The sequence below is a fragment of the Cherax quadricarinatus genome, chromosome 77 (assembly GCF_038502225.1).
Source record: "Cherax quadricarinatus isolate ZL_2023a chromosome 77, ASM3850222v1, whole genome shotgun sequence".
Classification (NCBI taxonomy): domain Eukaryota; kingdom Metazoa; phylum Arthropoda; class Malacostraca; order Decapoda; family Parastacidae; genus Cherax; species Cherax quadricarinatus.
Genome location: NC_091368.1, coordinates 21,189,522 through 21,261,610, shown reverse-complemented (window position 1 = coordinate 21,261,610; position 72,089 = coordinate 21,189,522). Strand labels below are relative to the sequence as shown.

Genomic DNA, 72,089 nt, shown 5'->3' with positions numbered 1-72,089 from the left:
GTACGTTGGTTTGCGTGCAGCCAGCAGTAACAGCCTGGTTGATCAGGCTCTGATCCACCAGGAGGCCTGGTCACAGACCGGGCCGCGGGGGCATTGACCCCCGGAACTCTCTCCAGGTAAACTCCAGGTATGATCGCTTAAGAGATGGTATCTCCTGCTATCTGTTTTTCATTTATGCACACCAATACCAGTCTCTCAACATCTTCTAGTACTTGCAATCTCTGTTTCGAAAACACACTTGCACCTTTTGCAAGAACAGCTTCCTTGATTGCCGTTTTGTTGGCCACAATAGTAGCAATGGTTGATTGGGGTTTGGTATACAACCTGGCCAGCTCCGAGACATGCACTCCACTTTCGTACTTAGCAATTATCTCTTTCTTCATTTCCATAGTAATTTTCACCTTTTTTACCCCACTGTTGGCACTAGAAGCTTTCTTGGGGCCCATGGTGACTTATTTTGCAGATACAATCACTAAAAGAAGAATATGAATGTGTAAACTCAAGAATTATGTAGATTAAAGTAAAGGTTGGATGCGAAAAGTGGGTCATAATAAGCGTGTATGCACCTGGAGAAGAGAGGAATGTAGAGGAGAGAGAGAGAGATTTTCGGTGATGTTAAGTGAATGTATAGGAACCTTTGAACCAAGTGAGAGAGCAATTGTGGTAGGGGACCTGAATGCTAAAGTAGGAGAAACTTTTAGAGAGGGTGTGGTAGGTAAGTTTGGGGTGCCAGGTGTAAATGATAATGGGAGCCCTTTGACTGAACTTTGTATAGAAAGGGGTTTAGTTATAGGTAATACATATTTTAAGAAAAAGAGGATAAATAAGTATACAAGATATGATGTAGGGTGAAATGACAGTAGTTTGTTGGATTATGTATTGGTAGATAAAAGACTGTTGAGTAGACTTCAGGATGTCCATGTTTATAGAGGGGCCACAGATATATCAGATCACTTTCTAGTTGTAGCTACACTGAGAGTAAAAGGTAGATGGGATACAAGGAGAATAGAAGCATCAGGGAAGAGAGAGGTGAAGGTTTATAAACTAAAAGAGGAGGCAGTTAAGGTAAGATATAAACAGCTATTGGAGGATAGATGGGCTAATGAGAGCATAGGGAATGGGGTCGAAGAGGTATGGGGTAGGTTTAAAAATGTAGTGTTAGAGTGTTCAGCAGAAGTTTGAGGTTACAGGAAAGTGGGTGAGGGAGGGAAGAGGAGCGATTGGTGGAATGATGATGTAAAGAGAGTACTAGGGGAGAAAAAGTTAGCATATGAGAAGTTTTTACAAAGTAGAAGTGATGCAAGGAGGGAAGAGTATATGGAGAAAAAGAGAGAGGTTAAGAGAGTGGTGAAGCAATGTAAAAAGAGAGCAAATGAGAAGAGTGGGAGAGATGTTATCAACAAATTTTGTTGAAAATAAGAAAAGTTTTGGAGTGAGATTAACAAGTTAAGGAAGCCTAGAGAACAAATGGATTTGTCAGTTAAAAATAGGAGAGGAGAGTTATTAAATGGAGAGTTAGAGGTATTGGGAAGATGGAGGGAATATTTTGAGGAATTGTTAAATGTTGATGAAGATAGGGAAGCTGTAATTTCGTGTATAGGGCAAGGAGGAATAACATCTTGTAGGAGTGAGGAAGAGCCAGTTGTGAGTGTGGGGGAAGTTCATGAGGCAGTAGCTAAAATGAAAGGGGGTAAGGCAGCCGGGATTGATGGGATAAAGATAGAAATGTTAAAAACAGGTGGGGATATAGTTTTGGAGTGGTTGGTGCAATTATTTAATAAATGTATGGAAGAGGGTAAGGTACCTAGGGATTGGCAGAGAGCATGCATAATTCTTTGTATAAAGGCAAAGGGGACAAAAGAGAGTGCAAAAATTATAGGGGAATAAGTCTGTTGAGTATACCTGATAAAGTGTATGGTAGAGTTATTATTGAAAGAATTAAGAGTAAAACGGAGAATAGGATAGCAGATGAACAAGGAGGCTTTAGGAAAGGTAGGGGATGTGTGGACCAGGTGTTTACAGTGAAACATATAAGTGAACAGTATTTAGATAAGGCTAAAGAGGTTTTTGTGGCATTTATGGATTTGGAAAAGGCATATGACAGGGTGGATAGGGGGTCAATGTGGCAGATGTTGCAAGTGTATGGTGTAGGAGGTAGGTTACTGAAAGCAGTGAAGAGTTTTTATGAGGATAGTGAGGCTCAAGTTAGAGTATGTAGGAAAGAGGGAGATTATTGCCAAGTAAAAGTAGGCCTTAGACAAGGATGTGTGATGTCACCGTGGTTGTTTAATATATTTATATATGGGGTTGTAAAAGAAGTGAATGCGAGGGTCTTGGCAAGAGGCGTGGAGTTAAAAGATAAAGAATCACACATAAAGTGGGAGTTGTCACAGTTGCTCTTTGCTGATGACACTGTGCTCTTGGGAGATTCTGAAGAGAAGTTGCAGAGGTTGGTGGATGAATTTGGTAGGGTATGCAAAAGAAGAAAATTAAAAGTGAACACAGGAAAGAGTAAGGTTATGAGGATAACAAAAAGATTAGGTGAGGAAAGATTGGATATCAGATTGGAGGGAGAGAGTATGGAAGAGGTGAATGTATTCAGATATTTGGGAGTGGACGTGTCAGCGGATGGGTCTATGAAAGATGAGGTGAATCATAGAATTGATGAGGGGAAAAGGGTGAGCGGTGCACTTAGGAGTCTGTGGAGACAGAGAACTTTGTCCTTGAAGGCAAAGAGGGGAATGTATGAGAGTATACTTTTACCAATGCTCTTATATGGGTGTGAAGCATGGGTGATGAATGTTGCAGCGAGGAGAAGGCTGGAGGCAGTGGAGATGTCATGTCTGAGGGCAGTGTGTGGTGTGAATATAATGCAGAGAATTCGTAGTTTGGAAGTTAGGAGGAGGTGCGGGATTACCAAAACTGTTGTCCAGAGGGCTGAGGAAGGGTTGTTGAGGTGGTTCGGACATGTAGAGAGAATGGAGGAAAACAGAATGACTTGAAGAGTGTATCAGTCTGTAGTGGAAGGAAGGCGGGGTAGGGGTCGGCCTAGGAAAGGTTAGAGGGAGGGGTTAAAGGAGGTTTTGTGTGCGAGGGGCTTGGACTTCCAGCAGGCATGCGTGAGCATGTTTGATAAGAGTGAATGGAGACAAATGGTTTTTAATACTTGACGTGCTGTTGGAGTGTGAGCAAAGTAACATTGATGAAGGGATTCAGGGAAACCAGCAGGCCGGACTTGAGTCCTGGAGATGGGAAGTACAGTGCCTGCACTTTGAAGGAGGGGTGTTAATGGTGCAGTTTAAAAACTGTAGTGTAAAGCACCCTTCTGGCAAGACAATGATGGAGTGAATGATGGTGAAAGTTTTTCTTTTTTGGGCCACCCTGCCTTGGTGGGAATCGGCCAGTGTGTTAATAATAATAAAAAAATCACTAAAAATGCTGTGATAATATGAAATGTACCGATTGTATGCATGGATGCGACGACACTGGCTGGCTTGTAAACACTGGTGCGCACGGGGCAGCTGAGGACACACATGGGACGCGTCCTGGACGAATCGCATGTGGCGGGTTATTTAACGTGTGGCGAGGCAAAATTTTTGCGTTAAAATGTATTGTATGCCGGATTTAACATATGCTGATGCCATCGTATGCCGGGGGCCCACTGTATGTCCATCCTATCTGGTGTTATACCCGAGATGTGGAAGTGACTGTAGACAATGGGCATTAAACATCTTTAGCACACCCAGAGAAGACACTGCCAAGAAGAGATGCATAGTTGTTCCTATCAACTCCATTGCCAAACACGTTTTCAACATCTTTTCCAATACCTCATCCCAAGTATCTACCTCCACATCCACCACCAACAAGGATATAACCAGTAATAGACAAGACAAGCTTCAATCTTCTGCAGGGGTATACACAATCCCTTGCAATGACTGTGGCAAATTATACATTGGCAAAACATCCAGAGACCTTCAAACAAGTATTTCAGAACACCAATATGCAGGGAGATCTGACGATCCAAGGAATGCCTGTTTTTAACACTGAAAATCCCACAACCATTTAATCAACTACAGAAATGCAAGACTTATCGCCAGAGAAGACAACACTCAATACCGAAGAATCCTGGAATCCTCACTTATCTGTATATCCAACAACTTCAACCAGAACAATGGCTTCTGTAACATAGCTGAACCCCTTGCCAAGAAACTTCTTCATCACTATCCCACATAAGAACATAAGAATGGAGGAACACTGCAGAAGATCTACTCATATACTTATCCAATCTCTTTTTAAAGCAACCCAAGGGGAAGGCTAGTCTTCTGTAAAGAAAATTACAGAGCGTCCAGTCAGGCCAGCTTCGCTAGCCAGAGCTGCAAGACAGGAAAGTTCGCCTGCCAGGGCAGCTATTGCAGCCAGCCAGGGAGGGCATGATATCCTAAGAGGCAAGCCAGTGCAGAAAGCAATGCCAGACAGGACAGCAAAGACAGCCAGAAAGGCTCTGTAAACAAAATTACAGAGCATCCAGTCAGGCCAGCTTCGCTAGCCAGAGCTGCCAGTCAGGAATGTTCCGCCAGCCAGGGCAGCTATTGCAGCCAGCCAGGTAGGCCATGACAACCTTAGAGGCAAGCCAGTGCAGAAAGCAATGCCAGACATTTCTTTACATCCTTCGGGGTAGCCTAGTGGTGAGAGGCGTGACTCTCACCACTGGGGTCCAGGGTTCGAATCCCGGAAGAATTACTAGAAAAAAAAATGTGGAAACTGTAGGCCAGTGGTGAGAGGTACGACTCTCACTGCTGGTGTCCGGGGTATGAGAACCAGACGAACTACTTAAAAAAAAAAAAAAAAACTGCAGTGCAGTAGTAAGTGCCACGCTTCTCACCACCTGCCCGGTGTAGAGACACTCACAAAGTAATGAAAAAAAATCGAAACTGTAGGCCAGTGGTGAGAGGCAGGACTCTCACCACTAGTGTCCGGGGTACGAGACCCAGACGAACTACTTTTAAATATCTATATTATATATTTATATTTAAATTATTTAGTATTAAATTCTAATAAATAAATATATTATATTAAATAATTATATAATTTTGGGGTGCCAGGTGTAAATGATAATGGGAGCCCTTTGATTGAACTTTGTATAGAAAGGGGTTTAGTTATAGGTAATACATATTTTAAGAAAAAGAGGATAAATAAGTATACAAGATATGATGTAGGGCGAAATGACAGTAGTTTGTTGGATTATGTATTGATAGATAAAAGACTGTTGAGTAGACTTCAGGATGTACATGTTTATAGAGGGGCCACAGATATATCAGATCACTTTCTGGTTGTAGCTACACTGAGAGTAAAAGGTAGATGGGATACAAGGAGAATAGAAGCATCAGGGAAGAGAGAGGTGAAGGTTTATAAACTAAAAGAGGAGGCAGTTAGGGTAAGATATAAACAGCTATTGGAGGATAGACGGGCTAATGAGAGCATAGGCAATGGGGTCGAAGAGGTATGGGGTAGGTTTAAAAATGTAGTGTTAGAGTGTTCAGCAGAAGTTTGTGGTTACAGGAAAGTGGGTGCAGGAGGGAAGAGGAGCGATTGGTGGAATGATGATGTAAAGAGAGTAGTAAGGGAGAAAAAGTTAGCATATGAGAAGTTTTTACAAAGTAGAAGTGATGCAAGGAGGGAAGAGTATATGGAGAAAAAGAGAGAGGTTAAGAGAGTGGTGAAGCAAATGTAAAAAGAGAGCAAATGAGAGAGTGGGTGAGATGTTATCAACAAATTTTGTTGAAAATAAGAAAAAATTTTGGAGTGAGATTAACAAGTTAAGAAAGCCTAGAGAACAAATGGATTTGTCAGTTAAAAATAGGAGAGGAGAGTTATTAAATGGAGAGTTAGAGGTATTGGGAAGATGGAGGGAATATTTTGAGGAATTGTTAAATGTTGATGAAGATAGGGAAGCTGTGATTTCATGTATAGGACAAGGAGGAATAACATCTTGTAGGAGTGAGGAAGAGCCAGTTGTGAGTGTGGGGGAAGTTCGTGAGGCAGTAGGTAAAATGAAAGGGGGTAAGGCAGCCGGGATTGATGGGATAAAGATAGAAATGTTAAAAGCAGGTGGGGATATAGTTTTGGAGTGGTTGGTGCAATTATTTAATAAATGTATGGAAGAGGGTAAGGTACCTAGGGATTGGCAGAGAGCATGCATAGTTCCTTTGTATAAAGGCAAAGGAGATAAAAGAGAGTGCAAAAATTATAGGGGGATAAGTCTGTTGAGTATACCTGGTAAAGTGTATGGTAGAGTTATAATTGAAAGAATTAAGAGTAAGACGGAGAATAGGATAGCAGATGAGCAAGGAGGCTTTAGGAAAGGTAGGGGGTGTGTGGACCAGGTGTTTACAGTGAAACATATAAGTGAACAGTATTTAGATAAGGCTAAAGAGGTCTTTGTGGCATTTATGGATTTGGAAAAGGCGTATGACAGGGTGGATAGGGGGGCAATGTGGCAGATGTTGCAAGTATATGGTGTAGGAGGTAGGTTACTGAAAGCAGTGAAGAGTTTTTACGAGGATAGTGAGGCTCAAGTTAGAGTATGTAGGAAAGAGGGAAATTTTTTCCCAGTAAAAGTAGGCCTTAGACAAGGATGTGTGATGTCACCGTGGTTGTTTAATATATTTATAGATGGGGTTGTAAGAGAAGTAAATGCGAGGGTCTTGGCAAGAGGCGTGGAGTTAAAAGATAAAGAATCACACACAAAGTGGGAGTTGTCACAGCTGCTCTTTGCTGATGACACTGTGCTCTTGGGAGATTCTGAAGAGAAGTTGCAGAGATTGGTGGATGAATTTGGTAGGGTGTGCAAAAGAAGAAAATTAAAGGTGAATACAGGAAAGAGTAAGGTTATGAGGATAACAAAAAGATTAGGTGATGAAAGATTGGATATCAGATTGGAGGGAGAGAGTATGGAGGAGGTGAACGTATTCAGATATTTGGGAGTGGACGTGTCAGCGGATGGGTCTATGAAAGATGAGGTGAATCATAGAATTGATGAGGGAAAAAGAGTGAGTGGTGCACTTAGGAGTCTGTGGAGACAAAGAACTTTGTCCTTGGAGGCAAAGAGGGGAATGTATGAGAGTATAGTTTTACCAACGCTCTTATATGGGTGTGAAGCATGGGTGATGAATGTTGCAGCGAGGAGAAGGCTGGAGGCAGTGGAGATGTCATGTCTGAGGGCAATGTGTGGTGTGAATATAATGCAGAGAATTCGTAGTTTGGAAGTTAGGAGGAGGTGTGGGATTACCAAAACTGTTGTCCAGAGGGCTGAGGAAGGGTTGGTGAGGTGGTTCGGACATGTAGAGAGAATGGAGCGAAACAGAATGACTTCAAGAGTGTATCAGTCTGTAGTGGAAGGAAGGCGGGGTAGGGGTCGGCCTAGGAAAGGTTGGAGGGAAGGGGTAAAGGAGGTTTTGTGTGCGAGGGGCTTGGACTTCCAGCAGGCATGCGTGAGCGTGTTTGATAGGAGTGAATGGAGACAAATGGTTTTTAATACTTGACGTGCTGTTGGAGTGTGAGCAAAGTAACATTTATGAAGGGATTCAGGGAAACCGGCAGGCCGGACTTGAGTCCTGGAGATGGGAAGTACAGTGCCTGCACTCTGAAGGAGGGGTGTTAATGTTGCAGTTTAAAAACTGTAGTGTAAAGCACCCTTCTGGCAAGACAGTGATGGAGTGAATGATGGTGAAAGTTTTTCTTTTTCGGGCCACCCTGCCTTGGTGGGAATCGGCCAGTGTGATAATAAAAAAAATAATAATTATATAATTTGATATATTTAAAAAATATTTAATTGTTAATAATAAATATAAATATTATTTATCAAATATCAAATATTTTTGTAAAATTATAAGTGTAATCTTTATAAAATTTTCATGCATTTATGTAAAATAAATATTTAATAAAATAAAAAAAATTATAATTTAAATAAAAAAAATACAAATATTAAAATAAAATAATGTTTAAATATACAGTGGACCCCCGGTTAACGATATTTTTTCACTCCAGAAGTATGTTCAGGTGCCAGTACTGACCGAATTTGTTCCCATAAGGAATATTGTGAAGTAGATTAGTCCATTTCAGACCCCCAAACATACACGTACAAACGCACTTACATAAATACACTTACATAATTGGTCGCATTCGGAGGTGATCGTTATGCAGGGGTCCACTGTATTACATTTAAAATACTTATAATTGAGAAAATATTAAATTTTAATAAATTAAACGGGGATGGCAGACCAGAAAGGCCTAGCTTGTGGCTAGGCCTGGGGACAATTGGTCCCAAAGATGAGGAGGTACTTGTGCCTCCTCCCATGGGAGACTTAGGTCTCAGACACTCCCAAGACAGGGAGCAAAGGCTGGGCCACCACTTGGAAAAGGCCCGGGCTGGGAGAACACTGGTGAATCTTTAATAATAATAAATTTATTGTAGATGTTTTGCCATCCACTATCCAGTGGCTTTATCAATACAAACTCTAGGACATAACTGAAGACAGTAGAGCTATGTACAGTGATTACAAAACCAACAAGACGAGTGTGACCATAATTGACCATACAGTAAGGCCCTGCCTTTCGGCGTTCTGCTAATATGGCGATCTCAAATTATGACCAAAACTTTCTATACAGTAAGCGGTCTTTCAAATATGGTGCGCACCACCCGGTTTGTTTACATTCTCCATGAGCACATCTCTCTATTATGTAATAATCACTCTTGGGCATATTAAATGTCTAATTTTATGTCAATATAGACATTTTCAATAATCCATTTATGATATTTTCTTCAAAATTATATAAGAAACATGTTAGATAGCATACAAACATACTGTTTATATGCTATGAAGGTGTGGTTGCCAGGTGGAGGGGAAAACATTTCGTAATACTAATAATAATCACTCTTGGGCACATTAAATGTCTTATTTCATGTTGATATAGACATTTTCATTAATCCATCTACGATATTTTCTTCAAAATTATATAAGAAACATGTTACATAGCATATAAACATTTTATGTTTATATACTATGGAGGTGCGGTAGCTGGGCGAAGGGAAAACATGACATCACTCCCCTTAATACACAAAGCTTTTGTTTACAATTTTTAACATGAATTATTCATTACTTCTCCTTTTGTTTATGATGGCATCTAAAGGTAGTTGATAGAAACGATTAAACTTAGTGAACATGGTATGTTGATGGTAATAATACAACTCTGGGCCACATTAAATATCGTGTAGCTATGTAGGTAGGTGTAGCTATGTAGCCCAGGCTGACTACATACTTACATTATTATTATAACTGATAATTATACATATGTACTCACCTAGTTGTGGTTGCAGGGGTCAATTCATAGCTCCTGGTCCCACCTCTTCCCTGGCCAGTACCTGTACCTAAGTATGCCTTCAGTATGCCTAAGTATGACTTCACACCCTACCTGAAAACTCTAGAACTGCAGACACATTCATCACCTTCAAAACTACCATTAGAAAACATCTTATCTCCCTGATACACCCCGTCAACTAATTACATGAATACCACCTGGTGGTTCACACTTACACTCACTCACCCATTTGACCATAAACACAGAAATATCAATCTTAATCTTAAAATAATGAATCCTAACTAGTCAAAAGTTGGCCTGTGATACTCCAGTACTGAAACTATGTATTGTGCCAAAACAAAAGCATTCACATTGCTAAACTCACAAACTAGTATTTAGTCACTTAGCTATAATACCAACTTACCTCATAATTTGTAATATTTTAAAGTTAAGAATTAATCTAAGTCTGCCCGAAATGCCTAGCCATGCTAGGCGTTCTAGTGGCCCCCTCTGTAATTAGTATTTTACTACATGTAATCCACACAATAACCAAATTCTGTAAACTCAGCATTGTAATCCTTATTGAGAATAAACTTGATTTCTTCTAAAAATGGTGTTACATGAGAATGGGAGTGTTTCTCTATTTATTCTACTGTATCAACGTGAAGACAACTGGTACAAAAACCAGACGCGTTCGTCTGTTTTTTTTACATTAGGTGTGGGTGGGGAGGGCTTCCCTGGCTGGCTACCATACTTCCCAAACGTGACTTCCTACAAATAAAACTCCCCTCTCACCTTATATTAAGACTACAAATATTTTAAGGTAATTAATGAATGTACTGTATATGTATTTTATTGCTATGGGGAGCTTTAATTAAAACTACAAATATTTTAACGTAAGTAATCGGTGTACTGTGTGTGTATTTTACTTTTTATTGTTTTTAATGTCTTGTTCTATTGCTAACATAGTATATGTTAGTGCAAACTTGTTACCTGGCATTTATATGCATTTATAAGTGGAAAAATGGCATTCTGCTTTCCAGCAGTAGCCTAGAACCTAACCTGCCATATAAGTGGGGCCCTACTGTATACGGACAAACATACACCCCCCCTTAAAGCCGGGATAATCATGGACAACACTACTGACCACTACCCAACGTTTTACCTGACAAACATTTATAAGCAACCAATGGAATACATATAATAAGTTCTCTTTTCAACTCCATGATGAGGCATCAGTAAGTAATTTCACTGCTGGGCTAAGCTCAACTGATTGGCCTACAGAATTCTCCAATGCTGTTGGTATCAATGAATGGGTAGACATACTAGTACCATCCGACTTACGACTGAGCTTGGTTCCGACCAACCGGTTGTAAGTCAAAATGGACGCAAATCGAACCTTAGAAAATTGCCGACATACTGGGTAGGGTATAATGTCAAACCTTTGCTATAAAAGTACCTACATAGTATCTTATGTTACTTTTTATTAAATATTTTACTACTGTCTATCAACATCACAGTTATTGTAATGATTTTATTTTACTGTTTTATTTTTGTATTTCATTTTTTACTTTACTTTTCATGATTTTAGTACTGTATTTTATACTGTAAGGCTTAGGAGAAACACCGTGTACAACACAAACAGTTGTTTACTTCCGAGAACATTTGCAAACAAAACAATGCATTCGAATTCACTTCAAATGTAAGAAACTGAAAACATTCGTATGCATGAACAGAAAAATACACAATACTTGTAACTTAAGCTAAGCTGTAAACAGTGTAATCAAAATTACATAAATTGGGCCTTCACGTTTCTTTGTGATAATTGTTGACTTCATAGGGGTAGAAGATTTCACTGCTTCTTTGATGTACTCTTTATCTTTAATCCTTCAACTGTCCAAATGAAGATCTACATTTTTGTGCATAAAACTCTGACCTTGATTTTCTCCATTTGAAAGCATGTAAAAAAAAAAAAACATAGATCTACTTTCAGAGAGCTATGCGAGCGAATGTAGATCAATGTTTGGTAGTTAATGGATCAAGTATTGCCGACACAGTGGAATGGGAGAGCTGAAGATCGCGAGAAATGATGTTGAAGTTTTTTCCATCTTCATACTGTTTAATTACTTTCGTCTTCTGGTCGAGAGTTAGAGCCTTTCTTGCCACAAGCTCCAGTGCAAGATTCAGACTTCCTTTTAGGGGCCATGGTGAAATTTGCTGTCCAGGTACATATGTACAGTACAGTACAGTTAATACAGTATGATGCTGCCTGAGTGATGTGAGAGCTCTCCCGAGATGGTGCATTGCCACAAGTAGCTGTCAACTGTCGTATGGCGGTATGCATCGGGCCGCCCAGCCCTGCTCCAAGACGTACAGTATAAGTACGAGTGGTCATATGTTGAGCAGATTGTAAGTCGGTACTAGTATTTCTAAACAAAATACACAGACTATATAACAAACATTGTCCCATAACAAGTAAACAGATCACTAATAAAAGACTAAGTTGCCAAAGGCTTACTAACACCATCCTAAGATCCATCAATATGAAACATCAATGTGAAAAACAATACAGAAGGGGCTTAATAACTAAAGAATTCATCAAACGCTATACCTCAGCCTTTACCAAATTAATCAGAAAGTCCAAGCAACTATACTTTTCTAATAGATTCACTGAAACGAGAGGTGATATTAAAAAGATATGGAAGACACTCTCTCAGATCCTGGGCACCACAAACCGAACAGAACTAGTAATACTGTACTAACTAAACCAAATGAACCAAAACTCCAGCCTATTGATAGAGCTAACAAGATAATTCCAATTACAAATGCCCGAGATAATGATTATCTAGATGGAAACTTCCCAACATCCCTCTACCTTGCACCAACAAAGCCTACTGAGGTTACCATGATTATTAACTCTAAAAACAAATCAGGAAATGTAACCCAAGTGCCACCACTACTGTACAAACAAGCAGCTCAAATCCTTTCACCCACCATTGCATTACTCTTTAACAAATCACTAGAAACCAACATTTTCCCGGTATCACTCAAAATAGCAAGGATAACACCAATACACAAAGGTGGTGACCCAAGAGATGTAAACAATTATAGGCCAATATCAAACTTGTCTTTACATTCCAAAATCTTCGAGAAGCTCACACACAAAGACTATACTCCTTCATAACATCACAAAGCATCCACAATCCCTGCCAGTTTAGCTCCAGGAGAAAGAAAAACACAAATGACACAATAATAAAAATGCTAGACCTACTTTACACAGCACTTGAAAAAATAAATACCATCTTGGGCTCCTTATCGACCTTAAGAAAGTTTCTGATACAGGAGACCACAGCATCCTATTCCTCTAGTCTGATCATTACAGTATAAGAGGCCACACACTAGCATATATCAAGTCATACCTTACTAATATAAATTATTATTATAATAAAAAAGAAGTGCTAAGCCACAAGGGCTATACAGCGCTGCAGGGCAGGAAGAAAGCGAGGGCATCAGGTGGCAAAAGGGAGATGGATGAGTAATAGGTTACGGATAACAGTGGGGCAGTGGATGGTGAAAGGGTAAAGGGCAGCAAGAGACTGAACTAGAAAGGGCTGAGGGGAGTGCGAAAGGTATCATCAGAGTTTGTGGAGTAAATCAGTCATTGTCAAGAAGTCAATGAGAGAGTCAGGATTAAAGGAGGGTCCATCAGCAAGAAGGGAAGGTAAAGAGAGAGTAGTAGAACGAAGACGACGTTGGAGGTAAATTCTGCGTGCTCGTTGACAGAGAGTGCAGTCTAACAGAATGTGGCTAATCGATACTGGAACTTGACACTGCTCACAGAGAGGAACAGGGTGCCTCTCCATGAGATACCCATGAGTAAGACGAGTGTGGCCAATGCGAAGGCGGGAGAGAGTGGTCTCCCAACCTCGGCACTGATGACAAGAAGACGGCCAGTAACCTATGCTCGGTTTAATAGAATGAAGTTTGTTACCGAGCAGAGTTGACCAACGTTGTTGCCAACGGGTGTGAAGGTGGGTAGCTATTGCAGCAAAATAGTCCAGAAATGGAACACCTCTATAGGAAATTGGTAGGTCATGTACTGCTGACCGCGCACCAGTGTCTGCCTGTTCATTGCCCTGTACGTCAACATGACCAGGGACCCAACAAATAACAATATCTTTATGCTTGGTAGAGATACGGTGTAGCCAAAGTTGGATACGGAGAACTAGGGGGTGAGATGTATCAAATTTTCGTATAGCCTGTAGAGCACTAAGGGAGTCTGAGACTACCACAAATGATGACACAGGCATAGATGCAATATGAATAAGTGCTGCAAGAATGGCATACAATTCAGCAGTAAAAATGCTAGCCGAAGATAGTAAATGCCCTCGCACGATGCTGTCCGGAAACACTGCTGCGAATCCGACACCGTCTGAAGACTTAGAGCCATCTGTGTACAAAGCAGTGGCATGAGAATGAGAGTGGAAGTGACCAAGAAAAAGAGAGCGGGAAGCCACCGTAGGCAGTTGGGCTTTCGAGCAAGGGAGTGAGAAAGAACAGACCCGAACAGCTGGAACTTCCCAGGGGTTTAGGGAAAAGTGAGATGCTACATGAACATATAAAGGCGGTAACTGAAGGGAAGACAAGAGCTAATGTAGGCGAAGAGAAAAGGGACGGAGCAAACAGGGGCAGCGAGCAAATAAAGAATGTCTACTAATATCGGTGACCAGTCTATAAATGGAAGGATTGTGGAGATCGTGAGAGCGTACATAGTAGCGAAGGCAATGGGCATCACGGCGATCAGACAAGGATGGAACATTCGCTTCTGCTTAGAGGCTCTCAACAGGGGAAGAGCGAAAAGCACCAAGGCATAAACGTAATCCTTAGTGATGGATGGGGTTAAGGCTAGAGAGAGTAGCAGGAGAGGCCACTGAATAAATCTGGTCACCATAATCGAGTTTCGATAAAACATGGGCTGAATGCAGGCGAAGCAGAGTTCGACAATCAGCTCCCCAGGAAAGATGAGCAAGGGTTTTAAGAAGGTTTAGCCGGCTGTGACAAGTTGCCTTCAGAGAGGTAATGTGAGGTTTCCAGGATAACCTACGGTCAAAGAGAAGGCCTAGAAACCTGACTGTATCATGTTCGGGGATACGAGAGCCATAGAGATACAAAGGATGATCTGAGATGACATTGCGTCTAGTGAAAGTAATTTGGTGAGTTTTGGTACTGGAAAATTTAAACCCATGCGTGGTGGACCAATTGGAAACACGGTCGACCGCATGCTGGAGAGAAACTGCAATGAGATGACAGTCAGCGCCTGCACAAGCAATAGCGAAGTCATCAACATAGAGTGATGACCAAATATTGGGTGGAAGAACAGAGGCCAAATCATTTATAGCAAGGAGAAAAAGTGTTGTGCTCAGAACACATCCCTGAGGGACACCTTCAGCTTGGACAAAGTCCGGGGAAAGCACATTATTGACTCAAACACGGAAGTGTCTGTCAGTTAAAAAGTTCTTAAGGAAGGATGGTAGATTGCCTCGGAGGCCTAAGGAGTGGGCTTGGGCCAAAATATTATACCTCCAAGTTGTGTCATATGCCTTCTCAAGGTCAAAAAATATGGCAATAACTGAGTGATTATTTACAAAGGCATTACGAACATACGTATCCAAGCGTAGTAAGGGGTCTATGGTAGAACGGCTCTTACGAAAGCCATATTGACTAGCGGAGAGACTGTTGTGTGTCTCTAAACACCACATTAAACGGCGATTTACCAGATGTTCCATCACTTTGCAAACTGCACTAGTAAGAGCGATGGGACGATAGTGGGAGGCATCATGTCCTGTAGTACCCGGCTTGCGGAAAGGGAGAACAATGGCAGATTTCCACAGCTGGGGAAGAACTCCTTGTGCCCAAATAAGATTGAAGAGGTGTAAGAGGACTACAAGGGATGACTGATGTAAACGTTGTAACATATGAATATGAATGTCGTCAGGTCCAGTTGCCAATGATCGGCAAGCTGAGAGTGTTGCCTCCAGTTCCTGAAGTGTAAAAGGCACATTATACTGTTCTTCACTGAGAGAAGAAAAGTCCAAGGGTACTAACTCTTTGGCAGACTTTGAGGAAAGAAACGAGGCGCATAGATGGAGCCCCTGGGAAATACGGACCAGATGAGTGCCAATTTCAATGGCAATGTCAAGAGGGTTTGCTACATCAATACCGGCGACCCGTAGAACAGGAGCCGGGTCAGGAGAGTATTTACCACTCAATTTCCTCACTTTTTTCCAGACTGCACTCATAGAGGAAGCAGAGGTGATGGTGGAAACATAGTCTCGCCAGCAAGTGCGTTTAGCATCATGGATGACACGGCGAGCGATTGCATGCTTCTGCTTAAAATCAAGAAGTCTCTCATTGGTTCTATTGTATCGGTACCTGCCCCATGCAGCGAGTTTCAAACGTACTGCACGAGCACAAGCAGGAGACCACCAAGGCACGCACTTCTGAGAATGCTTGCCTGAGGTTTGGGGTATAGAATGAGAAGCTGCGGTATAAACTGACGTCGAGAAGAGGTGTAGGAGCTCATCAATGAAGGATGAAGAAGGAACCTCACTAAAAGCAGTGAGTTGCGAGTAAAGGTCCCAATTTGCCCGATCAAATTGCCAGCGAGGGCTACGGAAAGGTGGTGAATATGAAGGAGAAGTAAGAATGATTGGAAAATGATCGCTGTCATGTAAGTCCGGTAGAACAGACCAGGTGAAGTCTAGTGCAGTGGAGGAAGAGCAGACTGATAGATCGATGCAAGAGAGAGTATGAGTACGAGGATCAAAATGGGTGGGAGTACCGGTATTTAAAACATGGAGGGGGTGAGAGGCGAGAAAAGCCTCCAACTGGATGCTACGTGAGTCACAATGAGATTTCCCCCAGAGGAAATGATGGGCATTAAAATCACCAAGTAACAGAAGTGGTGGTGGTAAGGATGAAACAAGAAAGGCAAAGTCTGGGATAGAAAATGCTCGAGAAGGAGAGAGATATAAAGAACATATTGTAAACCACTTATTCAAGTGGATACGGGCTGCAGTGTAATGCAGCGAGGTATGGACAAATAGTTGACAGTACGGAATATCATTGCGTAGAAGAAGGGCACTTTCATTAAAGGTCCCATCTGAGAAAGGATCCGAAGAATACAATAAATTATAGCCTGAGATAGGTTGGAAAACAGCTGAGTGTAATTTTGGTTCTTGTAAGCAAGCACCAACAGGGGAAAACCTGGAAAGCAACATCTGAAGCTCACCCCGATTACCCCTGAGGCCGCGGATATTCCACTGTAAATAGGCCATGATTGGCGATGAAAAAAATACCAGAAATCCGTAGGGAAAGGCACCTATGGACTAAAGGGGTTAGAAAAGTCAACATGTGGTGGCATTGGGAGACGTTCAAGCAGCAAAGGAACGGAGCGTTGCGAAGAATGGGGTTGTGAAGATGGAGGAGAGGGAAGAGAAGGAACAGGAAGTGAATCAGTGTCCATTGAAGGTTTAGTCTCTGCAATATATTCTGAAATGGCTTCAAGTGTTTCTGAATTCAAAGATGTATGGGAGACCATATTGGAGGTAGAAGGGGGAGGGTGAGTAAAGATTGGGACAGTAATGGACTGTACCAAAGTAGAGGGGGACGAAAGAGTGTAAGGGACTAGAGATGAAGGGTGGGGGGGGGACAGAAAAGGCAGAAACCTGGGAGGTGGCAGAAGAGGGAGAAACTTGGGAGGGGACGGGGGTGGAAGGCATAGTACGAGGAGGAGGGTGAATCTCCACACTTGTAATAGAGCCAGAAAGAGGGGAAGAACTAGGCACAGAGACTGGAAAGGTAAAGTGTGGAGGTGGAAGAAGGGAAGGAAGGGGCAAAGAAGATTTGGGCAATGTGGATTTTTTGGACTTCTGAGAAGTAGAGGGGCGATTGGTATAAGGTGTCGTACGAGGTCTTGTCGATACTGGGGCTTGTGAGGAAGGATGCGAAGATGTGAGAACAGACTGAGTTGTAGTCAGGACGTCAGAGCCAAGGACAGCAAAAGGATTAGATGCCGGAGTGGCTATGGGAGGGGTAGCAACAGAGGAGGCTGCAGAAGATGGGACCCCAGAAGTGGGGGGATGTTTTGAAACACGAGAATAAGAAACACGGGGTAGTCTCCCTTGGAGGCGGAGATGAGTAACTGCCATAGCATAAGGGAGACCTTCTGCCTCTTTGAGGCAACGGATTTCACGTTCATTTAGGTAGACCTGGCAACGGCGGGAGTACGAAGGGTGAGCTTCATTACAATTAAGGCAAGATGGAGGTTGACTGCAAGATGTATTAGAATGGTCGTCGGCACCACAGACTGGGCATTCGGCTATAGATCTGCAATATTTCGCTGGGTGACCAAAACGCCAGCAATTTCTACACTGTTGCGGTGTAGGTATCACCTTTCGAACTTGTAACCGATGTCCCGCGACATATACAGAGGACGGGAGTTCTCGGCAGTCAAAAGTTAAACGAGCCACATTGCAAGGGTAACATCTCCGCCCATGGGCAGGAAGGACATAAGTGTCTACTTTGAGGATTGGGAGATCCTAGAGTTCCAGCTGTTCAAGAATGTCATTGCCACATGACTGGAAATTCTGTTGGACTATGGTATGGGGCAGAATAACAGTACCACTACAAGGATTGAAAGAAAGATGTTTTTCAATAGTGATAGGAGTAGTATCGATATTCGAAAGGAGAGAAAGATCATGAGCTTGGGTAGCATTCTGGACAGTGACGATGTGTGTACCGCTCTTGAGGGCATGAAATGAAATATCTCTACCAACATGATGCAGGAGCGCTTTGCCAATACTATGGTCAGAAAGATAGGCAGAAGAAGAAGTCGGTCTTAAAGTAAAGAATTTAGTCCATTGTGTGGTCCGAAACTGAGAGTGGAGAGGGAGTGCATGACATGTCAGTCTTTTCCGAGTAGAATGGGAAGGTAACAAAGGAGCATCATCAGGAGATTGGTTTTGGCGTTTAGGAGTAGGACCGGAGTTGGTCAGGCGTGAAACGGGCTAGCGATTCGAAAATTGCCGCACCGTAGAGGGAGAGGCCGGAAGCATAGTCAAAGGAGAGCGGAGGTCAGACAAATCGAAGGAGTCAGTTGAAGCCCCGGTACCTGAAGCGGGTGAAGAAACAGCACCAGCAAGAGGTACAGGGGCATCAGGAGTGTCCGAAGAGTGGTCTAAAAACAAGGCAGGGTCAGAATGGGGTGCGGTATCAAGAAGGGGCCTGGGGGTAGTGGGTTCATGGATTGGGTTCTCCATGGTTAGGTTACTCCTTTGCTTTTTGTTTTTAAGAAAAAAAAGAAAGAAGAAAAGAAAAGAAAAATAAAAAAAAAAATAAAAAAAGGGGGGAGTGGGGAGGAATAGTTCCCAGGAGGAATGAAAGGGCCGGAAATCTCCCTCCGCGCCTAAGAGGACCTCAGCACCGCTAGTAGCGCAGATGCAGCATGGAACCCGTGCCATACCCTACCCGTCATGCCAGTAAACCAGCAATCCGGGATAGCAACCTCACATCTGCCGAGCTACCTCGGTGGACAAAAGAGAGGGCGGCCGGATATCCGCCACAAAGCATACCTCCTTCGGCCACCACCCCCGGAATCCGAAAGGTGTCTTCCAGAGATACACCCGTCGCCCGAAAGACACCCAAAGCTACTCCGGGATACCGGAGAGGGATCGGGACATCCCCAGGCGATCCAGATTCCACGGCAAACTATGCCACCGCCAAGAACCTCAACGGAATGGGATGGACCCCAGTATCCTTTCCCCTACCTAGGAACTAGCGTGCCTGTGGGAGAAAGCCCAAAGGCCAAAAAGAGGAAGGGCAAAAGGGAGCCTCTTCACCACAGCAAGGAGCCCCCCTTGAAGAGGTACTAATATAAAGCAATATGTCTCGATCAATGACACAACCTCCTCAACAACACCCCTGGATACTGGTGTACCACAGGAAAGTGTTCTTGGTCCCCTCCTTTTTCTTTTATACATCAACGACCTTCCAAGTGTATCTCAACAACTTACACCCATTCTATTTGCTGATGACACGCCTTTTGTCATCTCTCACACTAATCTAGCCTCACTCAATACTATTGTTAATTAAGAGCAACCTGGATGAGTGTCAATAAACTTACACTGAATACAGACAAAACCTTTTACATTATGTTTGGGAAAAGAGCAAGTGAGGTCCAACTAAACATTATGTTTAACAACATTCTTATTAGCTGCTAAACATAGAAAATTCCTGGGTCTATACTTTGACAGCAACCTGAAATTCAGCTTCCATATCCAACATAACAGCAAAAGTATCTAAAACAGTTGGCCTTCTCTCATAGATACGTTACTATGTACCACAAACAGCACTACTTACACTATACTATTCACTGATCTACCCCTACCTCACCTATGCTATTTGTGCCTGGGGTTCCACAATGACGAATCACCTAAAGCCAATAATAATCCAACAAAAAGCTGCAGTGCAAATGATCACACAATCCACAGCTAAACAACCCCCCCCCCCACACTTTTCAAAGATTTAAACCTACTCATTATACAAAAGATCCACTCATTCTACTGTGCAAACTACATTTACAGAACAATCAATTCCAATATAAATCGTGACCTGAAGTGCTCTCTTGACATTTGCAATAGGACCCATGGACAATACTAGACACAAAAATCTCTATGACATTTCCTGTCTAATAACAAAGGAACTGACAAAATGTTGCTTGTCCATACTAACTAATCTAATACGGTCTAAAAAACTGTATTACAAAAACAGATTTTATGACATAAAAGGGAATAAGAAAAAGACCTGGAAAACCCTATCTGAAATTCTAGGATTTAAAGAGCTGTCTCACAACGGAGTGATTAACTTAACAAAACCAGAAGAACCTCTCCTCCATTGAACAGATACTGCCAACAAATTTAATGTTATTTTCTCAGCCGTAGGAACAAAGCAAGCAAACAAAATTGCAAACTCACTCAGCCAAAAGACTACCTCACTAGTAACTACCCAAATACTCTATTTCGAGCCCCAACAAACTCTACTGAAATCTCGCTCATCATCAAAACACTAAAGAACAAAGCTTCTCATGTATTGTCACCTATTATTCAAACTCTTTTTTAACAAATCCACTGAATCTTTCACCTGCCCATCCAAACTCAAGACAGAAAGGATCACCTCAATCCTTAAAGGAGGTGATCCAACTAAATTGAATAACTATAGGCATAGATCAAACTTGCCCCAACTATCTAAAATCTTTGAAAATTAATTCACAAACAAATCTAATCCTACTTAGTGTCCCACAATATATTTAACTCTTGTCAGTTTGGATTTAAACCAAAAAACGTACTAACGATGCAATTATGCATATGCTTGAACTAATATATTCGTCACTTGAAAAAAATGAAATTTCCCTGGGACTTTTCATTGACCTAAGAAAAGCATTTGATACAGTTGACCATGACCTATTGCTCCTAAAACTTGAACATTATGAGGTCAGAGGACACTCTCTCGATTACTTAAAATCTTATCTTAGCAACAGAACCCAGTATGTATACACAAATAGAGCTAACTCCATTATGCAACCTGTTCTTGTTGGAGTCCAACAGGGGAGTGTCCTTGGCCCACGTCTCTTTCTCATTTATATCAATGACCTCCCAAATGCATCTAAACTCCTTAGACCCATTTTATTTGCAGATGACACTACTTATGTCTTCTTTCACCCAAAGCCAACTATACTGACAGACACTGTAAATAACAAACTACTCAACACATCTACTTGGATGACTACCAACAAACTTTCAATATAGACAAAACCTACTTCATGATATTTGGAAATAGAGCTTCAAATGTACAGCTAAACATACTGATAAATGGTTCACCCATTTCAAGACACACAGAGGGCAAATTTCTAGGTCTTCACCTTGACTGCAATGTCAAATTCCATACCCACATACAGCATATATTCAAGAAAGTCTTCAAAACAGTAGGCATCCTTTCAAATATACAGTACTATGTACCCCAAATCTCTCATTTACCCTTTCCTCACCTATGGTATTTGTGCATGGGGCTCAACCACAGTAAATCACCTTAAACCTTTAATAACCCAGCAAAAAGCTGCAGTGTGATTGATTACCAACTCATGTACTAGACAGCACACTCCCCCACTTTTTAAGATACTTAACTTGCTTAATATGCAAAACATCCACACTTATTATTGTGCCTAGGTAACACGCAGAACATTACACTCAAATATTAACCCTCCTCTCAAACTCCTCCTTTATAACTATAACAGAACACAGGCATATCATAAGGCACAAATCGCTTTTTGATATCCCTCATGTCCATCTCTCCTTATGCAAAAATGCTATGCACACTAAAGGGCCCCTGCCTGCAAATCAATTTACAGCCCTACTTAGAAATCACCTCATCGCCCAAAATTAACCAAACATTATATTTACTTAACACCTACGAGTTACAAAAAAAAAAAAACTCAATAATTTATGACTGCTCAACTATTTGATCATTTACTTCAAATTTCAATTGTTTCTGTTTCATTGCTTTAAATTGCACTAAATTGTAATACTTGTAAATTGTGTTGATGATTGCTTAACTATTTAATCATTACTTCAAATTTACAATTGTTTCAACTTCGTTGTTTTAAATTGTGCCAAATTGTAATACTGTATTTTTTATATACGTACTATATCAAAACTATAATTCTTCTCTACTTAACTTATTAAAGCCATATAGTGTGAACTAGTTGATTATTCATTTTTCTTGTATTCACTGTAACTCACCTAATGACCATATGTACAATTACAGAACTGTTATTGCCTTATTAATCCTAAGTTAGTCTTAAGTTTGCCCAACATGCTCTGCATATAAAGGGGCTTTTGGCATATGCACCAAATTGTTACACTCCTGGTAGTTAAAGCTCTCACTTCACACAGCAAGGGCTTGGGTTTGATTCCCAGCAAGGATAGAAAAATTGGGCATGTTCCCCATTAGTAAAATGGGTACCTGGGGGTTAATCGACTGGTGTGGGTCGCTTCCTGGAACAAAACTGACCTAATTTGCCCGAAATGCTCTGAGAGCACAACAAGCAGCTTTCTCTATAGTACCTAGTAGTATGTCATTGATGTTAGCTAGGCCTGTATACCTTCTACGTGTTTTTGTAGAAATAAAATTATTATTAAACAAGTATCATGCTAAAATATAATTGTTATTTTATTAAATGTTGGTAGAATTACTGACAGTATGTAAAGTAAAAAGACACAAGTGCAACTAATGTGACATTTTATTGTGGCAACGTTTTGCTCTCCAGGAGCTTTTACAAGCCGTTACAGACAATACATGGACACAGAGGGTATATATAGGCTTAGAGTGAGGTGTAATACTTGTGGTGGTAGTAATATAAGTTATAATAATAGTGGTAATACAATATGGTAGAACAATCAACTTGCACATGAGTAAAAGGTTATAAAAGCTGTTACTTGGGTAGCATATAAATAATTTGGACACATATTTCTGTTGGTGGTTGGATCTGAGGTCTGTTTCAGTGTTCCTCCTCTGTTGTGTTCTTGGGTAGTGGACTATGTAATGGCAGGGTTTACTGTTTTGAGGAGAATTTTTGCTAATACTTCAGAAATGATGAAGCTGCCTTTATTTTGCTGTTGAGGCTGTTGACCACAATAAAGAATTTGATATTATTTACTTAGATTTTAGTAAGGCTTTTGATAGAGTTCCGCACCATAGACTGTTAAAGAAAGTGGCAGCTCGGGGCATTGGGGGAAAAGTGCTCTCGTGGATCGAGTCATGGCTCACTGACAGGAAGCAGAGAGTGTCCATAAATGGAGTTAAGTCCGAGTGGGGATCTGTAACAAGTGGCGTTCCACAGGGATCAGTCTTGGGCCCATTGTTGTTTATAATATATATCAATGATCTTGATGAGGGAATTACTAGTGATATGAGCAAATTCGCCGATGACACAAAGATAGGTAGGATAATTGATTCAAACGTAGATGTTATGGAACTTCAGGAGGATTCAAACAAACTCTATTCTTGGTCAGAAAAGTGGCAGATGCAGTTCAATGTAGATAAATGCAAGGTTCTGAAGCTTGGGAGTGCCCATAACCCTAGTACTTATAAGTTAAATGATGTAGAACTTAGCCATACAGATTGCGAAAAGGACTTGGGGGTTATGGTGAGCAGCAACCTTAAACCAAGACAGCAATGCCTAAGCGTACGTAATAAGGCAAATAGATTACTGGGATTTATATCAAGAAGTGTAAGCAACAGAAGTCCAGAGGTCATACTGCAGCTTTATACATCATTAGTAAGGCCTCACCTAGATTATGCAGCTCAGTTCTGGTCTCCGTATTACAAAATGGACATAAATTCATTAGAAAACCTTCAGCGTAGGATGACTAAATTAATACATAGCATTAGAAATCTTCCTTATGAAGAAAGATTGAAGACTCTTAAGTTACATTCACTTGTTAGACGAAGAATGAGGGGAGACCTGATCGAAGTGTATAAGTGGAAGATAGGTATTAATAAAGGGGATATTAATAAGGTCTTGAGGATGTCTCTCCAAGAGAGAACCCGCAGTAATGGATTTAAATTAGATAAGTTTAGATTTAGAAAGGACATAGGAAAGTATTGGTTTGGAAATAGGGTAGTTGATGAGTGGAACAGTCTACCTAGTTGGGTTATTGAGGCTGGGACTTTGGGTAGTTTCAAATCTAGGTTGGATAAGTACATGAGTGGGAGGGGTTGGATTTGAGTGGGACTTTCACATCAGAGCTTATTTCTTGGGTGGCATTGAAAATTGGGTTGGGCAAATATTTTGTTAGTGGGATGAATTGTAAAGGACCTGCCTAGTATGGGCCAGCAGGCCTCCTGCAGCGTTCCTCCTTTCTTATGTTCTTATGTTCTTAAAGCATTTACGTCTGCAGAAATTTGGCTCTCTGATTATTGGTCGGGTGTCGTTGAATTTCATGAGGTGATTGGTGGAATTCTGGTGTTGTACACAGGCGTTGCTCAAGTTATCACTCCTACGTGTGTTTATGTGTACACTGAAGCATGTTTCGAGGTTCCTAGCTGTTTCAACTACATATATCCTGTCACAGCCTTCACAAGTTATAGTGCAAACGCCTGCATTGTCTGGTTCATGGTGGTTTGATTTTGTCCTGGTTAGATCCCTTATGGAAGTGCTGGATGCGATGACGACTCTAGTGTTAGTTTGTGTGAGTACCTTGGAAACGTTCAATGCAACCTGGCTGTTGGGAAGGATTATAACTTTGTTAGGAGTGGTGTTGGTGTTTATAGAATTTATGCAGTCTTTGATGAAAAAGGAAGGATAATGTAGATCAGTGGAGGTTTGGTGTATGTAAGTACATTCCTCGTCAAGAAACTTAGGACTACAAATTCGGTATGCTCTTAGGAAAAATCCAATGATGACTCCTCTTTTGGTCTTAGTACCTTGACTGGAATAAAAGTGGGTGAGATCATTTTTATTGGTAGGTTTGTGGTAAACTTGAAATCTTAGAGTGTTATCCTTCCCAACAGACAGGTTGCACTGAACGTTTCCAAGCTACTCGCACAAATTAACACTAGAGTCGCCATCACATCCAGCACTTCCATAAGGGATCTAACCAGGACAAAACTGAACCACCATGAACCAGTCAATGCAGGAGTTTACACTATACATTGTGGAAGCTGTGACAGAATACACCTACCATTTGACTTACAACCTGCTCGACATACAACCATTCGACCTATGTAAAACACAAACAGTTGTTTATTTCTGCAAAATAAACAACTGTTTGTGTTGTACATAGTGTTTATCCTAAATCTTACAGTATAAAATACAGTACTAACAGCATAAAAAGTAAAGTAAACAATGAAATACCAAAATAAAACAATAAAATAAAGTCATCACGAAAATGTGATGTTGATATTCAGTAGTAAGGTTCGACTTACGTCCATTTCGACTTGCGACCGGTTGGTCGGAACCGAACTCGGTAAGTCGGATGGTACCTGTACATGTAGGTGAAACAGCTAGGAACCTCGAAACATGCCTCAATGAACACATTAACGCATGTAGGAATGATAACTTGAACAACGCCTGTGTACAACACAGGAATTCCACCAATCACCTCATGAAATTCAACGACACCCGACCAGTAATCAGAGAGCCAAATTTCCGCAGGCGTAAATTCCTTGAATCATCATTAATTGCTGTTTCTAACACAATCAAACAAAATAAAGGCAGCTTCATTATTTCTGAGGCATTAGCAAAAATTCTCCTCAAACCAGTAAACCCTGCCATCACATAGTCTGCTACACAAGAACACAACAAAGGAGGAACACTGAAACAGACCTTCTCAGATCCAACCACCAACAGAAATATTTGTCAAACCTATTTTTATGCTACCCAAGTACTAACAGCTTTTATAACCTTTTATTCATGTGCAAGTTGACTGTTCTACCATACTGTATTACCACTACTACTACAACTTATATTACTACTACTATTACTACCACCACAAGTATTACACCTCACTCTAAGCCTATATATACCCTCTGTGTCCATGTATTGTTTGTAACAGCTTGAAAAGCTCCTGGAGAGCAAAGCGTTGCCACAAAAAAATGTCACATTAGTTGCACTTGTGTCCTTATACTTTACAAAATTGTTATTGTTCTTTCTTTCAACGTACCAGCCGTATCCCACCGATGCAAGGTGACCAAAAAGAAAAACGAAAGTTTCTCTTTTTAAGTTTAGTAATTCATACAGGAGAAAGGGTTACTAACCCCTTGCTCCAGGCATCTTAGTCATCTCTCACAACATGCATGGCTAATATAGTTTTAACCCTGAGTTACCATGTGTTGCAGTAAATCTGAGTTATTTATTCTTGATCATTCTGAACAATGATAAAGGTTTTTCCTCTGCATGAGTCCTCATGTGTGCTACCAGATTTGATTTTCCTATAAAATCTTTTAGACACTTTGAACACTGATAAGGTTTCTTTCCAATGTGAGATCTTGCGTGTTTCATTAACTGAAGCTTTTGTGAAAACTCTTTCAGACACTGGGAACACTGATATGGTTTCTCCCCTGTGTGAGTTCTTATATGTGCCACTAGATTTGATTTGTCTTTAAAGTCTTTTAGACATTCTGAACACTGAAAGGGACTCTCTCCAGTATGAGTTCTCATGTGTATTGTTAAATGAGATGTTGTTGAAAAAACTTTTAGACACTCTGAGCATTGATGCGGCTTGTTTCCCGTGTGAGTTATCATGTGCCTCACTAGATAACATTTTCTTGCAAAATCTTTTAGACATTCCGAACAATGATATGGTTTCTCCCCCGTGTGAATTCTTGCATGTTTTACTAAATAAGATTTTCTGGCAAAATGTTTCAGACACTCTGAACACTGGAATGGTTTCTCCCCTGTGTGAGTTTTCATGTGTATCTCTAAATTAGATTTTTCTTTAAAATCTCTCAGACACTCTGAACACTGGAATGGTTTCTCCCCTGTGTGAGTTTTCATGTGTTTCACTTGAATAGATTTTGTTGAAAATTTTCTTAGACACTGGGAACACTGATATGGTCTCTCTCCAGTGTGAGTTCTCATGTGCTTCACTAGCTCCGAGTTTTTTGAAAAATCTTTCAAACACACTAAACACTGACATCGTTTCTTCACTATATGAGTTCTCAGATGCGTTAACAGAGAACATTTACTCGAAAAGTCTTTCAAACATTCTGAACATTGTAGAGGATTGTCTTCCTTATTAACTATCATTTGCATTACCACAACAGGTGTTTTGACATTAGCACTAAAAATTGAAAATACTTCGTAGGTAAGTATAAGCCCATAATTTGTTTTTCATATTACTCAAATACATATATTTATTACTTATTTTTACAGGTTATGGAATATTAGATCACTGGTAATTTAATTATGAATACAGTAACCCTGCACACACATCAGCACAATTTTTTTTTTATTTTCTGATTCTTAAGACTACAAACCCTTCTTGTGAGGACACTCTTAATGACAACTCTTCTGAACATTAATAGTCTTAATATTATGTCTTACAGGGAAAGTTTTTTTTAGTCTTTATGACACTGAACAGTGACATTGATTTTTTTATCATCAATATGTTAACAAGATTAATTAAAAAAAAATTATGGACACAAACGTAAGCGTTTTTTCTCCACTGTTGTCTACTAACATTTTACTACATATATGAATTTAAATAAAAGTTTGTTATGAACCCTCAAAAATATTGCCCTTGTTTGTATGATTTATTTCAAGGTTATCTTGAATTAATATTACCAAAAATTTTACATTTTGTCCATGGAAGCTTTTTACTTGTATGTTATGGCATTAACCCTTTGACTGTCGCGGCCGTATATATACGTTTGCGAGGTACCGTGTTTGACGTATATATACTCATAAATTCTAGCGGCTTCAAATCAGGCAGGAGAAAGCTAGTAGGCCCACATGTGAGAGAATGGGTCTGTGTGGTCAGTGTGCACCACATAAAAAAATTCCTGGAGCACGCAGTGCATAATGAGAAAAAAAAAACTCCGACCGTTTTTTTTAATTAAAATGCCGACTTTGTGGTCTATTTTCGTATAGTATTTGTGGTTGTATTCTCGTTTTCTTGGTCTCATTTGATAGAATGGAAACTATATTATAGAAATGGAGGTGATTTTGATTAATTTTACTATAAAAAGAACCTGAAAATGGAGCACAAAGTACAGGAAATGTTTGATTTTTGCCGATGTTCAAAAGTGAACAAATGATGTCATTTTCCAATAAATGTCCAACTAGCCATTCTAATACGCAGTCATGAATGGGTTGATGTAATTTTTACAATTATTACAGTATTGCAGTAGTCTGCATAACAGTAAATCTTCTATTTTTTGTTTGAATAAAATTTCAAAATAAAAAGCAAGAGTAATATCACAGGGACCTGGAGACATGACTGATGAACAAAGAAAATGTTATTTTAGAGCCAGGAATGTCTGCATTGTTCATTCTGGACCTTATTTTGAAATTGTCGTATTTTTTAATTTTCGTGAAATTGGCCAAATTGCAAATTTCTGACCATGTTATTGGGTAGTTGAAATCGGTAAATGGGCAGTTTCTTGTACTCAATCGATAGAAAAGATCGAGTTCTGAAGAAATAGTTATGAGTTTGGTTGACTGGAATAACGGAATTAGCCGAAAATAGGGCTCAAAGTGGGCGAAATTGCCGATTTTTAAATATTGCCGAAGTCGCTAACTTCGCGAGAGCGTAATTCCGTCAGTTTTCCACCAAATTTCGTTTTTTTGGTGTCTTTACAATCGGGAAAAGAATCTCTATCATTTCATAAGAAAAAATAATTTTTTTTTTTTTCGAATATTTTGCGACACCAGAAGCAACTTCAGGATTTGGCCCTTCGACAGTCAAAGGGTTAAGACTGCATCTCAGTTATTATACAACATACAGTGATGCATAAATAAAAAGAAAGCCTATTTAGTCTGTAACATCAAAATACTACATGTCGTTTTGCAGTCAACCGTTTTTTGTTTTGCAGCGGAAGAAATGCGTCAAGCAATTATTAAGAGTTGTGCAGAAATGTTTTGCAACATTATCAGTGACAAAGATGGAACTTACAAGCACAAACTGCTGCTACATTATCTTACAATACATATAATATTTGCTTCATAAAACACATGTGAGGGACATACAACTTTTAATTATATACTCTCTATTGGCAATGAATAGTTAAATGGCTTAAGTCAAAAAAGTAACTTACTGTTGTAAAAATAATATGTAATTAATACACTTTTTATTGAGAATGTTTATACATTTGTTGGTTATTGATGTTTGACTTAATTGATTACACAGATGTATAAACAAGACTAATACACCTAAATGAAAGCTTATAAAAAGTGTCAGCACTATATGATACTTCTAGCTTTAGTATTTACTTATCTTTCAAATAATAATTATAAAAAGTCCTACTACAACTATCAGTTACAAAATTAACACTACCAGAAAAGGTACCACTATGAACAAGGTACCACCATAAGAAAGGTACCACCATAAAAAAGGTACCACCATGAACAAGGTACCACCATAAAAAGCGACCACAAGACTACTCGTTCACACTGCATAATAGTGTTAGCCAAAGTATTTCTAGATTTTTTAATATTAACATTTCTTTCATCACGGGTCAATCATAAGATAATGATAATATATATACTGAGTACTGAACTAAAATATAACAATATTTTAATGAATGGACTGATCTTATATCTCAGAGTGCAGATGTATTAGTCAGGACGTCAGGATACTGAGGAAAAGTAAAGATGACGATAATGCTTTTATAGTTTATATAACTCATGTTGACACTGTATGATGTGCTTCTGATACTCACATGAACCTTATAGTATTGAGTGTTTCAAATATGAAAATTTTCTGATGCAAAGATGATCTGTAAGAGAAAAGAAAAGATTATAAACACAGCTTCATAAATATGAAGTTTCAATAAGTGTTTATTAAATTCTGATTCACGTACACTAATATTTTCAGGGGAGAATTAGAAAGTACTGTAGTTTTACAATAGAGAAAAAATTATGAAAAACTTTTTAATGAAAATAATCTGTCTCCTATATAAGTTGAGAGACAATATTTCTTAACTGTAAGTTCCTTATACAGTGGAACCTCTACTTGCGAGTGTGTCCACGTGCGAGTTTTTCCAAATACGTGCAGTCGATGGGTCGATTTTTTGCTTCCATACCCGAGCAAAATTTCCACAAGCGAGCAGACCTCAAGGCTGGTTCCTTGACAATGGTGAGGGGCTCTTGATCTTGATCTTGATCTCGGGAAGTGTATCTCATTTGTTTGTTGGACTATCTTATTGAAACTTGGGCAATGTATGATGGAAAGATGCTTCTTAACGTACACCAAAAATGAAAAAAATCTAAGCATAAATAATGGAGTTCACTTTTCAGCAATCAGCCACCCCTTAGCAGTAATTCTGAATGGTTCTTATGGGCGTATTCTCGTTTGTTTGGTCTCATTTGATAGAATGGAAGATATATTACAGAAATAGATATGATTTTAATTGCTTTCACGACAAAAAGTACCTTGAAATAGAGCTCAACCTAGGAGAAATGGTTCATTGCTTGGCTGTTTCAGAGTAAACATTCCAATATGCAGTCATGAATGGGTTGACATTATTTATACAATTATTGCAATAAGGAATAACAGTAAAGCTTATATTTGTGTGAATAAAAATTACAATTTTTTTATATAATAATAATAATAATAATAATAATAATAATAATAATAATATGTACACCTACCATCCGACTTACGACAAAGTTCGGTTCCGAGAAACCGGTCGTAAGTCGAAATGGACGTAAGTCGAACTTTACTACTGAATATCAACATAACATTTTTGTAATGACTTATTTTATTGTTTTATTTTGGTATTTCATGTTTTACTTTACTTTTTATGCTGTTAGTACTGTATTTTATACTGTAAGGTTTAGGATAAACACTGTGTACAACACAAACACTTGTTTATTTCCCAGAAATTTGGCATAAAAAACACGGTTGTAAGTCGAGTCGTTGTAAGTCGAGCAGGTCGTAAGTCGGATGGTAGGTGTATAATAATAATTATATAATAATATAATACAATAAATATGTAAATAAGCCATACAGATAATATTAGCGAAATTATTCATGAAGCATTTTGCCCGGTCTCCAGACAAACTCTCATCCACCGCAGACACCGCCCATACCACCACATGAATGATATATTTTATTCATTTTAGAGTATATAACAGGTTTGTATGTTATTTATATTGTTTATTATGTCATATTAGATGAAGTGAGATAGATAAATAAGCCATAGAATTGATATTAGCAAAATTATTGAAGTACAGAATTCCACTGGAACGGATTAATTGCATTTCAATTAATTTAAATGAGGAAAATTGACTCTGAAAACGAGCAAATCCAGTTGCGAGCAAGGTCATGAAACAGATTAAACTCGCAAGTAGAGGTTTCACTGTATCTTGAACATATCTTATTCATGAATCTCTATCAAGAATGTTCAAGTTGTTTATTAACTGGGATTAAAATAATGACTCAATAAGAATATCATTATAAAATACATGATAATGTCACCTGTTAAAAAACACGTTTTTGTGTTGTACTAGAGCACAAGATTAACACAGCATTTTCATTTACAAACACAGTGGTACCCCGAGTTTTGAACTGCTCCCAACTCAACCAATTATGAAGGTAAATTATTGTAAGTGCTTTTGTAAGTGAATTTTGGGGGTCTGAAACAGATTAATCTAATTTACATTAATCCTTATGGGAACAAATTTGTTTGGTATCAGCACTTGAATAGCCTTCTGGACCAAAGAAAGTTTGAAACTCAGGGTACCAATGTACTATTAAATATTGTTTAATATATAGAAGAACACCTCACATAACTGACACAACTTACATTCCTGAAATCAGCATTTTATGTAATTTCTAGCTATGTAATACATATAATGTAGGGACAAAATGGGGTTAGCTTCACAGCACCTGCTAAAAACAAAACAAAATTTTTCAAGTTTTTATTTCATCAAAAATAATGGTTTTGACAGAATGCAGGTGTAAGTTGCTTATGATGCCACATGTACATATGATCAGCTGATCCATCACACATTTGACTATACAGGCACTCCTCACTTAACCTTTTCAGGGTCAACAGGCCCTCTCAGAGACTTGTTCTCAGGGTCGGCTAAATTTCAAAAAAAAAAAAAATATTTTTTCTTATGAAAAGATAGAGAATCTTTTCCCGATCATAATGACACCAAAAGTATGAAATTTGATGGAAAACTTACGGAATTATGCTGTCACGAAGTTAGCGGTCTCAACGATGTTTACGCATCAGCAATTTTGCCCACTTTGAGCCCTATTTTCGGCCAATTCCAGTGTACTTGTCGACAAAAGTCATAACTATTTCGCTAGAACTCCATTTTTTCTAGCGAATGAGTACAAGAAACCACCCATTTACCGATTTCAACTATCCAATACAGTGGTCAGAATTTAGCAATTTTGCCAATTTCACACAAATTTCAAAAGATGCCAATTTCCGAATAGGGTCCAGAATAAACAAGAAAGACATTCCTGGCACTAAAATAACATTTTCTCTGTTCATTAGTCACGTCCCCATGCCTCTCTTGCATTCCTTTGCTTTCCACTTTGAATTTTTATTCTCACAAAAAAATAGAAGATTTACTGTTATGCAGACTACTGCATTGGTGTAAAATGGTATAAATAATATCAGCACACTTGTGAAAGAATATTAGACTCACCAGTTGATGTATATTGGATGCATAGCATGATTTGTTTACTTTTGAACTTTGGTAAAAATCGAACATTTCTGCTACTTTGAGCTCAATTTCAAGGTACTTTTCTTTGTAAAACCAGTCAAAATCATCTCTATTTCTGTAGTAAGTCTTCCATTCTATAAAATGAGACCATGAAAACTAGAATACAACAATAAATACCATACGAAAATACAGTGCAAAGTCGCTGTTTTAATCCAAAAACACGGTCAAAGTTTTTTTTTTTCCTAATTACTCACTGTGTGCTGCAGGATTTTTTTTATACCACGCACACTGACCACATAGACCCATTCTTTCACATGTAGGCCTACCAGCTTTCTCTCACTAGATTTGAGGGCGCTAGAATTTAGGCGTACTAATACTAAAGGGTCGGCCTAGGAAAGGTTGGAGGGAGGGGGTAAAGGAGGTTTTGTGTGCGAGGGGCTTGGACTTCCAGCAGGCATGCGTGAGCATGTTTGATAGGAGTGAATGGAGACAAATGGTTTTTAATACTTGACGTGCTGTTGGAGTGTGAGCAAAGTAACATTTATGAAGGGATTCAGGGAAACCGGCAGGCCGGACTTGAGTCCTGGAGATGGGAAGTACAGTGCCTGCACTCTGAAGGAGGGGTGTTAATGTTGCAGTTTAAAAACTGTAGTGTAAAGCACCCTTCTGGCAAGACAGTGATGGAGTGAATGATGGTGAAAGTTTTTCTTTTTCGGGCCACCCTGCCTTGGTGGGAATCGGCCAGTGTGATAATAAAATAATAATAATAATACGTCAAAAACCCTGGCGCATAAGCCATACTAGTACGGCTGAAACCCTGAAAGGGTTAATGACCGAGTCCTGTTCCATGTTCACTTTGAGAACACACCAGCTAACCCCCCATTATAGTGAGCTTGTTTTGTACTTCTTCCATTCTTTCCCCTTTCAAGTGCTGTTACACTTCCAACTCTATTAAATCTTCATTAGCTAGCTTTGTCTCGACCAAAGTTCTCATAGTGTACAATCCTGACTGTCGAAGAGCTGGTCGTAAATCTGTGCGCTCATTAAACTGGTAAGTTATTAAGTGAGGAGTGTACAATGCTCTTATTTAAAAAAGACAAGAAAGTATTTTATCATTCCTTAAATTCTTTGTTGACAAAGAAGCATTTAAAGATGGTTATATGACTACTCAGCAGTAGACAAGTGTGAGTCATTCCTCTACTTCCTCTCTTGTTACCATTCCTTTCTGTTCGCCTACATAAACTGACTTCCTTACTCTTTTCTGTACCAAAACACAAAGTATGAAACCATAATGGTTATAATCATAACCATGATTTTTAAAGAGGCGGACTGGTAAGCCAGTGGAAGTCCTTGGTCAGATGACCAAAAGCTCCAGCTGTGGGTCATCATATGACTAAGACCCATGTTAGGAAAAACTTGTCCTGTTCCTTGGCAAACATTATACCTACCATCTTTTCTGTTAGTGTGACTTTGTTAATGGTCCGAGTCAGACGGAAATATTGTCGTAAGCTCCTCCTCTCTTTTATGTGTGGGTTATTTGTGTATCAGTTGATGTCACACATACATTTCATCAGTTGATCAATTTCACATTTCACTATTCAATTTTCTCATTTATAATAGTGACTAGGAAGTATTGTATCATACTCTAAATTCCTTAAAGATTTAAAGATTTATTTATTTCTTTGCAGCATTTACAATGGGTGATTACAATTTGGATTTGTTAAGTACAAAGAAAGTCACTATCATGCCACGGCATTTCAGGCAGACTAAACCTAATTCACACAGACTACCTAATACTAGTGTTCTGAGAAGAGTTAATTTTTATTATACATGATTTTTCTTATTAACTGACGTAGCAAGTTGTTTACAGTAATTAAAATTTATAGCTGTAATATATAAAAAATTACAGTATTATACTTTAACACAAATTACAGTAATGAGATTGAGACACATTTAAGTTTGAAGTGTAATGATCAAAATAGTTTTGCAATCATAAAGAATGATTTACAATAGTGAAATTGAAAGAATTTAGGTTGAAAACAATTTTAAGCCTGAGGTAGTGATTACATAGTTGAGAAATCATGGCAGGTGTAAAGTGTAGTGTTTGTCTGGTTAATTTTGGGAGATGAGGTGATTTCTAAGTAGGGCCTCAAACTGATTTGCAGGCAGGGGTCGTTTAGTGTGTTCTAGCAATGAATTCCAGATCTTCAGGCCCTTCATGTGCATAGCATTTTTGCATAGGGAGAGATGGACATGAGGGATATCAAACAGTGATTTGTGCCTTGTATTGTGCCTGTGTGTTCTGTTGTATTTAACAAGGAGGAGTTTGAGAGGAGGGTTAATATTGGAGTATAATGTTCTATGAATGTAGTAGGCACAATAAGTGTGGATGTTTTGTATATTAAGCAAGTTAAGGCTCTTAAAAAGTGGTGGAGTATGCTGTCTAGTGCAGGAATTGATAATCGTATTGCAGTTTTTTGTTGGGTTATTAAAGGTTTAATTAAGGTGATTTGCTGTGGTTGATCCCCATGCACAAATACCATAGGTGAGGTTAGGGTAGATGAGAGAGTGGTAAAGAGCAAGAAGTGCCATTTGGGGTACACAGTACTGAATCTTAGAAAGGATGCCTACTGTTTTGGAGAATTTCTTGAAGGTCTGTTGTATGTGGGTCTGGAATTTGAGATTGCAGTCAAGGTGGAAGTCTAGAAATTTGTTGTGTGTGTGTCTAGAAATGGGTGAACCATTTATCGATATGTTAAGATGAACATTAGAAGCTCTGTTTCCAAACAGTATGAAGTAGGTTTTGTCTTTATTGAGATTAAGTTTATTGATAGTCATCCAAGTAGATATTTTTAGTAGTTCATTGTTAACAGTGTCTGTTAGTATAGTTGGGTTTGGGTGAGAGAAGACTTAAGTAGTGTCATCAACAAATAAAATGGGTTTAAGGAGTTTAGATGCACCTGGGAGGTCACTGATATAAATGAGAAAGAGAAGTGGGCCAAGGATGCTACCTCATGGGACTCCAACAAGAACAGGTTGTGTGGTGGAGTTAATGCTATTTGTGTGAACATACTGGTTACTAATGTTAAGGTAAGAGTTTATGTAATTGGGAAAATGTCCTCTGACCCCATAATGTTCACGCTTTAGGTGCAATAGGTCATGGTCAACTGTATTAAATGCTTTTCGAAGGTCTATGAAAAGTCCCAGGGAAATTTAATTTTTGTGAGTGCTGTATATAGAAGCTCATGCTATGTATAATTGAATCATTAGTACTTTTTTTTTGGCCTGAAGCCAAATTGACAGGGATTAAGTATGTTGTGGGAAACTAAGTAGGAGTAGACTTTTTGTGAATTAATTTCTCAAATATTTTAGATAGTAGGGCTATGTCTGATATAGGCCAATAGTTATTCAATTCAGTTGGATCACCTCCTTTGAGGATTGGGGTAACTCTTGTTGTCTTGAGTATGGATGGGAAGGTAGAAGATTCAATAGATTTGTTTAAAAAGAGTTGAAATAATAGGTGACAACACATGAAAAGCTTTTTTTGTACATAAGCGATGGTAAATTATGTAGGTCTTCTGTCTTGTTCTTTAGTGTTTTGATGATGAGCGAGATTTCTGTAGGGTTTGTTGGGGATAGAAATAGAGTATTTGAGAAGTTATCAGTGAGGTAGTCTTTTGGGCAAGTGTTTATGGCTGGGATTTTGTCTGCTAGCTTTGTTCGTAGAGTCGAGAAAAAGATATTAACCCGTAAACGGTCCAAGCAGATCTACGTTCACATGCGTAGTGCTCCAAAAGTAGATATACGTTTTTTAAATATTTTCAAATATAACAAAAAAAAACGTAGATCAAAGTTTTTTTACACGTTTTCAAATGTAAAAAGAAAAAAAGAAGATCCACTTTTTTTACATACTTTCAAATGTTGAAAAAACGTATATATACGTTTGGACCATTTACGGGTTAAATCTGTTGGAAGTACAGTAACTGTTGGCTGGAGGAGAGGCTCTTTTGATTTCATTAAGTTAATCACATGGTTGTGAGACAGCTTTTTAGATCCTAGAATTTCAGATATGATTTTCCAGGTCTTTTTCATGTCCCCCTTTTATGTCATAAAATCTGCTTTTGTAATACAGTTTTTTCGATCTTCTTATTAGATTAGTTAGTACAGTAGGGCCCCACTTATACGGCGGGTTAGGTTCCAGGCTGTCGCCGGAAAGCAGACATCGCCGGAAAGCAGAACGCCATTTTTTTCCATTCATAAATGCAAATAAGTGCTAGACAACAAGTTTACACTAAATTATATTAAGTTAGTAATAGAACTAGGCATTAAAAACACACAAAGTAAAATACAGTCACAGTAAATTCATTACTTATCTTAAAGTATTTGTAATATTAATGTAGGGAGAAAGGTGAGTAGTACTTATTTGTAGGAAGTCAGGTGCAGGTAGCCCAGGTGTAGGTAGCCCTGGCTCCCCGTCTCATATTTAATATACGATATTTAAAACATCACAGAGAGGTAAAATACACATACAGTACACTCATTATTTACCTTAAAATATGTGTTAGTCTTAATATAGGAAGAGAGGTGAGTAGTATTTATTTGTAGAAAGTCAGTGTAGGTAGCCGGTAGGTGTAGCCTGGGCTACACCTACCGGCTACCTACACTGTGGCCCAGAGCCATATTATTAAAATCGACATGCCTTGTTCACTGAATTTAATAATTTCTAACAACTACCTTTAGATGCCATCATAAACGAAGGTAGAAGTAATGAATAATTCATGCCGAAAATTGTAAACAAAAGCGGAGTGAGGGAGTGGCTGGGCCAAATGCAGATTCATAAACGTTTTCTCTGATGGCTGAGCAGAGAAAACGTAATGTTGTCCCTCCACCCGGCTACCACACAGCTCCACAAGTATTATTATCAGAGCACACATAAAATATGCAATAAATGCCAGACAACAAGTTTACACTAACTTATATTAAGTTAGCAATAGAAATAGGCATTAAAAACAAAATAAAATATTAATATTAATGTGTGAGAGGTAAGTGGCAGGGAGTTTATTGAATAAAATCAGAATGGCACACCATCATCCTCTAACTTGGCACTTAAAGCAAGAGGCTTACGGCTTCTCTTTTTATTACAGCTAACCTTAGATGCCATCGTCAATGAGAGCCAACTAGTTAACGAAAGAGTAAATGAGAAAGAGAACGAGATACAGAGTTGAGACAATGTAAGAACACAAACTGAACAGGTAGTGGACGATCACTTGGTCAGGCGAAATAAATGCGTATTAATATGTGTCTACTTTTAGTTCATTCACGTCCATTTGAAAGAGTTTGTAAAACATTTACCTCAATATTTTTTTATTTTAATAATAATTACCTCACAATACAAATACTCTTACATTGTGTACAAGTTGTACAAGTTAGTTCAGAATAAACAAGCAGCAACACACCATTTTTAGAGTGAATGAAGATAATAATAATAATAATAATAATAATAATAATAATAATAATAATAATAATAATAATATTATTATTAATAATAATAATAATAATAATATTATTATTATTATTATTTATTATAAAAAGCACTAAACCCACAAGGGTCATGAAATGCTATACATAGAGTAAAGGCATATGAAAAGAATATTTTTCTACAGTTATCCCCCAGTTTGACTAGAGAAAACGTAATTCTTCCGACACTACCTACACAGCTGCTTTGTAAACAAATCTCATATTTACATCAATTTTTATTGAGTGTATGTATCACATTTATATGCTATGTAATGGGTTTCATATATATAATTTTGAGGAAAATATCATAGATGGATTAATGAAAATGCCTATATTGATGTAAAATATGACATTTAGTATGCCTAAGAGTGATTATTATTACGTAGTATTGGCGTCATCAGTAGAGAAAGACTTAGCGATTTTAATGTGTACCTGCACACCAGCACAGTGTGTAAGTATATTTAGGTACAGGTACACATAAGTATAATTATCAGAGCACATATAAAATATGCAGTAACTTCAAAACATTTTAAATTTTGGAAAGTTTCCTGACATAATAGATGTGGTTATGGAAAATGTAAACAAACCGGGTGGGGGGGCGCCGTATTTGAAAGGCTGCTTGCCGTATAGCAAATTTTGGTCATAATTTGACATCGCCATATTAGCGGAACTCCGTAAGGCGAAATGCCATAAAGCGGGGCCTTACTGTATTGATGAGTAATATTTTGTCAAATCCTTCGTTATTAAACCCATTCTATACCTGTTCTATCTTCTTGCTCTGCCTAGGCTACCCTCACAGTGCAGCAGTGGGGGTGAATCTCAAAAGTGGGAACAACCCCAAATTCAATTTTTTCCAACTGTAGCCATGTTAAACACAGGTTGCAACTTCATGTTAATAAGTTTTGGAAATAAAAATGATTAGCATTTTAATAAAAACGTACTATGTAAATGCATAAATGTGAGTTACGAGAGGCCTGTCAGTACATATTAACCCTTAAACTGTCCAAACATAGATCTACGTGTGCTTGCATAGCGCTCCGAACGTAGATCTACATTTTTTCACATTCTTTCTTATGGAGAAAATCAAGGGCGGAGCACTATGCGCTCAAACATAGATCTATGTTTGGACAGTTTAAGGGTTAATTAAACAATATTAAACATAACAGAGCTACATACAGAATAAGGTCAGATGTGTGGCGGTCGGCAACAACTGGACTATCTGTTTCTCATTCTATTTACAGTATTCTTATCCTCTCTCAAATCATATTTTTTTTTTTTTATTATTAACACATCGGCCGATTCCCACCAAGGCAGTGTGTCCCGAAAAAGAAAAACTTTGACCATCATTCACTCCATCACTGTCTTGCCAGAAGGGTGCTTTACACTACAGTTTTTAAACTGCAACATTAACACCCCTCCTTCAGAGTGCAGGCACTGTACTTCCCATCTCCAGGACTCAAGTCCGGCCTGCCAGTTTTCCTGAATCCCTTCATAAATGTTACTTTGCTCACACTCCAACAGCACATCAAGTATTAAAAACCATTTGTCTCCATTCACCCCTATCAAATATGTTCACTCATGCTTGCTTGAAGTCCAAGCTTCTCGCACACCCAACCTCCTTTACCCCCTCCCTCCAACCTTTCCTAGGCCGACCCCTACCCCGCCTTCCCTCTACAGATTTATACACTCGCGAAGTCATTCTGTTTTGTTCCACTCTCTACATGTCTGGAACCACCTCACAATCTTTCGTCACCTAATCTTTTTGCTATCTTCATCGCCTTGCTCTTTCCTATATTCACTTTAATTTTCTTCTTTTACATACCCTACCAAATTCATCCATGAACCTCTGCAACTTCTCTTCAGAATCCCCCAAAAGTACAGCGTCATCAGCAAAGAGCAATTGTGACAAATCCCACTTTGTGTTTGATTCTTTATCTTTTAACTCCACATCTCTTACGAAGATCCTCGCATTCACTTCTCTTACAACCCCATCTAAAAAACTCTTCACTGCTTTCAGTAACCTCCTATACCATACACCTGCAACATCTGCCACATTGCCCCCCTATCCACCCTGTCATACACCTTTTCCAAATCCATAAATGCCACAAAAACCTCTTGAGCCTTATCTATATATTGTTCACCTACAAGTTTCACTGTAAACACCTGGTCCACACACCCCCTAACTTTCCTAAAGCCTCCTTGTTCATCTGCTATCCTACTCTCCATCTTACTCTTAATTCTTTCAATAATAACTCTACCATGCTCTTTACCAGGTATACTCAACAGACTTATTCCCCTATAATTTTTGCACTATCTTTTGTTCCCTTTGCCGTTATACAAATGAACTATGCATGCTCTCTGCCAATTCCTAGGTACTTTACCCTCTTCCATGCATTTATTAAATAATAGCACCAACCACTTGAAAAATATATCCCCATCTGCTTTTAACATTTCTATCTTTATCCTGTCAATCCCAGCTGCCTTACCTCATTTCATTCTACCCACTGCCTCAAGAACTACACTCACACTCACAACTGGCTCTTCCTCACTCCTACAAGATGTTATTCCTCCTTGCCCTATACACGAAATCACAGCTTCCCTATCTTCATCAACATTTACAAATTCTTTAAAATATTCCCTCCATCTTCCCAATACCTCTAACTCTCCATTTAATAACTCTCCTCTCCTATTTTTAACTGTCAAATTCATTGTTCCCTAGGTTTCCTCAACTTATTAATCTCACTCCAAAACTTTTTCTTATTTTCAAGAAAATTTGTTGATAACATCTCACCCACTCTCTCACTTGATCTCTTTTTACACTGCTTCACCACTCTCTTAACCTCTCTTTTTCTCTCCATATACTCCTCCCTCCTTGCATCACTTCTACTTCGTAAAAACCTCTCATTTGCTAACTTTTTCTCCCTTACTACTCTCTTTACATCATTCCATCAATCGCTCTTCTTCCCTCCCGCACCCACTTTCCTATAACCACAAACTTCTGCTGAACACTCTAACACTATATTCTTAAACCTACCTAAACATCTTCGACCCCATTGCCTATACTCTCACTAGTCCATCTATCCTCCAATAATTGTTTATATCTTACCCTAACTGCCTCCTCTTTTAGTTTAAACACCTTCACCTCTCTCTTACTTGCTGCTTCTATTTTCCTTGTATCCCATCTACCTTTTACTCTCACTGTAGCTACAACTAAAAAGTGATCTGATATATCTGTGGCCCCTCTATAAACATGTACATCCTGAAGTCTACTCAACAGTCTTTTATCTACCAATTCATAGTCCAACAAACGACTGTCATTACGCCCTACATCATATCTTGTATACGTACTTATTTATCCTCTTTTTCTTAAATTATGTATTACCTATAACTAAACTCCTTTGTATACAAAGTTCATTTACACCTGGCACCCCAAACTTACCTACCACACCCTCTCTAAATGTTTCCTCTACTTTAGCATATAGGTACCCTACCACAATTACTCTCTCACTTGGTTCAAAGGTTCCTATACATTCGCTTAACATCTCCCAAAATCTCTCTCTCTCCTCTACACTCCTCTCTTCTCCAGGTGCATACACACTTATTATGACCCACTTTTTGCATTCGACCCTTATTTTAATCCACGTAATCCTTGAATTTACACATTTATATTCCCTCTTCTCCTTCCATAACTGATCTTTCAACATTATTGCTACCCCTTCCTTAGCTCTAACTCTCTCAGTTACTTCTGATTTAATCCCATTTATTTCTCCCCACTGAAACTCGCCTACCCCCTTCAGCTTTGTTTCGCTTAGGACCAGGACATCCAACTTTTCATTCATAAAATCAGCAATCATCTCTTTCTTATCATCCGCACTACAGCCACGCACATTCAAGCATCCCAGTTTTATAAAGTTTTTCTTCTTCTCTTTTTTAGTAAATGTCTACAGGAGAAGGGGTTACTAGCCCATTGCTCCCGGCATTTTAGTCACCTCATACGACACGCATGGCTTACGGAGGAAAGACTCTTTTCCACTTCCCCATGGACAATAGAGGAAATAAACAAGAACAAGAGCTATTAAGAAAAAGAAGAAAAAACCTAGATGTGTGTATGTATATACAGTAGTACCTCGGGATAAGAACAGCTCAAAACTCGAACAATTATGTATGTTTATTTATGTAAGTGCTTTTGTAAGTGTATTTTTGGGGGTCTGAAATGGATTAATCTAATTTACAATATTCCTTATGGGAACAAATTCATTCGGTATCGGCCTTGTGGAATGAAATAAATTCATATCCCGAGGTACCACTGTACAGTGGACCACTGGTATTCGATATTAATCCGTTCCTGAGAGCTCATCGAATACCGATAATATCGAAAACCGAATCAATTTTCCTCATATGAAATAATGAAAATAAAATTAATCCGTGCAAGACACCCAAAAAAAAATTTTACTACATGAAATATTAAGTTTAATGCAATAGAATAATTACAATAACAATAAAATAATTGACACTTACCTTTAATGAAGATCTGGTGATGATTGATGGGATGGAAGGAGGGGAGAGGTGTTAGTGTTTAGAAGGGGAATCCCCTTCCATTAGGACTTGAGGTAGCAAGTCCTTTTCCAGGGTTACTTCCTTTCTTCTTTTAATGCCACTAGGACCAGCTTGAGAGTCACTGGACCTCTGTCGCACAACAAATCTGTCCATAGAGCTCTGTACCTCCCGTTCCTTTATGATTTGTCTAAAATGGGCCACAACATTGTCATTGTAATAGCTGTGTTAGGGTGATTTTCATCCATAAAGGTTTGCACTTCAACCCACTGTGCACACACTTCCTTAATTTTTGAAGTAAGCACAATGTATTCCACAACTGGTATAGGCTTCTCAGGGTTAGCCCCAAACTCTTCAAAATCTTTCTTAATTTCCATACTAATTCTCACTCTTTTTACCACAGGATTGGCACTAGAAGCTTTCTCGGGGCCCATGGTGACTTATTTTGCAGAAACAAGCACCAAACACAGTGATAATATGGATAATATGGAATGTACCAAATGTATCCTTAGATGTGCGCACACTGGCTGGCTTGTAAACACTGGCACACAAGGGGCAGTTCAGGCCACATGTGGACAGGTCTCGTACGAATTGTATCGAATACCGGGTTTTCAATCGAATACCGAGGAAAATTTTTTGTGATATAATGCATCGAATACCGGATTTATCGAATACCGATGCCATCGAATACCGGGGGTCCACTGTATATATGCATGTGTGTGTACCAATGCCCATGCCGTGGACTACCTAGATGGGAATTTCCCAAATTCCTTCTATCTTGCTCCAACTGAGCCCACGGAAGTCACCGAGATTATAAAGTCACTTAAAAATAACTCAGGGAATCTGTCTCATGTCCCACCATTATTGTACAAGAGAGCGGCCCATGCCCTCTCGCATGCTATCTCATTACTTTTTAACAAGTCACTAGAAACTAGCACCTTCCCGAAACTACTCAAGACGGCAAGGGTTACACCAATACATAAAGGTGGTGACCCTACAGATTTAAACAACTATAGGCCAATATCAAACTTACCATTGCTATCCAAAATCTTTGAGAAACTCGTGCACAGGAGACTATATTCATTTATAACGGCACAAAACATACTCAACCCCTGCCAATTTGGATTCAGGAAAAATAAAAGCACTAACGATGCAATCATAAAAATGCTAGATCTGCTTTACACAGCATTGGAAAATATGGAATATCCACTAGGAATTTTTACTGACCTAAGAAAAGCTTTTGACACAGTAGACCACGGAATCCTACTCCACAAACTTGACCATTATGGTATAAGAGGCCATGCGCTTGCATATTTCAAATCTTACCTTACTAATAGGTATCAGTATGTCACCATTAAAGACACAGCATCAACAACACAGCCACTTGATACTGGAGTTCTGCAGGGAAGTGTCCTTGGTCCCCTGCTCTTCCTCATATACATCAATGATCTTCCAAACGTATCTCAACACCTGAACCCCATTCTCTTTGCTGACGACACAACTTACGTCATCTCTCACCCTAATCTTGCCACCCTCAACACCATTGTTAATGAGGAGCTGATCAAAATATCGACTTGGATGACAGCCAATAAACTTACGCTTAACACTGACAAAACCTACTACATTATGTTTGGTAGCAGAGCAGGAGATGCGCAAATTAACATTAAGATCAACAACACTCTAATTGCCAGGCATAATGAGGGCAAATTCCTAGGCCTATACCTCGACAACAACCTGAACTTCAGCACCCATATCCAACACATAACCAAAAAAGTATCCAAAACGGTTGGGATCCTCTCCAAGATACGATACTACGTGCCGCAAACTGCCCTTCTCACACTATACCATTCACTTATATATCCATACCTCACCTATGCTATCTGTGCTTGGGGTTCAACTGCAGCAACACACCTAAAGCCAATAATAACCCAACAAAAAGCCGCAGTAACAATAATCACTAAATCCCATCCCTGGCAACACACCCCCCCACTCTTCATAGATCTAAACTTACTCCCTGTTCAGTACATCCACACTTACTACTGTGCAATCTACATCTACAGGACCTTAAATTCCAATATTAACCTTGACCTAAAATGCTTTCTTGATAGTTGTGACAGAACCCAATGGCACAACACCAGACACAAACATCTCTATGACATTCCCTGTGTCCGACTAAACCTTTACAAAAATTCAATGTATGTCAAAGGCCCTAAAATCTGGAACACCCTACCTGAAAATGCTAAAACTGCAGACACATTCATCACCTTCAAAACTACCATCAGAAAACATCTTATCTCCCTGCTACACCCTGTCAACTAATTACACGAATACAACCTGGTAGTTAACACTTACACTCACTCACCCATTTGACCATAAACAGAAATATCAATCTCAATCTCAAAATAATGAATCTTAACTAGTCATAAGTTGGCCTGTGATACTCCAATACTGAAACTATGTATAGTGCCAAAACAAAAGCATTCACATTGCTAAACTCACAAACTAGTATTTAGTCACTTAGCCATAATACCAACTTACCTCATAATTTTGTAATATTTTAAACTTAAGATTTAATCTAAGTCTGCTCGAAATGCCTAGCCATGCTAGGTGTTCTAGTGGTACACTCTGTAATTATTATTTTACTACATGTAAACCACACAATAACCAAATTCTGTAAACTCAGCATTGTAATCCTTATAGAGAAAAAACTTTGAATTGTAGTGTGACCTAAGTGTAAGTAGAAGTAGCAAGATATACCTATTATCCAGTGTGTTCATGAGACAGAAAAAAGACTCCCGCAATCCTACCATCGTGTAAAACAGTTACAGGTTTCTGTTTCACAGTTACCTGACAGGAAGGTAGTATCTCACTTCTTAACACAATACAACAAACCTTAAATTTAACAGATTTCAAATTTAATTATTTTATCACTCCTGTGATCTCAGAGAAAAAAAAATAAACATATACTGTGGTAGAGAATTTTTTCCTGAAAAAACAAAATGCAAAGTCTGATGCAAAACTTACATTAATGAAAAAAATGTGTGGGCGGAGAATATCGAGGAAACAGATTAAGTCTGTTGACTCTGGGCATTGTCCATTTTAACATACTGATCAACAGTTCTCTCATTACAAAACACACTAATGGCAGTTTATTAGGTCTACACCTTGACTGCAATTTGAAATTTAATACTCACATCCAGCACATAATCAAGGTCTCCAAAACAGTAGGCATCCTCTCCAAGACAAAGAACTATGTACTCCAAACAACACTTCTTACACTATATGCGACGGGCTGGAGTTTTGAGACTCTCTGACCGCGGGTTCAATCCCAGCCGGGGTATGGTTTACTATACAAGTCTATAATCTATGCATACCTCATCTATGATATATGTGCCTGGAGAGCTACCAAAAGAAATCATTTTAAACCACTAATAACCCAACAAAAAGCTGTTGTGCGGACTATCACCAACTCCTGTGCCAGACAACACCCTGTTCCCCAACTCTTGAAGAGTTGGAACTTACTTAAATTACAAAATATGCATTCATATTACTGTGCCTATTAAATACTTACAACATTAAATGCTCATTAAACCTCTAAACACTACTATAACTCTGATTATTCAAACTGAAACCTGGCTCAAACAAGATGTGACACACTATTTAACATACCTGGTTAAACAGCCGCACAACTGCAGGCCTGACCATCTAGGAGGAGGCCATCTACTACTCTGATGAGCTGGAATGTATGAAATTTACTTGTACATGGGATGACAGTGGTGAATGTATAATCGCTAAATTCATATCATAAAACTTATAACAGTTGGAGCAGTCTACAGATTACCACACACAAATCCGTACACTTTCAGTGGTAACCTTAGAAACATGATAATGGATTCAAAGTTCAATAAATACCAGCTGATAGCTATATAAGACTTCAACATAAACCTCATCCAAGCAACTGATCCTCCAGTAACTGATTTCACAAACACTATGAACAACTGCTTGCTACTACCTTCTATAACTAAACCAACAATAATCTCCACCATATGTGGATCAACATGATATCTCCACAACAAGCACTCATAATGACAGCCACCCTCCCCAGGATAACCTGTGGAGGGTGGTTAACCCTCCCCAGGTTATCCTGGATGAAAACCCTTCCCCAGGTAATCCCAGGTGACTAACCCTCCCCTGCATCACAATGGGTGGCTAACTCCCCCCTGGGTTATCATAGGTGGCTAATCCTCCACCAGGATATCCTGGGTGGCTAACCCTCTGCAGGTTATCCTACGTGGGTAACACTTCCCCAAGTTACCCTGGGTGGCTAACCCTCCCCAGGTTATCCTAGGTAGCTAACCCCTTCCCAGGTTATACTAGGTGGCTAACATTTCCCAGGTTATTCTACATGACTAGCCCTCCCTGGGTTATTGTAGGTGCCTAATCCTTCCCAGGTTATCCTGAGTGGCTAACCCTCCCCAGGTTATCCTAGGTGGCTAACCCTTCCCCAGGTTATCCAAGGTGGCTAATCATCCCCAGGTGATCCTGGGTAACTAACCCTCCCCAGGATATACTGGGTGGCTAACCCACCCCAGGTTCTTCTAGGTGGCTAACCTATTCCCAGGTTATCCTAGGAGGATAACCCTCCCCAGGTTATCCTGGGTGGCTACCGTTTTTCCCAGGTAATCCTAGATGGCTAACCCTTCTCAGGGTTAACCTAGGTGGTTAACCCTCCCCAGGTTATCCTGGATGGCTAACCCTACCCAGGTTATCCTAGGTGGGTAACTCTCCCTAGGATATCCTAGGTGGATAACCCTCCCTAGGTTATCCTAGGTGGCTAACCCTCCCTAGGTTAGCCTAGGTGGCTAACCCTTCCCAGGTTATCCTGGGTAACTAATCCTTACCAGGTTATCCTGGGTGGCTAACCCTCCCCAGGTTATCCTAGGTGGCTAACCCTACCCAGGTTATCCTAGGAGGATAACCCTCCCCAGGTTATCATAGGTGGCTAACCCTCCCCAGGTTATCCTGGGTGGCTAACCCTCCCCAGGTAATCCTAGATGGCTAAACCTCATCAGGGTTATCATAGGTGGCTAACCCTCCCCAGGTTATCATGGCTGGCTAACCCTCCCCAGGTTATCCTAGGTGGGTAACTTTCCCTAGGATGTCCTAGGTGGCTAACCCTCCCCAGTTTATCCTAGGTGGCTAACCCTCCCCAGGTTATCCTAGGTGACTAACCCTCCCCAGGTTATCCTAGGTGGCTAACCCTTCCCAAGGTTATCTAAGGTGGCTAATCCTCCCCAGGTGATCCTGGGTAGCTAACCCTCCCCAGGATATCCTGGATGGCTAACCCTCCCCAGGTTCTTCTAGGTGTCTAACCTATCATCAGGTTATCCTAGGAGGATAACCCTCCCAAGGTTATCCTAGGTGGCTAACCCTCCCTAGGTTATCCTGGGTGGCTACCCTTTTCCCAGGTAATCCTAGATGGCTAACCCTTCTCAGGGTTAACCTAGGTGGTTAACCCTCCCCAGGTCATCCTGGATGGCTAACCCTACCCAGGTTATCCTAGGTGGCTAACCCTACCCAGGTTATCCTAGGAGGATAACCCTCCCCAGGTTATCATAGGTGGCTAACCCTCCCCAGGTTATCCTGGGTGGCTAACCCTCCCCAGGTAATCCTAGATGGCTAACCCTCATCAGGGTTATCATAGGTGACTAACCCTCCCCAGGTTATCATGGGTGGCTAACCCTCCCCAGGTTATCCTAGGTGGGTAACTCTCCCTAGGATGTCCTAGGTGGCTAACCCTCCCCAGTTTATCCTAGGTGGCTAACCCTAACCAGGTTATCCTAGGTGGCTAACCCTCCCCAGGTTATCCTAGGTGGCTAACCCTTCCCAAGGTTATCTAAGGTGGCTAATCCTCCCCAGGTGATCCTGGGTAACTAACCCTCCCCAGGATATCCTGGATGGCTAACCCTCCCCAGGTTCTTCTAGGTGGCTAACCTATCCCCAGGTTATCCTAGGAGGATAACCCTCCCTAGGTTATCCTGGGTGGCTACCCTTTTCCCAGGTAATCCTAGATGGCTAACCCTTCTCAGGGTTAACCTAGGTGGTTAACCTTCCCCAGGTTATCCTGGATGGCTAACCCTACCCAGGTTATCCTAGGTGGGTAACTCTCCCTAGGATATCCTAGGTGGATAACCCTCCCTAGGTTAGCCTAGGTGGCTAATCCTTCCCAGGTCATCCTGGGTAACTAACCCTTCCCAGGTTATCCTGGGTGGCTAACCCTCCCCAGGTTATCCTAGGTGGCTAGCCCTACCCAGGTTATCCTAGGAGGATAACCCTCCCTAAGTTATCATAGGTGGCTAACGCTAACCAGGTTATCCTGGGTGGCTAACCCTCCCCAGGTAATCCTAGATGGCTAACCCTCATCAGGGTTATCCTAGGTGGCTAACCCTCCCCAGGTTATCATGGGTGGCTAACCCTCACCAGGTTATCCTATGTGGCTAACCTTCCCCAGATTATCCTGGGTTGTTAGCCCTCCCCAGGTTATCCTAGATGGGTAACCCTCCCCAGGTTATCCTAGATGGCTAACCCTCCCCAGGTTATCCTAGATGGGTAACCCTCCCCAGGTTATCCTAGATGGGTAACCCTCCCCAGGTTATCCTAGATGGCTAACCCTCCCCAGGTTATCCTAGATGGGTAACCCTCCCCAGGTTATCCTAAGTGGCTAACCCTTCCCAGGTTATCCTAGGTGGCTAACCCTCCCCAGGTTATCCTAGGTAGCTAACCCCTTCCCAGGTTATACTAGGTGGCTAATATTTCCCAGGTTATTCTACATGACTAACCCTCCCTGGGTTATTGTAGGTGCCTAATCCTTCCCAGGTTATCCTGAGTGGCTAACCCTCCCCAGGTTATCCTGAGTGGCTAACCCTCCCCAGGTTATCCTGAGTGGCTAACCCTCCCCAGGTTATCCTAGGTGGCTAACCCTTCTCCAGGTTATCCAAGGTGGCTAATCCTCCCCAGGTAATCCTAGGTGGTAACTCTCCCTAGGATATCCTAGGTGGCTAACCCTCCCCAGGTTATCCTAGGTGGCTAACCCTACCAAGGTTATCCTAGGTGGCTAACCCTCCCCAGGTTATCCTAGGTGGCTAACCCTTCCCCAGGTTATCCTAGGTGGCTAACCCTTCCCCAGGTTATCTAAGGTGGGTAATCCTCCACAGGTGATCCTGGGTAACTAACCCTCCCCAGGTTCTTCTAGGTGGCTAACCTATCCCCAGGTTATCCTAGGAGGATAACCCTCCCCAGGTTATCCTAGGTGGCTAACCCTCCCTAGGTTATCCTGGGTGGCTACCCTTTTCCCAGGTAATCCTAGATGGCTAACCCTTCTCAGGGTTAACCTAGGTGGTTAACCCTCCCCAGGTTATCCTGGATGGCTAACCCTACCCTAACTCTCCCTAAGATATCCTAGGTGGATAACCCTCCCTAGATTATCCTAGGTGGCTAACCCTCCCTAGGTTAGCCTAGGTGGCTAATGCTTCCCAGGTTATCCTGGGTAACTAACCCTTCCCAGGTTATCCTGGGTGGCTAACCCTCCCCAGGTTATCCTAGGTGGCTAGCCCTACCCAGGTTATCCTAGGAGGATACCCCTCCCCAAGTTATCATAGGTGGCTAACGCTAACTAGGTTATCCTGGGTGGCTAACCCTCCCAAGGTAATCCTAGATGGCTAACCCTCATCAGGGTTATCCTAGGTGGCTAACCCTCCCCAGTTTATCATGGGTGCCTAACCCTCCCAGGTTATCCTAGGTGGGTAACTCTCCCTAGGATATCCTATGTGGCTAACCCTCCCCAGATTATCCTGGGTTGTTAACCCTCCCCAGGTTATCCTAGATGGGTAACCCTCCCCAGGTTATCCTAGATGTGTAACCCTCCCCAGGTTATCCTAGATGGCTAACCCTCCCCAGGTTATCCTAGATGGGTAACCCTCCCCAGGTTATCCAAGATGGGTAACCCTCACCAGGTTATCCTAGATGGCTAACCCTCCCCAGGTTATCCTAGATGGGTAACCCTCCCCAGGTTATCCTAGGTGGTTAACCCTTCCCAGGTTATCCTAGGTGGCTAACCCTCCCCAGGTTATCCTAGATGGGTAACCCTCCCAGGTTATCCTAGATGGGTAACCCTCCCCAGGTTATCCTAGATTGGTAACCCTCCCCAGGTTATCCTAGGTGGCTAACCCTCCCAGGTTATCCTAGACGGATAACCCTGCCCAGGTAATGAAGTGCCAGCGTGCCAGCGTGCCCCGTTGTGCTCCGTGTTTTCTCGTGTTTTCACGGTCGCTCTTACGTGCTAGAACTTTAATTTGTGCCATCAATCTTATACGATACATCCCTCTAGCGCCTGGAACCAATCTTGGGCGGAAGACATTATATACTGAGTCAAAAAAGGAGAATTAATGTGCACTACCTAGCAGAGTTTACTGCCAGAGGGGAATAGGCCTAGTGTGCCGTGTGCAAAATAATAATAATAGAACTTTTCTTTGTCAGAGGAAAGAAAGTCTCCCTGATAATATTGTGTATACATAGTGTATAGTGTATACTACAGTGGCTCCCTAGTATAGATAATAGTACATAGATAATAAAGGCTAAAGTGTCATTTGAAAACAGGTGAATTTGTAAATGAAGTGATAAGCCTGTAGAGGCAGGTGCCAGAAGTCGCCAGAAACTTACCACACTGGTCAGCTGTTTTAAATCTTCCTGGCCTGCTAGTGTACTCGCATATAATCTAGGGATACCAGTGATTAGCAGAATACAGTGTTGTAGTAGCAACTAACCAGTATTGTAATAGTACTTAGTGGAGTGGAGTGACTTTCATTAGTTTCTATTTTCTTGAAATACCAGTCGTATACTGTGAATCTCATATAGGCTGTAGTTACCAGCGGTCGCAATATACATAACGAGAAGAAAATATTACTACAGAAAAAGTGTCCTTTCTCCAAAATATCCACCAGTCAACTATAGTGATAACATAGCATTTATTGTGGTGGAGACGGAAAAAGCCTAGAAAAGCTAGATACAGTGATTGATAAACAAGGGTTGAGGTCGACCATTCGTCATTGTAGGAGCTGCCAGCAATCACCGGTTCTTCAACACGCAAGTTATACTTTTTGTATTAGTCAAATCACATATTACTCGGGTAGATAACTTCCAGTAGATCCTTCATGTCTTAGCCCAAATCACCGACCAGTATATTTTAAATAAGTGACCCACTGATCAGATCAGACTGGTTCCGAACCCTCAACTGGTCCAAACCCTCGACCGATTTCAAACGGATTCGTTGGACAATAAAGAAGACTGCAAATGGATGGGGTTGTAGGCGCCCTTATAAACACAAACAATAAATAAAAAAACAGGAGAATACTCCGGTAAGCTGTCCTAACATACAAGTACAGTTAGAAATAGAAATACAAATAGCTAGAGCTTCACTTTAAGGAGGTTATTAATAGAGTATTCAAGAGGTTGCTAGTAGAATTACAGTAATTCAACCATTCAAATCATTATGAAGCTCTGTGTAGTCTGCAATCAATCAAACAAATGGGCTTCCACATGGATAAATACAGTGGACCCCCGGTTAACGATATTTTTTCAATCCAGAAGTATGTTCAGGTGCCAGTACTGACCGAATTTGTTCCCATAAGGAATATTGTGAAGTAGATTAGTCCATTTCAGACCCCCAAACATACATGTACAAACACACTTACATAAATACACTTACATAATTGGTCGCATTGGGAGGTGATCGTTATGCGGGGGTCCACTGTAGTCATTTTTGTGGAAATTGGTGTCACGCCCCTTGTGCAAATATCCATGAACTAGCTACAAGAAGTATTAAAACAGGGAAGTGTTTTTGGGTATGTCCAAATGAGATAAATCTGTGAACTAATATCACATTGGTATTAACCCTTTGACTGTCGAAGGGCCCAATCCTGAAGTTGCTCCTGGTGTCGCAAAATATTCGAAAAAAAAAAAATTATTTTTTCTTATGAAAATGTTAAGATTATTTTTCTGATTGTTTTAGTCCCAAAAAAAAATTTTTCCCATCAGTACTTACCGAGATATAGAGTCCTGAAGTTTGCTGAAATTGATCTGCTGGCGGCAACAGCGGCGACTGCCGCTCACCCGGTAAACTTTTATTTACTTGTATTCGATGGTTTCTTGTTTTTTTCACTATTTTATTTTTTCACATAACTTTTGTGGCCTGTGAGACCAAATTATTGTGCAATGTTCAAATATACACTCGTTGAATGTAACACAATTATAGCAAAAACACTCGTATCATTATAATGTTGCTAAAACTTGTTTACACAAACAAACAATGTAAACAAATGTTTATTACGATTGCTTTATAATATATATACATATGTACAATCACTGGACACTTTATTAGAAGTGCTGCAGCTTGTGGAATTCTTTGAAACATGGGTATAAGCACAATGGTGTCTTACACTCCTCACACATAAAACGAGTGTCTCTGCGTTTTTGTGTGCGTTTTGTGGTATGTCCACAGACAAAACACCTCTTCTGAGCATTTTTCTTGGCAGTAGTAGCAGGCAGTGGTATGGGGTAGTGATCACCAGGCCTCAGACGAGAGGACATGTGTTGATAATTTCGTGGGCGCTGGTCTATTCCAAGTGTTGTTTCTTGGTGCTTGAATATTATTTGTCTGATGACTGACAAACAAAATTCACCATATTTGGGTTTGTTCTTGGTCTTCAACTTATACATATTATAAGCATTCAGCATGGAAATGTCAAGAAGATGGAAAAACAGTTTTATGTACCACTTATAACTCTTGCGAACACAGTCAGCAAACCCAATCTGCATGTCACATTTGTCCACTAAGCGCATATTGAGGTTGTAATCCATCACAGCTGCAGGTTTTACAATAGGTTCATTGGTCTCTCTATTCTGCTTGCCAGTCTCTACCATTTCGTGTCGGTGAACTGATGTCAGCAGTGTGACATCACGTTTGTCATGCCACCGAAATGCCATGATGTCATTGGCAGCAAACACCTGCACTTCACCTCTACGACTGCCAGCTTCGAACCTAGGCATATGTTTACGATTTCTACGCACTGTGCCACACACATCTGTCATGTTCACTCGCAAGAAATCACTGAGTGTAGGGCTTGTGTACCAGTTGTCAGTATATAAAATATGCCCCTTACCAAGATATGGCTCCATCATTGTTCTAACCACATCACCAGAGATACCCAGTAACTTCCTGGTATCTTCCATTGTTTTACCGCCAGTGTACACAATTATATCCAAAACCAGACCAGTTTTGCAATCACACAGAACAAATAACTTTATACCAAAGCGTTTCCTCTTGCTTGGTATATACTGCTTGAATGAGAGTCTTCCTTTGAACAAAATCAAAGACTCGTCAATAACAAGCTTCCTGAAGGGATAAAAATACATACAGCACTTTTGTTTCAGGTACATAAACACACGTCTGATCTTATATAACCTGTCGCTTCTGTCAGGCCTGGTTTTGTCTGAAAACTGTAACATACGTAACAGTAACACAAATCTATTCACTGGTATAATGTCACTGAAAGCAGGGGTTGAAATCAGGCGGTCTGTCGCCCAGTATGTGCTGACACTATGCTTATACACATGTGGCATAAGCATTATTGTGGCAAAGAACAGATACATCTCTGCCACAGTTGTGTCCTTCCACTGGTGTAGGCGTGATCTTGGTGAAAGCATAGTGTTTGCCATGGTGTACTCATAGTATGTATTGCTTTCCCTGACAATAATGTCCATCAGGGGTTCATCGAAGAACAACTGAAAGCATTCCAGTTCAGTGGGATTGTTCCCAAGTGTACATGATGGCCGTATTCCACTTTGTCCTCCATCAAAGTCATGGGGATTGGGAACAAACTCGTCATCTTGATGCCAATCCCAGATGCGGTCAGCTGGTGCGTTCTGGATATTGTAATGTCGTTGTGGTTGTGCAGGTTGTGGTTGTGGTTGTGGTTGTGAGAGTGTGGGGTCGGCCGAAGCAGGTTGTAGTTGTGCAGAGTCAGCAGCGCGGGCACTAGCGTGGCCCACTGCTGGTGTCACATGACTCATGGCACCGTCACTATCACCACCACCGCCTGCTGCCTCACTCACATCATTTATACCCATCGTAACAATATCGTCATCTTCACTATCAGGACGTGGTGTAGGGCCACGGGATGTGCTCCGAGATGTACTCCTTCCTCTTGGAAGAGCATATGGCACACTACCAGACCGCATGCGACGTCGTATATACATGTACTGCCGTTTCACTGGGGAATATTCACCCTCACTGTCACAACTAGAAGTGCTTTCAATAACCTTGAAATCACTATCACTATCACTTGCACTGCTCACATCTGAGTCTTGTACACGGGCAAATAGTTTCCTCTTTCGTCCTGGTACAGGTGAATATGAACGAGCCGGCCTAGCACCAGAGGTGGATGGTTGTGGGTCATCTGGGTTTTCATCACTAATTATGTTATCCTGGGTAATTTTCTCGGTCACACCCGCTTCAAAACCAGGGAATTCACTTTCACTGACACTATCATCACTGTTTGAGCTATCACTTGGGAACAAAAGACCTCCAATCCGCCGAGGAGTGAGGAACTTCTTACCGCGAGGCATGGTGAAAATGGACTACCAAGATGGCGTTCCCACAATGCACCGCTGAGTCCCAGATTTTTTTCACAGGGTGCACACCGACCACTGAGACCCATTCTCTCTCGTGTAGGCCTACCAGCCCTCTCCCGCTTGATTTGAAGCCGCTAGAATTTATGCGTATAGATACGTCAAACACGGTATCTCCCATGACGTACATATACGACCGTCCTGGGACAGTCAAAGGGTACGCAGGATGGAAAATAAATGACCTCATGGGAGACAGGAGCCGTAGTGGGGAATCAAGTGTAGTCAAAGATAAGATAAAACCAATATTGCAAACTAGAAATACCACAGGAAATGGCAAACAAGAGGACTCCACTACCAATAGTGAGGATATATTACCAAAAACAACTGGTGGGAGCTCCTTTGAGGGTGCTAGGGAGGTTAGGAATAAGACAGTTGCACCAACAGGGAAACATGCACCAAAAGGGAATAGTCACAGAAACCCAAGGCAAAAGGAAACCAAGCCTGTGCACATACTATGCACTTGGTATCTGCAGGCATGGGAAATCTGGAAAAACAGATGGGACGTGCAACTATGACCACCCTAGAAAATGCCATGCCCATATGACAACAGGAAAACGCAAACTCCCATCCTGTAAGCTTTTTCACCCTGAAATGTGTACCTCTTCAGTACAGGAAAGACTGTGCTATAACTTAAATTGCCAGGCACACCATCTAAAGGGAACAAAAAGATACAAAACATCCAGGCCATGGGAAAACCTGGGTAGCCACAGCCACTCAAGAGGGAGAGGTTTTTTAGTGCCAGGAAGAAAAAAAATCTGGCAGGAAATGGCAGAAATCGTACACCAAATAATTCCTGGAGTGGAACCACAGTCGATGGCCTCCACTCCAAACCAACAGATACAGATACTAATGCCAGAACTCCCCCCCCCCCCCCCAGTATCAACAATACCACTAGTCCGATGACATTCTTCTTTGCAAATATACAGGGTCTAAAGCCATCAACAAACAACAAAATACCTTTCATCCGTGGACTGCTTGCAGAGGAAAAGGCAATGTTCGTGGCTTTCACTGAGACCCACATAAAGGATCACTTGGACAACGAAATATGGATCCAAGGTTACAGCCTATACAGATGCGACAGAGTGAACAGGCAAAAGGATGAGGGGGGGGGGGGTTGGCCTGCACATTGCAGAGTCACTTGTGTGCACAGAACTGCTGAATGCCTCAAATGATGTAGTAGAAGTTTTAGCAGTAAAGATCGAGAACCAAAACCTAGTCATTGTGGTAGTCTACAAGCCTCCGGATGCAACATCCCAGCAATTCCAGGAACAGCTGTTAAAAATTGACCACTGTCTGGAAAATCCGCCAGCTCCTGCACCCAACATCTTGCTCCTGGGGGATTTCAACTTAAGGCACCTAAAATGGAGGAATATAACAAATAATATTGTTGCAGTAATAGCACCAGGAGGCAGCTCTGATGAAAACTCACACTCACATGAGCTTTTAAATCTCTGCACAAAATTCAATTTAAAGCAGCAAATAATAGAGCCTACTAGACTAGAGAATACACTAGACCTCATCTTCACTAACAATGATGATCTGATACGAAATGTCACCTCATCTTCACTAACAATGATGATCTGATACGAAATGTCACAATATCAAAAACAATATACTCAGATCACAACATAATTGAGGTTCTGACAGGTATGCGCGGAGCCCCAGACCGACATAATGAGATTAGTCACGAGGGAGCATTCACCAAATTCAACTTCAATAACAAAAACATAAAGTGGGACCAAGTAAACCAAATCCTAACTGATATAAGCTGGGAAGATATACTAAGCAATACAGACCCCAACTTATGCCTAGAACAGATTAACTCGGTGGCGCTCGATGTATGTAGAAGGCTTATTCCTCTAAGAAAAAGGAGTAGATGTAAAATAGAAAGGGGCAGGCGCTCCCTTTACAGGCGATGGAAAAGAATAACAGAGCGGCTAAAAGAGGTCAATATATCTGAAAGGCGTAGGGAGACACTGGTCAGAGAAATAGCAAGCATCGAACTTAAGCTAAAGGAATCTTATAGGAGTCAGGAATCGTGGGAAGAACTAAAAGCCATAAATGAATTTGAAAGAAACCCAAAGTATTTCTCCTCCTATGCCAAATCAAAGTCGAAAACAACGTCCAGTATTGGGCCCCTACTTAAACAAGATGGGTCCTACACAGATGACAGCAAGGAAATGAGTGAGCTACTCAAGTCCCAATATGACTCAGTTTTTAGCAAGCCGCTAACCAGACTGAGAGTCGAAGATCAAAATGAATTTTTTATGAGAGAGCCACAAAATTTGATTAACACAAGCCTATCCGATGTTATCCTGACGCCAAATGACTTCGAACAGGCGATAAATGACATGCACATGCACTCTGCCCCAGGGCCAGACTCATGGAACTCCGTGTTCGTTAAGAACTGCAAGAAACACCTATCACGAGCTTTTACCATCCTATGGAGAGGGAGCATGGACACGGGGGTCGTCCCACAGTTACTAAAAACAACAGACATAGCCTCACTCCACAAAGGGGGCAGTAAAGCAACAGCAAAGAACTACAGACCGATAGCACTAACATCCCATATCATAAAAATCTTTGAAAGGGTCCTAAGAAGCAAGATCACCACCCATCTAGAAACCCATCAGTTACACAACCCAGGGCAACATGGGTTTAGAACAGGTCGCTCCTGTCTGTCTCAACTATTGGATCACTACAACAAGGTCCTAGATGCACTAGAAGACAAAAAGAATGCAGATGTAATATATACAGACTTTGCAAAAGCCTTCGACAAGTGTGACCATGGCATAATAGAGCGCAAAATGCGTGCTAAAGGAATAACAGGAAAAGTCGGATGATGGATCTATAATTTCCTCACTAACAGAACACACAGAGTAGTAGTCAACAGAGTAAAGTCCGAGGCAGCTACAGTGAAAAGCACTGTTCCACAAGGCACAGTACTTGCTCCCATCTTGTTCCTCATCCTCATATCTGACATAGACAAGGATGTCAGCCACAGCACCGTGTCTTCCTTTGCAGATGACACCCGAATCTGCATGACAGTGTCTTCCATTGCAGACACTGCAAGGCTCCAGGTGGACATCAACCAAATCTTTCAGTGGGCTGCAGAAAACAATATGAAGTTTAACGATGAGAAATTTCAATTACTCAGATATGGCAAACACAAGAAATTAAATCTTCATCAGAGTACAAAACAAATTCTGGCCACAAAACAGAGCGAAACACCAATGTCAAAGACGAGTGATCATGTCGGAGGATCTCACCTTCAAGGACCATAACATTGTATCAATCGCATCTGCTAGAAAAATGACAGGATGGATAATGAGAACCTTCAAAACTAGGGAGGCCAAGCCCATGATGACACTCTTCAGGTCACTTGTTCTATCTAGGCTGGAATATTGCTGCACACTAACAGCACCTTTCAAGGCAGGTGAAATTGCTGACCTAGAAAATGTACAGAGAACCTTCACGGCGCGAATAACGGAGATAAAACACCTCAATTACTTGAGGTTCCTGAACCTGTATTCCCTGGAACACAGGCGGGAGAGATACATGATTATATACACCTGGAAAATCCTAGAGGGACTAGTACCGAACTTGCACACGAAAATCACTCACTACGAAAGCAAAAGACTTGGCAGACGATGCAACATCCCCCCAATGAAAAGCAGGGGTGTCACTAGCACGTTAAGAGACCATACAATAAGTGTCAGGGGCCCGAGACTGTTCAACTGCCTCCCAGCATACATATGGGGGATTACCAACAGACCCCTGGCAGTCTTCAAGCTGGCACTGGACAAGCACCTAAAGTCGGTTCCTGACCAGCCGGGCTGTGGCTCGTACGTTAGTTTGCGTGCAGCCAGCAGTAACAGCCTGGTTGATCAGGCTCTGATCCACCAGGAGGCCTGGTCACAGACCGGGCCGCAGGGGCGCTGACCCCTGGAACTCTCTCCAGGTAAACTCCAGATGGGTAACCCTCCCCAGCTTATCCTAGATGTGTAACCCTCCCCAGGTTATCCTAGGTGGCTAACCCTCCCCAGGTTATCCTGGGTGGCTAACCCTCCCCAGGTAATCCTAGATGGCTAACCCTCATCAGGGTTATCCTAGGTGGCTAACCCTCCCCAGGTTATCATGGGTGGCTAACCCTCCCCAGGTTATCCTAGGTGGGTAACTCTCCCTAGGATATCCTAGGTGGCTAACACTCCCCAGGTTATCCTAGGTGGCTAACCCTCCCTAGGTTAGCCTAGGTGGCTAACCCACACCAGGTTATCCTAGGTGGCTAACCCTCCCCAGATTATCCTGGGTTGTTAACATTCCCCAGGTTATCCTAGATGGGTAACCCTTCCCAGGTTATCCTAGATGGGTAACCCTCCCCAGGTTATCCTAGATGGGTAACCCTCCCCAGGCTATCCTAGATGGGTAACCCTTCCCCAGGTTATCCTAGATTGGTAACCCTCCCGAGGTTATCCTAGATGGGTAACCCTCCCCAGGTTATCCTAGATGGCTAACCCTCCCCAGGTTATCCTAGGTGGCTAACCCTTCCCAGGTTATCCTAGGCAGCTAACCCTCCCCAGGTTATCCTAGATGGGTAACGCTCCCAGGTTATCCTAGATGGGTAATGCTCCCAGGTTATCCTAGATTAGTAACCCTCCCCAGGTTATCCTAGGTGGCTAACCCTCGCAGGTTATCCTAGATGGATAACCCTCCCCAGGTTATCCTAGATGAGTAACCCTCCCCAGGTTATCCTAGGTGGCTAACCCTTCCCAGGATATCCTAGATGGGTAACCCTCCCCAGGTTGTTATAGATGGGTAACCCTCCCCAGGTTATCCTAGATGGGTAACCCTCCCCAGGTTATCCTAGATGGGTAACCCTCCCCAGGTTATCGTAGGTGGCTAACCCTTCCCAGGTTATCCTAGGTGGCTAACCCTTCCCAGGTTATCCTAGATGGGTAACCCTCCCCAGGTTGTTATAGATGGGTAACCCTCCCCAGGTTATCCTAGATGGGTAACCCTCCCCAAGTTATCCTAGATGGATAACCTTCCCCAGGTTATCCTAGATGGGTAACCCTCCCCAGGTTATCCTAGATGAGTAACCCTCCCAGGTTATCGTAGGTGGCTAACCCTCCCCAGGTTATCCTGGATGGGTAACCCTACCCAGGTTATCCTAGATGGGTAACCCTCCCCAGGTTATCCTAGGAGGCTAACCCTTCCCAGGTTATCGTAGATGGGTAACCCTCCCCAGGTTATCCTAGATGGGTAACCCTCCCCAGGTTATCCTAGGTGACTAACCCTTCCCAGGTTATCCTAGATGGGTAACCCTCCCCAGGTTATCCTAGATGGGTAACCCTCCCCAGGTTATCTTAGATGGGTAACCCTCCCCAGGTTATCCTAGGTGGCTAGCCCTTCCCAGGTTATCCTAGATGGGTAACCCTCCCCAGGTTATCCTAGATGAGTAACCCTTCCCAGGTTATCCTAGGTGGCTAACCCTCCCCAGGTTATCCTAGATGAGTAACCCTTCCCAGGTTATCCTAGATGGGTAACCCTCCCCAGGTTATCCTAGATGGGTAACCCTTCCCAGGTTATCCTAGGTGGCTAACCCTCCCCAGGTTATCCTGGATGGGTAACCCTCCCCAGGTTATCCTAGATGAGTAACCCTTCCCAGGTTATCCTAGGTGGCTAACCCTCCCCAGGTTATCCTAGATGAGTAACCCTTCCCAGGTTATCCTAGATGGGTAACCCTCCCCAGGTTATCCTAGATGGGTAACCCTTCCCAGGTTATCCTAGGTGGCTAACCCTCCCTAGGTTATCCTGGATGGGTAACCCTCCCCAGGTTATCCTAGATGAGTAACCCTTCCCAGGTTATCCTAGGTGGCTAACCCTCCCCAGGTTATCCTAGATGAGTAACCCTTCCCAGGTTATCCTAGATGGGTAACCCTCCCCAGGTTATCCTAGATGGGTAACCCTTCCCAGGTTATCCTAGGTGGCTAACCCTCCCCAGGTTATCCTGGATGGGTAACCCTCCCCAGGTTATCCTAGATGGGTAACCCTCCCCAGGTTATCCTAGATGGGTAAACCTCCCCAGGTTATCCTAGATGGGTAACCCTTCCCAGGTTATCCTAGGTGGGTAACCCTCCCCAGGTTATCCTAGATGGGTAACCCTTCCCAGGTTATCCTAGGTGGGTAACCCTCCCCAGGTTATCCTAGATGGGTAACCCTTCCCAGGTTATCCTAGATGGGTAACCCTCCCCAGGTTATCCTAGATGGGTAACCCTTCCCAGGTTATCCTAGATGGGTAACCCTTCCCAGGTTATCCTAGATGGGTAACCCTCCCCAGGTTATCCTAGATGGGTAACCCTCCCCAGGTTATCCTAGATGGGTAACCCTCCCCAGGTTATCCTAGATGGGTAACCCTTCCCAGGTTATCCTAGGTGGATAACCCTCCCCAGGTTATCCTAGATGGGTAACCCTTCCCAGGTTATCCTAGGTGGGTAACCCTCCCCAGGTTATCCTAGATGGGTAACCCTTCCCAGGTTATCCTAGATGGGTAACCCTCCCCAGGTTATCCTAGGTGGCTAACTCTCCCCAGGTTATCCTAGATGAGTAACCCTTCCCAGGTTATCCTAGATGGGTAACCCTCCCCAGGTTATCCTAGATGGGTAACCCTTCCCAGGTTATCCTAGGTGGCTAACCCTCCCCAGGTTATCCTGGATGGGTAACCCTCCCCAGGTTATCCTAGATGGGTAACCCTCCCCAGGTTATCCTAGGTGGGTAACCCTCCCATGTTATCCTAGATGGGTAACCCTTCCCAGGTTATCCTAGGTGGGTAACCCTCCCCAGGTTATCCTAGATGGGTAACCCTTCCCAGGTTATCCTAGATGGGTAACCCTCCCCAGGTTATCCTGGATGAGTAACCCTCCCCAGGTTATCCTAGATGGGTAACCCTCCCCAGGTTATCCTAGGTGGGTAACCCTCCCCAGGTTATCGTAGATAGGTAACCCTTCCCAGGTTATCCTAGGTGGGTAACCCTCCCAGGTTATCCTAGATGGGTAACCCTTCCCAGGTTATGCTAGATGGGTAACCCTCCCAGGTTATCCTAGATGGGTAACCCTTCTCAGGTTATCCTAGATGGGTAACCCTTCCCAGGTTATCCTAGATGGGTAACCCTCCCCAGGTTATCCTAGATGGGTAACCCTTCCCAGGTTATCCTAGATGGGTAACCCTCCCCAGGTTATCCTAGATGGGTAACCCTTCCCAGGTTATCCTAGGTGGATAAGCATCCACATTCAACATTCCTCAAACATAATACTTTACATGTTCTGTGGCCTTTATGAAAACTTTTCAATACAATATTTATATAATAACATTGCTACTTACTTCAGTGATACATGGTGTAAAACCATTGATTTATTGCTGTTGTTGGTGTGACAAGCAGGAAAAACAGTCTTAATGTCTTGTTATTGTTGTTGTTGGGTGTTAAGGGCCTCTGAAACTACGTCTTATTGTTGTTGTTGGGTGTTAAGGGCCTCTGAAACTACTTCTTGTTGAGTCCAAAATTCCCTGACTACCAGAACAATGTGTTTTATGAATTTGAGTTTATTTGGACAAGGAAATATTTATTTCCGTGCAAAGCTCTACAATGTGTGGTTTGCATATTATAAAATATTAATTATAAAGAAGGCATCTAGCGTGCCTAGGCATTTCTGGCAGACTAATACTAATTCTTACTCTATACTGACACAGGTTATGGAGTAGTAATATAAACATTATTACGTACTAGGTTACTGAAATGATTAATTAGTTTTGTGATAATGAGGTAGTACAAAACATATAACAATATTACAATTAGTAAATTTAGTAATGTGAATGGTTAAGTCATGGCATGATTCACTGTTTCTATTAAAGTTCCTAAATTGGAAGAGTATCTTAGGCAAACTTAGGACTATCTTAAGGTTTATCAGGCAGTAACGATAGTGGATATAAAGGCTTCAAGGAAGAATATTTGGATTTCTTCCTGAAGCCATTTGAATATTCCACTTCCCCTACCACCCCATCTTTTCATTCTTTTTTACCAATAGGAATATTTTATTACATAATATGGTACAGAAGATTTAAGAGATACATTATTGATATAAAGGTGGCATATACGGTATGTGTTGTTACATGTGTATCACCGATTATAAGGCGAAAATCTCATCCAGCTCCTCAGAGCTGGAGTGTGCCCAATGTGGAAATTTATTCGGTTCTAAAAGTTCCACAGGGCAGATACTTCGTACAAAGATCCCATTAGGTCATTTATGGAATGGCTGGGTTGGGTGGCCCTTACACCCACCCAAAACACACACACACACACACCCGGGTTGGCGAAGGTGGTTGGAAGGTACTTCTTAATTGATAGATTTACCCTTCAAGGAGGAGGTAGGTAGTTTTTACTGTCAGTGAACTAATATTAGGACTATTGAGGCAACTGTAGATAATAATAATGTAGACCTAAGGCCTTAATGTTGGTAGTAATAGGCCGATAATATAGGCAAACACTAGGTTATGTTAGCCAGGGAGAACTGGCAGCCCAAGTTTGAATACTGGGGCACGGGTTTAAGACCTCAGTGCCCTTTCTTCTAAGACCAGGCACCATCTGAGCAACAAGTGCCATGATCAGCAGGCAGTGCCCCCATGTGTCTTTACATACTAGACCTGGGGAAATCTGGTGGAGGCACCTCGAAGTACCGTAGATGACCTCCTCTGTCAGGCCCATACAGTAGGACGAGACCTCCCTTTTTCTTGCAAGATTCTGGCCAGTGTCTGGGGAAAATTGCAAGTGAGTTGAGCTGTGGGCCTTTGTGCAGGTGGCAGTTCATGACTGGTACGTACCGGCGTCACTTGTCAGCCTAGAAGTTAGTGTCACTCTGCATAATCTAGGGGATACACACCCCCTTGGAAACAGGAATTTCTGAGGTGCAGGCAGGTCACTAATATCGAATGAATATTGCAGGAATTAAAGCTCCCGGTTGCATGTGGTTCTGAGAGGAAGTCCAGAGGGCCTAAAGCTTAGGGAGGTTGAAGACCGGGATATATTCTCCAACACCAAGTTAGTTAGTCCTTTATACGTGCATGCAGGCGAGATTTCTTGCAACATCAGTCATTTATGGAAATCTGTCCTATAAGCCACTTGTGAGGCTGAGGTACCGACCTCAGGGCTCGGTGTCAACAGAGCTTGCCAGGGTAGGCAACTCACATGGAGGCAGTCCAGGCAAATTTTCACACCCAAAATACAGCAGGCATTACCTCTCTGAACAGCTGCACTGAGCCACTGGAACAGAAAACTAGCTGCCCTGGGACCCCTAGTTACCCTGATGAATCTTTTTCCCAGCTCCTTAAGGAATTTAGATGCATTCTTTCCCCATGAGCCAAGGGTCTCTGATCCTATGGGAACAAACATATAATGTTGGAAAAGTTCTCCATATTTTCTAGACTTTTTGGACTCCCTGAAGCTGGCAGCTGCTCCTCCTTCCTCCCTGGTGTATTGGAGATATTTATCAGCCAAGGTAGATGCACATGTGTAGTCCCACACCACCTGCTTCCCGTCTGTCCAGGCTTGAAGGGTGATACCATCTGGATGCTTTTGGCTGCCATCAGATCTGCATAGGCGGGGTGGCTCCCTTACTGCTGGGCATCTGGCTATGAGGCTCCTCTTGTTGTTAAGCTCATGTCTTGCAATCTCTCCCTCGGATTTACGGCACACAAGACCACGGTACCCGAATCGGTCTGCTGCTTCACTACCACAAATACACCTGTGTTCGGCGAGAATAGGGACGGCAAGTCGAAGGGCAACACTGATGTGAATGGTCTGTGGGTCAAGGCATGGGTCAAGGCGTGTGCCAAGGCTGGAGTTGGGAACAGCCAACAGAAAGTCCCCTGCATGAGAGGCTCTCACTGCCAGGAGGCAGGCAGTAACTATATTAGGAATTTTATGTTTAAAGTCATTTGGGTGAGTGTAAGTGTAAATTAGGGGAATCACAGATATCGAGAGTAAATCTGTTTTGTTTTATATGTGTGTATGATATTAAAATGAGAATAGGTGGTTTAAATGTAGTTAGCTGATGATGGGGTGTGTCAGGGAGATAAGCTGTTATGTAACAGTAGTTTTGAAATTGGTTTTTGAGTCTGTAGTTCTAGAGTTTTAAGCAGGGAGTTCCAGATTTTAAGCTCTTTTATGTACATTGAGTTCTTGTAGAGATTTAGCCTGACACGAGGAATGTCACAGAGATATTGTGTCTGGTATTGTGTCAATGGGTCCTGTCGCAACTATCTTGAAAGTGTTTTAGTTCAATTACAGAGTGCACCACTAGAACACCTAGCATGGCTAGGCATTTCGGGCAGACTTAGATTAATTCTTAATTTTAAATATTACAAATTATGAGGTAAGTTGGTATTATGGCTAAGTGACTAAATACTAGTTTGTGAGTTTAGCAATGTGAATGCTTTTGTTTTAGCACAGTACATAGTTTCAGTATTGGAGTGTCACAGGATTCATTATTTTAAGATTGAGATTAATATTTCTGTTTATGGTCAAATGGGTGAGTGAGTGTAAGTGTGAACCACAGTTCTAGAGTTCTCAGGTAGGGTGTTCCAGATTTTAGGGCCTTTGACATACATTGAATTTTTGTAAAGGTTTAGTCGGACACGGGGAATGTCGTAGAGATGTTTGTATCTGGTGTTATGCCTGTGGGTTCTGTCACAACTATCAAGAAAGCGTTTTAGGTCAAGGTTGATATTGGAGTTTAAGGTCCTGTAGATGTAGATTGCACAGTAGTAAGTGTGGATGCACTGAACAGGTAGTAAGTTAAGATCTTTGAAAAGTGGGGGTGTGTGCTGCAAGGGATGGGATTTAGTGATTATTCTTACTGCAGCTTTTTTGTTGGGTTATTATTGGCTTTAGGTGTGTTGCTGCAGTTGATCCCCAAGCACAAATAGCATAGGTGATGTATGGATAAACAAGTGAGTGATATAGTGTGAGAAGGGCATTTTGCGGCACGTAGTATCGTACCATGGAGAGGATCCCAACCGTTTTGGATACTTTTTTGGTTATATGCTGGATATGGGTGCTGAAATTCAGGTTGTTGTCAAGGTATAAGCCTAGGAATTTGCCCCATTATTTCTGGTAATTAGAGTGTTGTCGATCTTAATGTTAACTTGTGCATCTCCTGCTCTGCTACCAAACATAATATAGTAGGTTTTGTCAGTGTTAAGCGTAAGTTTATTGGCTGTCATCCAAGTCGATATTTTGATCAGCTCCTCATTCACAATGGTGTTGAGGGTGGCAAGATTAGGGTGAGAGATGACATAAGTCGTGTCGTCAGCAAAGAGAATGGGTTTCAGGTGTTGGGATACGTTTGGAAGGTCATTGATGTATATGAGGAAGAGCAGGGGACCAAGGACACTTCCCTGCGGAACTCCAGTATCAATTGGCCGTGTTGCTGATGCTGTGTCTTTAATGGTGACATACTGATACCTATTAGTAATGTAAGATTTGAAATAAGCAAGTGCATGGCCTCTTATACCGTAATGGTCAAGTTTGTGGAGTAGGATGTCGTGGTCTACTGTGTCAAAAGCTTTTCTTAGGTCAATAAAAATTCCTAGTGGATATTCCTTATTTTCCAATGCTGTGTACAGCAGATCTAGCATTTTTATGATTGCATCATTAGTGCTTTATTTTTCCTGAATCCAAATTGGCAGGGGTTGAGTATGTTTTGAGCCGTTATAAATGAATACAGTCTCCTGTGCACGAGTTTCTCAAAGATTTTGGATAGCAATGGTAAGTTAGATATTGGCCTATAGTTGTTTAAGTCTGTAGGGTCACCACCTTTATGTATTGGTGTAACCCTTGCCATCTTGAGTAGTTTCGGGAAGGTGCTAGTCTCTAGTGACTTGTTAAAAAGTAATGAAATAGCATGCGAAAGGACATGGGCCGCTCGCTTGTACAGTAATGGTGGGACATGAGACAGATTCCCCGAGTTATTTTTAAGTGACTTTATAATCTCGGTGACTTCCATGGGCTCAGTTGGTGCAAGATAGAAGGAATTAGGGAAATTCCCATCTAGGTAGTCCCCGGCATGGGCATTGGTATGTGGGATTTTACTGGCAAGATTAGATCCTATGGTTGAGAAGAAGTCGTTTATCTTGTTAGCTGTGTCAGTGGGATGTAGTGGTGTTTCATTAGGTTTAGTTAGGACAATATTCTTGTTTTTTCTCAGTTTGTGGGTCCCTAGAATCTGAGAGAGTGTTTTCCAGGTCTTTTTTATATCTCCTCTAGTGTCTGTGAATCTACTGGAGTAGTATAGTTGTTTGGCTTTCTTTATTACTTTGGTGAGAGCTGATGAATAGTGTTTAAGAATATCTTTGTGTATTAAGCCCTGTCTATATTGCTTTTCATATTGGTGTTTCTTGTCAATGGATTTCAGAATGGTGCTGGTTAGCCATGGGCAACCAAGCCATTTGTTTGTGATCTGTTTTGTTTTTATAGGACAATGTTTGTTGTATAGTCTAAGTAATTTTTTAAGAAAAATGTCTGTCCAGTCATCAATACCATTGGCCTTGGAGAATTCTGTAGGCCAGTCAACAGTCTCTAGGTCAGCTGTGAACTTCCTTATTGAGGCCTCGTCATGGAGTCTAAATGAGACTTTGTTGTATTCAAGTGGTGGTTTACTAATGTTTGTCAAGAGGAAGGTAGGGTAGTGGTCTGTAGTGCTATCTGTGATTATCCCTGATTTAAGGGGGGCTAGTATATTGGTCCATATGCGGTCTATTATGGTTGCACTTGTCTCAGTGAGCCTGGTTGGTTTAGTTATTGTTGGTATGAGAAGTGTGTTGTTCATATTGTTGATGAAGTCAGTTACAGGCTGATCATCTAGTATGCCAAGGCTGATGTTGAAGTCTCCAGCTAAGAGAACGGCTTATTCATTTGTCTGTTTTTTATTAGTGACTTTAATTTCTCACTGAAATTTGGGATGTTTGTGTGAGGTATCCGGTAAATGGCACCGATTGTTATAGGCGTCTTAAGGTTTTTTGCAGTAAAATTAGCAAAAATATATTCCCCATATTCATCACTAAAGCAAGTGGTATTAATACAAGATAATTGGTTAGAGTAATAGATTGCAATACCACCCCCAACTTGGTTTAGTCTGCAGTTGTGAATTGCTGTGTATCCTGGTAGATGGTAGATATCTATTGTGTCCTGCTTAAGCCAGGTCTCAGTAAGAATAATGCAGGAGAAGGGTGTCTTTAGTGATTCAAGGAGTGCTAGGAGGTCATCATAGTGTTTGCTTAAGGACCTGATGTTGTAGTTAAGTACTGATAGACTTTTAGCATTGTTTAGGATAGTGCTGGCTTGTGATGCCGTGTAATAAAGGCAGTTACTTTCCAATAGGTTTTGATTGGGTGTCAGATTTTGGAGGTTTAGATCAGGGTCAACATGATCAATCATCTTCTAAGTTTAAATTATGGTTATTTATATCCTGAGTTGTGTGTTGAGTTCTAGTACTGATATCTGTAGTGTTGGTAAGTTTGGACAAGAATATAGCTAGAGTATTCTGGTCATATAGAGTATAGTCACTACTACACATAATGAAGTTGATGTTGTCTATGTGTTGTGCTGGAATGAACTAAAGTACAACTAGGTATGACTAGTAATATAAAAATACGAATTAAAATAGCACAAGACTCTCACTTGTAATTGCACTAAGGTCTAATATAATGACTTTTGTGGAGTCTATGTTTTGAGCTAGAATGAGCTATAGTACAATAGGTTTAATCTAATAATATAAAAATACAAATTAAAAATAGCACCAGTCTTTCACTAGTAATTGCACTATGGTCTAATATAGTGAATTTGGTATGGACTATGTATTGAGTTAGAAAGAGCTATAGTACAACTGAATTTAATCTAATAATATAAAAATAGGCACAAGACTCTCAATTGTAATTGCACTAAGATCTTATATAAGTTGTTTACAAGAATTAGAGCATAACTAGATTTAAATTGACAAGATAAAATACACAAGTTAAGGTAGTAAAAGAATAATAAAAAAAATTATAAAAATAAAAATGGCAATGACTTGGTTATAATATGCTAGTAAGATGGTAGACAGGATAATATTAAAGTTGTAGATGAAAATATTAGTTTAAAAAAGTATGGAATAAAAATGGTCAACAAAAGAAGTTTACAATAAGTTTGATCAATATAGTTTAAAGCAAAATTGGGAAATAATAGGGATTTTAGAATAAAATTGGGCAATAGAGTATTTCTTAAAGTGAGGTAGAATTATTAAGGACAAGTTATGGCTAGTTTATAATAAAATAAGATAGAACAGTGATGTGGTAAGTTGTAATAAAGGAGATAGATTCTGTAGATATTAAACACAATTAAGACTATGAGGTAGAATGGTCGTTGAATACAACAATGACAATCAAAAGTAGTTGGGGTATTAGAATTTTAGGGGGGCACAAATTTATGACAATATAACACTAACAGTGGACTATGGGTATTATCTGCACTTTACTCTGATTCTGTTAGTCCAGCCTCACTTAGGAATGTTTTAAGGTCATGTTCTGTAGAGATGAAGTATCTCTTCCCAGTGGGCTGTTTCCTAACTGAGATTTTTCCATCCCTCACAAAGCACTGGTGGATTTTTTGGGCATAGCGCAATTTTCTTAGCCGATAAAGAAGATTTTGTCTTGTTTTGGTAAGGCATTCTTTGATGTAAACATCAGATTTCATAGAAATAGATGTTTTTAGTAGGTTGTTTCTTTGTAGGCTAGTTTGGAACTTTAACAGCACTGTTTTTTTACCCGCTTGGTAGCCAATCAGTTTGCAATCCTTTAGGTCATCAATACATATGATAAGGCGAAGGTGGTTCTTGATAAGCTGTAGGGTGGTCTCCATGCAGGTCTCTTGGGTGACTGTGAGTGGGAGATGTTTGCTGTTAACTACAACAGCGTCAGATAGCTGCTGTTGGTCATTATGGTCTTGGAAGTTGGTTATGACATTGGCAAGTTGTTGGTCCACTCTTGATCTTTCCTCTATAATGTTGGTAGTAATTAGGATGACTTGGTCATTTAGAGTGTTGATGGTGTCTAGGGACTGGGTGTGGGTGTTGCTTTGTTGTTCCAGAGTGTCTAGTTTATGTTCAAGAGCAGTGATCTTGTTGAGGTAATCTGCATTGCTAGCTTTTAGTTCCTGCATTTCTTGAGTTAGTTTGGTGATCGTTTGGTTCAGAATCGTAAGGAGTTTAGCTATTTCTGGGTCGGTGATCTTCTTGACATCAAATACTGGGAAGGAGTTATCTTGGACTGTGGCAGCGGCAATGTTTGTTGTTGTCTGTCGTGTGTTGTGGTGGTGCCGGTGGTTCAGTTCAGTTTAATATGTTTATTATGCACCCCATACCCATCCTGTGGGCGGTAGTCAAAAGATTACAGAGGTACATAATTGGTCCAGGGACTGGACTCCAAAGTTTTGATAGCTGAGCAAGTTACAAAGATAATGAACTACATCTGGTCATAATCATGACCAAGTTACAAAGGTAATGAGCTCCAGGTAGAGCTGGTCACACTCATGAATAATTGCAAAGGTAATGAATCATAAACACATTAATCATGAGAATTTACAAAGGTAATGAGCTCCAGGTAGAGCTGGTCAAGATCATGACAAGTTTCAAAGGTAATGAATGATAAACACGTTATCACATGATTACAATCATAGACAAATTACAGAGTAATGAGCAGTTAACAAACATAGCAGGGAATTCATCCATTGCCCCAACAACAGATGTTGCTAGGTGCCTGTCTCTCCTCGGCAGACAGCCATTGCAAACAGCAGCAAGTTGCCCCGGGATCTGCTGCATGCAGGAGCACCATCGACCCATGTTTGTTGTTGTCTGTCGTGTGTTGTGGTGATGTCGGTGGGTGATGAGGGTTGTGTCCTGGCTGGTAGTACCACAAGTTTTCCTCGTGTTATTACTGCTCTCACCTTTGATGTTAGGAGTCCTTAGCTGGTTACTGGATCTTCTTTTATTGTTCTGACCCTTGTCCATTGGCTGTGGCTTCGGGTGAATTGTAGGCGATGGGTGATGGGTGAATGTAGTGTTCTACGACGTTCCTACAAGAAATTATAGTCATTTATATCAGGTATGGTGACGGTGATGTGGGTAGCGAGTCTGCTCACAGCCCATAAATTTTTTGGAATTTTTTCCTTGTTTTTTGTCTCTTTTTCTTGCATTATTCTTTCTATTATAATAACTGACTATTTGGCATCATAAAACAGTAGGCGGAGCTTATCCGTAGACTTAGAGCCAACCAGGCCTACCACCGCTCCAGAGAGAGCCAGGAGAAACCACTTCATTATTACGCTTATATCAGATTATATATCAACTCTACGACTTATTTATCTATCAAAATT

The 72,089-nt window shown here is 41.0% G+C and overlaps 1 non-coding gene across 1 annotated transcript; it reads right to left on the bottom strand.

The window, feature by feature from the left end:
• Positions 1 to 27,085: 27,085 nt before the first annotated feature.
• On the bottom strand, positions 27,086 to 63,148 carry LOC128702002 (uncharacterized). The gene is made up of 3 exons (XR_011394166.1): positions 63,014 to 63,148; positions 46,559 to 46,625; positions 27,086 to 29,910 (listed from the first exon to the last, which is right to left on the bottom strand). It is a non-coding gene; the product is annotated as an uncharacterized protein (transcript).
• Between the last annotated feature and the right edge of the window lie 8,941 nt (positions 63,149 to 72,089).